Below are 72,089 nucleotides of genomic sequence, written 5' to 3'. Positions count from 1 at the left end.
TTTGTTATTGCTGAGTTCTTCCCCTCTATAATATGCTAAATTTTATGAATTTACTATTTTCTATATGAGCCCATCATTATTGCATTAATTAATTAGTTAATTAATTAACAGATCTAGGGTATTTCCTATGCTCCATTTCATCACTCCTGGTCTGAGTTTTTTTTTTTTTTTAATTCAGAGAAGTAGATAGAGGGAGGAAGAAATATCACAGCACCAGCTTCCCCACTGTAGTTAGATTTGATTACTTATTTTCATGAGAGGAAAGGCAGAAGGAGACAGAGGAGGAGAGAACAGAGCTCTGGCACAGGGAAGTAATGGGGGGTCTGAGGCAAGGAAGTCAACTTGCTGCTTCTGTTATACTTCCCCTGTTTTCTTTGGTTCTAGCTTTATGTTTTCTGGGATTTCCTTTTCTTTTTTTTTTTTTTTTTCCTACTGTGTCCCTACAAAGTGATTTGAGTTGCCTCTGCCAGCATTCTTCACATTAAATTTGTGAACTTTGAACAAAGAACACAAAAATGACTTGAGAACACAGTTCTAAATGACTGAGTAACTCTCTCCAGCCCTACCCATAGGTGACTGAAGTCTTGCTGATCTTTGCCGAATTCTTGTTCAAAAAAATCCCAAAGCTGAAGACGACAATTTGGAGGCACCTGCTGGCATGAACTCCAACAAGCAGAGGCTTGTGACCTAGGATTCTATAGATAGGGTATGATACTGGGCTGTCAGCAGGAGGGTGAATAAGGGATCCTAAGTGTGACACCAAGGAGGGGTCCTATAGCTCACTCTTGGGTTAGAAAATGGAGGCAAGGAGGAAAAAAGAAAGGAAATCTTTTGCTTATTTCTGAAGCTCACCCTTAGGCTCCCAGCCCAGAATCAGCCCGTAGGGGCAGGACAGCCACTCCTATTTCCTTTATTTCCAGGCTCACCAGGGGTGTCATTCCAATCCTTTTACTTTTTGCTTTCCTTCTCTTTTTTTTTTCTAAGTGGCTGGAGCTTATTTGAGTGACAAAATATCTGACCAATCAGAGCCTCACCCATACCTGGGAAAGACTAGCTGGAGGATTTCTTTTCTTTTCTTTTTCTTTTTTTGGATACTGCCTACAATTGGCTGTCTTTGCTCAGGCTCCCTGAGCCAATCCAGAGCCTTCCAAGCTGAAGACTGACTGTTAGGGTTTTTTACACTGTTTTATTTTATTATTACTATTATATATATGTGTGTTTCCCTCCCCCCCCCCCCTCCGTCTTTAGGTTGACCAAAATTAACTATTATTGTTTTTTCCATTGCTAGGTGACTGGGTGTTGTTGGTATGCTTCATATTGGTTTGGTCTCACTCCCCCCCCCCCCCGAAGATTGTGGTTTAGTCTTTGCCTTTTCGTGCTTCTCCCTGCTCCCCGTCCCCTGCCCTATGTACTTCCTGAGTTCCATGCTATCGCTGGAGGAGAAAGATGGAGGAGCACATTGCACTCTCGTGAATAAAGATTAAACTGCGTTCTCAGCTCTGCTGTATGTTTCTGGTTGTCTGTTACCCACCCGTGAAGCCAGCCCCAGTTAAAAATGACATATGGCACTCAACGTGGGACCTAACCTGTGCATCCCCCAGATAAGTGAATCCATTATGGGCTGCTTTTCTGACTGTGAAGAGGTTTCCAAAGGCCTCTGCCCTTTCTTCATGAGACTGTTTTTCTGTTTCTGGAACATTTCTCTCTGGGCCACACACTGCTTTCTGCCTGCCGCCCACCCACATGAACCAGCTTGCAGCCTCATGGTGCAGGGCATTGGGCGCAGGCTCCCTCCACACTGCTTGGCTGCCGGGAGCAGGGCAGCAGGCATGGCGGGCAGGGCTGCAGCCTATCCTGGCAGCTGCCACTCCGGGACACCTCAGCCCATGTCTTCTGCAAGGCCGGCCCGCCCGCCCTCCTGCTATGAAGTGTCTGGGCAGATCCTGGACCACCTGGAGACCGTGGGCTCCCTGCCGGGACTGGGCCCCCTGGCCGAGATCCCCAGCTTGGCTCTGAAGGCAGAGGAGCTAGAATACGCAGAGATCCCTGCAGAGATCGCAACCTGCAATTCCTGGAGCTGAAGTTGCGCAAGAGGTCACTGCTAGACAATGCACTCCCAAATGGCTAAGACAGTACAGATCTAAATTCGTGTTTAAAATGATATGTCTTTGTAACAAAGGTTTTTCTCCTTGTGTATTGAAGACCATATTTATTTGTGTGTTTAAAGTTTGGTAAACATTAACTTTAAAGTTAGAGATGTAACTTTAACGCTACATTCTTACCAGGCAAAGTTAAATGAAAAAGGTTTTCAGTGTAATTCTCATAAAGGTAAAATTAACTTACATTTAAAGTCTGAGGTAAAAATTAGTTTAAAATCAATATATTTTAACTAAGTTGGTCTAAAAAAAAACCTGTGCACACCTAGGGTGTGTCTTCATCTTAAATGGGTGTAACAAAAGGTTAAATAGACTTGTTGGTATGTAAAATTCTCGAATACCTTCTCAATTAGAAATGGTAGATTGCACAATGGTTATGCTAATGATTCTCATGCCTAAGGCATTTCCCCCCGTGGTTCTTCTGTTTACCTGTGGTTCTTCTGTTTACCTTTCCACATTTTATTGTTTAAACTTTAAACAACCTTAAAATCATACTAAAAAAGACTTCCAATTGTAATAGAGTTATCAATTGTGGTAAACTTCTAACCTGCTACAAGTTTTGTTTCATAAGTAAGAGAATTGCAGCTGTCAAGTTCTCTACAGAAAAGTGGAATTCCAGCAGCTGACCTTTCTCATACAACGTTTCACCCCGACATTCTTCCGTGGACATCTGCTTTGGACTGGCACTTCTATCGGACTTACTGGTATACCTCTTGGACACTTTGCACAAAACTAGCAGCTTCCCTTTATGCTGCTGGGTTTCTCAAAGACTGACTGCAGCCAGCTGCCTTGGGACTCTAGGCCATACCCTCCCTCCATGCTAGGTAATGCTCACAGAGGCAAAAAAAATGCCCATCAAGGCAAGTAACATCCCCCAGAGGCAGGAAATGTTTTTTAGCTAATAAGCCTTGCCCACAGAGGCAAAAAATGCCCCCTCAGGCCTTCCTTTGGCAGCACACTGGTTCTTGTTGCTTGCTTACTTGTTGTTCCATGTTTGTGCCAGTTTCTTTTTTGAAAATGCCTGTATGATATAGGTGTCTGTTCACCCCATACTCCTGATACTATGGTTAATTAGTTAAAAAGAAAGGGGGGAATTGTTGGTATGCTTCATATTGGTTTGGTCTCACTTCCCCCCCAGGAGATTGTGGTTTAGTCTTTGCCTTTTCACGCTTCTCCCTTCTCCCTGCCCCCTACCCTACATACTTCCTGAGTTCCACGCTGCTGCTGGAGGAGAAAGACAGAGGGGCACATTGCCCACTCATGAATTAAGATTAAACTGCATTATCAGCTCAGTCATGTGTTTCTGGTCATCTGTTACCCACCTGTGAAGCCAGCCCGGTGAAAACAACAGGGTATCATATCCATTGTGAGAGCAAATTGTTTCACTCTACATCTTCCCTCCACTCTCTTTTTTCCATCCTTCCAGCTAATTTTTTTTAAAAAAAACCTCTTTCCTTTCACTGCTCTTTTTTTTTGTTCTTGTCTTCTTTTCTTCCTCCTTCTTTTGCTTTCTGAATTCACTGATACTCATTTGTGAATTCTCTTGGGGAAGAAATCTGACACAGAGTGGACTCTCTGTGTGTCTCTCTCTTTTCTGCCTCCCTTTCTCCTCTTTCTATCCCTAGAATCTACAGTGGACAGTAAAAGGTCAATTAGCAGAACAGGCTAATACTATAACAAAACTGAAGAAAGAAGCTGAGGGAAGGGAAAACAGGCAAACAGAAGCAGAAAACATAATTAGCCAAACAGAGGATGAGCTAGAGAAAACTAAGAAAGAGGTAAAAGAGCTCAAAAAGTGAATGAGAGACACTGAAAACAACAACAGAGACATATGGGATGATCTCAAAAGAAGTAAAATTTGTATAATTGGCCTCCCAGAGGAAGAAAGAGAGGCAGGGGAAGTAAACATTCTAGAGGAAATAATAAAAGAAAACTTTCTAGAACTAAACAACAGAAAGGACATTAAGATTCAAGCGGCCCAGAGAGTCCCAAACAGAATCAACCCAGATCTGAAGACACCAAGACACACCATAGTTACAATGTGTCAGGCCTTAAGCCCCCCCCCCGCTCTGATCCATCCTCCATTGCTGATACTATGGCCTATTTACATAATCATTGTTTTGCCTGAAAGATCTCCAACTTTGATCTATCTTCTTTCTACCTCAAGACCTGCCATGCCTGCAGGGCATTAATTAATCCCACTGGTTAAAACCTTCCCAATAGCAGCTAAGGAAGCTTCTACCACCCCAGCATGCCTTTTGCCTTTCTCCACCCGTTTCCTAAACATTTCCTTTTCTGACTTGCCACTTCTGGTTTTAACCTATAAAGCCACTTCTGTTTTTGGTTTCTCTCTCTTCTTCTTCTCTTCTCTTCCTGACCTAGAGGAGGACAGGTGTGCAGGGGATGGCGGACACCAGCCATTGCGGTTTGGCACCACAAAGCCTAACCTGCTGCACTCATGCCCAACTCTGGGACTCCTGCATGAATAAAGAATTGTATTACCACGCTGCCAAAAGTTTCTTGTCTCTCTCCTGCGATGCTAGCCCAACAACAATGAAAATAAGTAAAGATAAAGAAAGGATCCTAAAGGCTGCAAGAGAAAAACAAAAAGTCACATACAGGGGAAAACCCATAAGACTATCAGCAGACTTCTCCACTCAAACTCTAAAAGCCAGAAGAGAATGGCAAGATATATATCCAGCCCTTAATGAAAAAGGGTTTCAACCAAGGATAATATATCCTGCTAGACTTTCATTCAGACTAGATGGAGGGATCAAAACCTTCTAAGACAGACAACAGTTAAAGGAGACAACTATCACCAAGCCTGCCCTGAAAGAGGTTCTAAAAGACCTCTTATAAACAAGAATATGACTATAATTCTTGCCATATATCACAGCAAATAAAAAATTTGTTGAATAGTGGTACTATAATATAATGAATTCATAATATCAATAAATATCACTGGCTTAAAGTCACCCATTAAAAGGTACAGAGTGGGAGGATGGATCATAAAAACACAACCCAACCATATGCTGTTTGCAAGAATCCTGCATGACCTAACAAGAAAAAAACTGAATTAAAGTGAAAGGATAGAAAACAATCATACAGGCTAATGGACCATAAAAAAAAAAAAGAGGCTAGAACAGCCATTTTCATCTCTGACATCATAGACTTTAAATTAAATAAAGTAATAAAAGATAGGCAATCCCATTACATAATGATTGAAGGATCAATCAGACAAAAATATTTAACAATTATTAACATCTATGCACCCAATAAGGGCCCATCTAAATCCATCAAACACCTACTGAAAAAACTACAAAAATATATCAATAGTAATACAATGATAGTGGGAGACTTCAATACCACACTCTCACACTTAAATAGGTCAAAGAAGCAGAGAATCAACAAAGAAACAAGAGAATTAAATGAAGAGATGGACACTAGACCACATGGACATTTTCAGACTTCTTTACTCCAAAAAAACTGGAATACACATTCTTTTCAAATCTACAAAGCACATCCTCAAGGATAGACCACATGTTAATCAACAAAGACAGCATCAACAAATTCAAGAGCATTGAAATCATCCAAAGTATAATCTGAGACCACAATGGAGTAAAGCTAACATTTAACAAAAAACAGAAAATTACTAAAATTCACAGAATTTGGAACTAGACAACATACTGCTTAAAAAAACCTCTGGGTCAGAGGGACACTCAAGCAAGAAATTCAAATATTCCTGGAAACAAATGAAAATGAAGACACAATCTATCAAAATATTTGGGACACAGCTAAAACAGTATTGACAGGGAAATTCATAGCCATACAAACACATATTAAAGAAAAAGAAAAAGCTCAAATAAACGACCTTACTGCACACCTGAAGGATTTAGAGGAAGAGGAACAAAGGAACCCTAAAGCAATCAGAAGGACAGAAACCACTAAAATTAGTGCAGAAATAAACAACATCGAAAATAAGAGAACCATACAAAAGATCAGTGAAGCCAAATGTTGGTTCTATGAAAATTGAACAATATTGAAAAAACCCTAGCCAGACTCAATAAAAAAGGAGAAGACCCAAATAAATAGAATTATAAAATGTTAGAGGAGATATCACAACTGACACCACATAAATCCAGAAAATCATGCGAGACTTCTACGAAGAACTATATGCCACCAAGCTAAAGAATCAAGTAGAATTCCTAGAAACATATTCCCTTCCAAAACTGAACCAAGAAGAACTATAAAACCAAAATGTACCAATCACAGACAAAGAAATCGAAACAGTTATTAAGAATCTCCCCAACAACAAAAGTCCTGGAGCAGATGGCTTCACAAACGAATTCTACAAAACATTCAGGAAACAGTTAATACCTATACTTCTAAAGTTCTTCCACAAGATCGAAGAAATAGGAACACTCCCTTCCACCTTCTATGAAACCAACATCACCCTGATACCAAAAGTAGATAGGGACACAACAAAAAAGGAAAACTACAGACCAATACCTCTGATGAACATAGATGCCAAAATATTAAACAAGATCCTGGCCAACCAGATACAGCAGTATAGCAAAAAGATTGTTCATCACAACCAAGTGGGATTTATCCCAGAAATGCAAGGCTGGTTCAGCATCCATAAGTCAATCAATGTGATTCACCACATAAAAAAACCAAAACCAAAACCAAAACCACACAAGGTGATTGAATGTCTCAAACTTTTTAAAGCACAAACTGAGTCTTTTTAATACATAGGCTGAGTCTTTGATATGTTGACACTCTTAAAATTTTAGTCCAGGAAGAACAGAAGCAACCAGTGGCATAGCTATACACAAATATTGTCAAAGGACATAAAATATGGTGATGGTGTTATGATACAACAAATCCTAACAAAGGGATTTTTCAAAGTTAACCCAGTTGCCAAGCAATATGATTATAGCAATAACTAGCTATTGTCTTCTTAAACCCTAAGAGAGCAGGAACGTCCCACTTCCTCTATAGAGTCTGTTTTTCCCCCAGTCCTGGAACTTCTAGGGTGGGACTCACTTTCCTGCATGCTTCTCTCAATTCATACCAAATGATATTGCATCCACTGATCCCAACCTAATCAATGCAAGGAGTACCACCTCAGCATGCTTCACTTCAGACTGTGTCCAGAGATGTCAGTCATGGAATGTCAAACCTTCAGCCTCATTATTCAGGTAAGACCTTTCCTTTCATAGGATTCTCTAATTCTATTCCAGATAGTTCACTTCCTAACAAAGTCCCAAATCCTAGATATAGACCAGGTCCTGTGAGAAAGAGAGCATATGTTCACATGTATCCATAAATTAGGACAAAATGTATACCTGAAAGCAAAAGTATACAATAGTCTGCAGTGAGTCAGTATAAAGTTCCTAATGAAATAGTATCTAATTAGATTTAGATACCCTCCTCACCCACTTCCTATTACAGTTCTCTCACTCACTCCAAAGCTAACTTTAGCAAAGCAAGGACTGCAAAAGCTGAATAAGGGCAAGAGTCTCGCATACTTTAATGATGATTTCTCTAGTCACTATCAGGCCACACCATCAATTGGGGCCCTATTCGGGGAGTCCCGAGATTCCAAATGTACATGATGGTCCTATACCTCAAATCCCTCTCTCCATTGTTACTGATCATCTTTATCAGGAACAACAAAATGGACCACTTTGTGGGCCCCCCATAGGCCCTTGCCCTCAACTTGGATCAACAAATTTATAGATGTTCCATCCTCCGACAGAAGGATGGGCAACATAGTCTGTGCTACACCTGAGGAAGATGGGTCAATATTGGGGCAGCCTGGAATTTTCCTACTCATGACTACACAATGTGAGCTCAGATCAACAGGGATGCAGAGGTCACATAGGCTCCTAAGCTGAATATGGGCCCCAGATCACATCAAATTGATGGGGTTTACAGTCAACAATATTTATACCCCTTTCCCATATTAGGGAGCTACTCTCTTCCCTGATTCAACTTTCTGGTCCTTTTTCCAGCCATGATATCATCTCCCCATACAATAACTTGGATCCACCGGCATATCATATTTCAGTCTCAGTGACAAAAAGGAAAAGGAAAAAAAAAAAAAAAACCTAGTATAGCCACAGGCCCTTTGGAATTTAACTAAAATATGCCTACTAGCTAGCTACAAAATGGAGGATTCCCCCTAATTCTTCATCTGCCCTATTCCAGCCTTTAGGTCCATGATTGGTCAACAATTTGTTTGGCTTTGTATGTTAATTCTCTTGTCAACCACCAGGTTCCAGATGATAGCATAATGCTGACCAGACTTCCCTGGACAGAGAACTCCACCAATATATCTTGGAACTCTGCTTCCCCAGAGACCTTCCCCACTAGGGAAAGAGAGAGACAAGCTGAAAGTATGGATCAACCTGTCAACCTGTCAATGCCCATGTTCAATGGGGAAGCAATTACAGAAGCCAGACCTTCAACCTTCTGCATTCCACAATGACCCTGCTTCCATACTCCCAGAGGGTTAAAGAATAGGAAAGCTATCAGGGGATGGGATGGGATACAGAGTTCTGGTAGTGGGAACTGTGCGAAGTTATACCCCTCTTATTCTATGGTTTTGTCAAAGTTTCCTTTTTATAACAACAACAAAAAAATCCCAAAGCTGCCCAAGAGTGAAATGTACCTTGTTCCACTGGCACTCAGGGACACTCATTTTAAGTCACTCTTCACGTATCTATTGCAACTGAACAGGAGAAATTCCCTACCATGTAGTAAAAACCTAAAGTTAGCACCTTGTACTTAACCATGGATGCTAACTTTAATACATAAATGCATGTTGGGATATGTGCAAGCTTGATAGAGCTTAGGAAGAACTCCCCCCATCCTTGGATGGAGGTCTGAGAAGATACCCCCTTGTGAGTCTCTCTTGCCAAGGTGAACAAAGGGGAAAAACCATCTCTCAGACTTAGTTCTTCCCTTCTTGACTCTCAAGCCCTCAGAAACCTCACTACCTCTCTCCATTAACCGCAGGCCACATGGCTGCCTACCTTAAGATTCATTTACTCAAAGTTCACCTCACCTTCTGATCACAGAGGAGAACACACCTTATCACACACTCCATCATACACCTCAGACGCCAGACAAGAGAAATTCCAAACTATATGGCCTTTGATATCCTTCTCCTCTCTGTTTCACCCTACTGCTTTAACCCCTATGTTTCTCTCAAATATCTTTGGATAATTAAGGTGCTTGTGTCATGGAGAATAACTGTCTTGTATCTCATCAATTCCTGTCATAACAGTCCCCTACCATGGGGGCAAACTGACCTTTAAGAAACCTGTAATTTCTGACATGTTTGAAATATGTTCTTTGTCTGAATTCCTACTTAAGCCCACATTTTTCTGCCACTAAATGAGAGTTCCTCCATTCTCCCCGGTGTCTCTCGTCTGTCTTCGTGTCATCCCTTGAACGAGCGAGAGACAGCCAGTCAGTTTTGCCTTCCAGCTGGACCCCACCTCATGAGAGTGCCAGCACATATATATATATAGTCTGGGGAGATGATGTCATGGTTGGAAAAAGGACTAGCAAGCTGAATCAGGGAAGAGAGTAGCTCCCAAATATTGGAAAGGTGTATAAATATTGTTGAGAAACTCCATCAATTTGATGTGATCTGGGGCCCATAGTCAGCATATGAGCCTATGTGACCTCTGCATCCCTCTAGATCTGAGCTCACATGTTCCAATGACAGAAGCCAGACCTTCCACTTTCTGCATCTCACAATGGCCTTGGGTCCATACTCCCAGAGGGTTAAAGAATAGGAAAGCTCTCAAGGGAGGGGATGGATATGGAGTTCTGGTGGTGGGAATTGTGTAGTTGTACCCCTCTTATCCTCTGGTTTTGTCAGTGTTTCCTGCTTATAAAAAAATTTTTAAAAAAAAAAGAAAATGAGAAAGCAATACACACACCATATATATGTGGCCTATGGCTATTTAAATATTGTTCAACTTGCAGAAGAATAATATTACTTGCTGGAGAATTTCAGGAATTGAATTTGAGAGAATAAACCAAAACTGTGGAATGAGCCCTGAAATTAAAGACCATTCCACTGTATAAAGTTTTAAAATGATTCTTAGTGCTGGTTGCTGTTCTGCCCATAACACCCTCCCCCTGCATGGTTTCTCACCCCCCCCACACACACACTGCCCCATGCCAAGCCTCTATCTTAAGAATTTGCAAGAAAAATCTCTATAAGGACAGCATGCCTAACTAAACAACGCCTTGACATCAATCGGCTGCCCCATAACCAAATGATGAGGTTTACATATTACCTCTTTCTACTTGAAACCATTCCTAGCTTCAACTTCCTGCCTCTTTGGCATCAAAAGTTCTACTCAGATGTTAAGACGGACTTTGAGAACTGCTTCTGCCATCTTCACAGCTTGCTAGCCCTGCTCTCACTACTGAACCAATCTTGGAATTCAGATACACCCTATAATCTCTATCTCAGCATACCAGCCCTAGATCTTTTTTTGTTCTCCCTTCACTTCCCCATTGTCCTCTTTTTGTTCCCTCTTTCTCTACCCTTTAAAACCTCCTTCACCTCTGTCCTACTCAGAACTGTGCTCTATCCATTCAGCTCTGGTTCTCTCTTCCATTCCATGATCTGAAGGGCATCAAACACTGAAAAATGTTTGACCCTTTCTTTGTTTACCCTCCACCATGTAACAGAAATATTTCCACCCACATCCATATAAGAAACTGGTATATCTTGCCCATCACCTATCATATACTTTATTGGACTCTATTCAATAGATGCATACCAAATTTTCTGATTCACAACAGCGAATTCACCACATGCATGACTGTAACATGATCAATTACATGTGTCTCCACCTGTCCAAAACTCCCAGAGTCACTGTAGGGTTAACTAATATTACTGTGTTTTTTAAATTTCCTCTCCATGAGCTTATAGAGGGGATGTTTATTTACTTTTTCAAGCTACATATTTCAAGATAAATATGTTTTCTCAGGGTGTGTGTATATGTATTTGTAGTAGGGATTTTTATGAAACTGAATTTCAATAGCCAGGGTGCCAGGCGGTGGTACACCTGGATAAACATATACATTACCATGCATAAGGACCTGGGTTCAATCTCCTGCTCCCCACCTGCAAGGGGGAAGCTTCACAAGTGGTGATGAAGGTCTGTAGGTCTCTCTTTGTCTCTGTCTCTCTCCCTCTTTATCTCTACTCCTCTGTCAATTTTTCTGTCCTATCACGTGTACTAGAAAGAGAGGGAGAAAACTGGGATTAAAAGGCCACTGGGAGTGGTGGATTCAGATGCTGGTACCAATACCCAGACAAAACCCTGGAGGGGAAAAAAATTTCCAACAGGCATGTTGCCAGAAATTCTGATTTTAATCAATACTTACACTTATAATACAAGATTGACTTTATTACTACTAACAAATTTGTCAAATAACTTGTTCATGAATAGGTTGCTGGATTATATACATATATAGACTGGGATCCTCTTCTTAGAGATTTATATCTTATTTCCAGCATGGGATTCTCAATGTGTGATGAAAGCTCTCAGACCAGATTCACTCTCCATATAATTGAACTATTTAATTCCCACAGAGTCCCTCCTGGAAATGAATTAGCCACTGGGGATAATGAAGAAAGGACAAAGGGACATATCAATGAACTGCTTCCAGTCAACCTTGAAGTTTTCCCCCAAGGTCCACATAACCCATACAATGTTATTCAGCTATTCAGAATAAAGTATAATTCAAGGAGCAGAAAGGATTGTTTTGAAAAAGTAGTAAGTCTACCAAACTCCCAAAGCCTGCCCATCAGCCTAGGAACCAGTAGGTCTTCTGCTGGTCTTATTCAACCAGTAACATCTTCCCAGGAAACAAGGTCAACTTTCCTGACTCCTAGATACGATGACTTAAAGAATAGTTTTGCCTTTGCCTTTCTAGCCTAGTCCTCATCTCTGAATTTCAGGCTCCAACTCTCCCTTCTTGGGAAATCACATGCAGAACTCTTTTAAGTTTATCAAATTCCACTCATTCAAAACTGAACTCCTAGTCTCCCCCCCATGCTCATCTTGTTGAGCACACATTCTTCCCAAAACCAACAGATTTCAATCCCATCTAGGTAGTTGCTCAGATTGAGTCTCTGCAAGTAAGACCTCTCATATTTCAATCCAGCCCAACTATAATATTTTTATTTATTTATTTATAAAGTGGAAACACTGGCAAGACCATAGGAAAAGAGGGGTACAATTCCCACCATCAGAGCTCCATATCCTATCCCCTCCCCTCCCCTCCCCTGATAGCTTTCCTATTCTTTAACTTTGTGGAAATACGGACCCAGTGTCATTATGGGGTGCAGAAGGTTGGAAGGTCTAGCCTCTGTGATTGCTTCCCTGCTGAACATGGGCATTAACAAGTTGATCCATACTCCTAGCCTGTCTCTCTCTTTCCCTAATGGGACAGGGCTCTGAGGAAGCAGAGCTACAGGACACATTGGTAGGGTCATCTGTCCAGGGAAGTCCAGTTGGCATCATGATAGCATGTGGAACCTGGTGGCCCAGGGAAGACGGAGGCCCTCATCCAACAATAATCTTTCTGGCTTTACTATCATAACATCTGTCAATCTCTAGTCCTAATTTCTGTTACCTTCTTTCCTAGATTTTGGACAACTTCAACTCAAGAAAGACATAAGTTATCTATAAATTATAATTCCAGAAATGTCTTTCTCCATGGTATACTTTTAAAATGTAATTTTAATTTTGCTCTGGGTGGGTGCAATGTGTGGTATGGAGAAATGTGGTCGTCTGGAGCACTGAATAGGCACTTGCTAAGTCACTGTGGAGCACAGCATGCATGCTGGGTACAGCAAATTCTCAGAAACTTAACACAACCTGAGAGAAAGTATTGGCCATGATTAATATTATCAGAAGGTTCAAGCCCCCCAACCCCCGCCTTTTTGTATTCTGAAAAATGGCTTGACTGAAAATAACTGCCCCCCCAGAGTGACTTAGGTAAACATTCACAGAGGACCCCGTGTGAAAGTGGACCATACAAGGACTGGGTTTGAGTTTCTGATGGTCCTGCATGAGAGAAGAGGACCAGAGATGATGAGTTGGGCTGAACTTCACTGCAGCTGTGAATATGCTAAAGTGATTCTAGTAACTGTCCTTGGGGACTCAAATCCACACCCCTTCCAGACAGCCTGCCCACTTAAAGTGATGAGTAGTTAAGACCCTTAAAGGGATCTGTTCTAGGAAGAAGTTTGAGAAGTTATGGTGCTACGGTGGGAAGGTTTGATGGCCTCTCCCTGCCTTTATTCCCCGCCCCCCCAATCTTCCAGCTTTTATTTGATAGGACAGAGAGGAATTGAGAAGGAAGGAAAAGGTAGGGAGAAAGAGACACCTGCAGCACTGCTTCACTGCTCATGAAATTTCACCCTTATAGGTGGGGACTGAGGGCTTGAACCCACATCCCTGCACATGGTAGCATGCATTTTACTGGATGAGCCTCTACCTGGTCCCCCCTTTGATTTTTATTTCCCTCTAAATCCAGTTCCTATCCTACCTACCCTGCCCTACTTCCACCTGTATAAAAGGTTGGCACTCTGTGTAGAACATGAATTTGGTTGCAGTTGATATATGCTGGCCTCGGTTTGCAAATCTAAATGGCAAGAAAGGAAATTTCCCTTCATGCAACAGCTGCTGTAACAGAGCCTAGCTTCCAGTGGCACTAGACAGTGTGTCTTCTTTTGACTTTACTTGCTTACTGGGGACAAGTCTAAACTTAGGTCCTCTAAGTCCCCACCTCCTTACTAGGTTTTTGTTTGCAAAAAAAAAAAATCAGAGCTATTCCTGAGGAATAAACTGAATGACACAAGGAAAACAGCAAGCAGTAGCTTCCAAAATAAAAGAAGAAACATTACTCCCTGGAAAAATCACATAAGATTATGCTACTGCATCAGGGAGGCTAAAACAGTGAATTCAGGGGAAGCACAACTAGGAAACTTTCTAGAAGGCAATACCAACTGAACAGAAAGAGCTAGAGGAAAAGTGGTGTCACCTTCCCAGATAAACCATTACCACCAAAATGGACACAATGAAATCCAGGATAAGCTTTAAATCACATCCAATAAATTTCACATGTGAATGAATCAGACGTGCAGAGAATCAGCTCATTCTAGCTAGGGAGCATCTTGCAGTCTGTGGAGGAAAGCAGTTTTTTTTTCCTTCCTTCCTTCCTTCCTTTCTTTTTTTTTTTTCTCCTTTTTTCCTTGATGGAAATGGAAGGTTAATGGTTTATAGTCAACAGTAAAATGCAGTCTTTTGTACATGTGTAACATCTCTCAGTTTTCCACATAGCAATTCAAATCCCACTAGGTCCAAGGAGAGCATTCTGTTTTATATTTATTTATTTATTTATTTATTTGCCTCCACTGGGCCTCAGTGCCTGCACTATGAATCCACCACTCCTGGAGGCCATTCTTTTTGTTTGCCTTCACTGTAGCTTGGTGCCTGAACTAGGAAATCCACTGCTCCTGGAGGCCATTTTTCCCATTCGGTTACCCTTGTTGTTGCACTTGTTGTAGTTGTTATTGTTGTCATAGCTGTTGTTGGATAGGACAGAAAGAAATCAAGAGAGGAGGGGAAGACAGAGAGGAGGAAAGAAAGATAGACACCTGCAGACCTACTTCACCACTTGTGAAGCCACCCTCCTGCAGACGGGGAGCTGGGGCTTGAACTGGGATCCTAATGCCTGTCCTTGCACTTTGAGCCATGTGTGCTTAGCCCACTGCGCTACAGCCCAACTCCCCAGAGGAGAGCATTCTTAAGGAACAAATTTCTGTTCCAGGATCTCTACTTGCTAAAGAAATTGTATTAACTTAAAAAAACAAAAAACCCACAACTAGCTAGGAAAAAGGAAAGAGTATCTCAGTTTTTTCTGTGACAGCAGCATGGGAGGCAGGGGAGCTGCTTGGGAGGTGCTAATCACAGACTAAGGACCAGATTAATGCTGCCTTGTTTTGTCAGCTTTTCCTCTGAAGGCAAAAGAAATATCAGTAGCTGGAGGACAGGGAAGGATCTGTACACAGGGTTCCCTGGCTATAAAATCATTACCAGCAGTAAGGATGATCTGAGAGCCGATTATTCAGAGAAAATAACAATCGCCCAAAAGATAGCTGAGGGTGTACAAACAAATCACTTGGAGATGGTTCCCAGTTAGCACTCAAAGAGAAGTTACAAGAGAAGTTCGTTTCCTCTCTGAGGAGAAGGAGCTGGGTAAACTCTAATGTTGAGGCTGGGTTTACTGTTTGCTTGCTGATGGGTGGATCCTGGCAAAGCTAAGTCTCTAGAGAAACTGACTGGACTCAATGCATAAGGTGGGAAGCACTTCATGGCAAAAATGCTTCCATAGCAGCAGACTGCCAGGTGAGGAGGAGGAGGAGGACAAAACTTGCCAACTGCAATAGTTATGGGTGAACTGACCTGGTGCTTCAGTCACGGAAGAATGCAAGTCATGGAGCTACTCTGCTCTCCAATACCAGCAGGATTTGGGAGCAAGGCCCTCCCAGGCTTTGTGTCAGGGCCTTGAACAGCCACCAGCTGGCAGCAGAGCAGGGAGGAATTGCCCCGGGGAAGGAAAGCACATCATTCTCCCAGCAACTGTTTAGAGTCCTAGCTACCAAAGTGTCCTGAGCAGATCTTGCCTAAGGCATGCAACCTCACTGTTTGGAACTCAAGTCAGTTGAGGCCCTTGACACATAGGGAGAAACTTATCATAACCTTGAAAGATGCAGATTACTGGGCCAGTGAAATAGTTCACATGGATAGTGCACTGTTCTATCATGTGCAAGACCCAGGTTCAAATCCAGCCCCCACTGAATTGAAGGAAACTCCCTTGCTGTGGTCTCTTTCACTCTTTTTACCCTTACGCCTCTCTCTTCTTTTAAAAATATTTTATTTGTTTGTTTATCTAGTTATTGGGTAGAGGCAGAGAGAAATTGAGAGGGAAGGAGAAGACAGTGAGGAAGAAAGAGAGACATCTGTATATATGCAGACCTGCTTTACTGTTTACAAAGCTTCCCCCTGCAGGTGAGTACTGGGGATTTGGACCTGGGTTCTTATGCCTTGTAAAATGTGAGCTCAACAGGGTGTGCCATGGCCCTGGCTCTGTTTCTGCCACTTTCAAGCTAAAAAAAAAAAAGATTACCCAGATTTTGGAACATCTCCAGAAACAACCTTTCTAACAGAAAAGCCTACCTGAAGGTAGGACAAACATCTACATGCAAAGTTCAGACATAAGAAATCATCCACTATGTATCATGTGAGCCCCCACTCTCATTTCTGCCCTCCCCAACATCCATGTAAATTGTCTGTATTCATGTTAAAAGATTTAGTCTTTTTCCCCCTCTTACTTTTGAGCCTGGTGTTAGTTTGTCTGCTCATCTTCCCAAAAAGAACCCAGAAGTCTGGGACAATGTTCATCCTTTTCCATGATATCCAAGCACTGCCAGACGAAAGCCCAGATCAGAACTTGTTCACTGGGGCACCAGTTCAACGAAGTGACAACAGGGCTCAGACGCACAGGTGTTGCCACTTACACTCACAAGAACCAATGTAGAAAGACCCACAAGAAACGTCAAACAGTACATGTGCTTAGAAAATTGTCATCTTTTTGTGGCTCACAAGGGCATGCTTACTAACAGACTGATAGGAAGAGGTTCCTCACACTAGGAGAATGACAGCCTTAACTAGAGGGGACTCATATATCCATTGGCATGACAATGATTTCATAGATTATGATGCAAGAGGATGGGCAAGAAAGCAGGTGTCAAACTATGGTGCAGCTTGGATCCATTTCAAAAATAACCCTTTTGGGAGTGGGGCGGTAGCGCAGCGTGTTAAGCACACGTGGCGCAAAGTGCAAGGACCAGCGCAAGGAGCTGGGTTCCAGCCCCCGGTTCCTCAATTGCAATGGAGTTGCTTCACAGGCGGTGAAGCAGGTCTGCAGGTGTCTACCTTTCTCTCCCCTCTGTCTTCACCTCCTCCCTCTATTTCTCTCTGTCCTATCCAACAAGGACGACATCAATAACAACAACAATAATAACTACAACAATAAAAAAGGGCAACAAAAGGGAATAAATAAAACAAAAGATGCCCTTTTTGTGAAAGAAGTGGGGCACAAAATATCTCCTACATCAGAAGACCGGGCGGTAGAGCAGTGGGTTAAGCACAGGTGGCGCAAAGCGAAAGGACCGGCGTAAGGATCCCGGTTCCAGCCCCCTGCTCTCCACCTGCAGGGGAGTTCCTTCACAGAAGGTGAAGTGGGTCTGCAGGTGTCTATTTTTTTCTCCCCCTCTCTGTCTTCCCCTCCTCTTTCCATTTCTCTCTGTCCTAGCCAACAACAACAACAACAATAATAGTGACAACAGCACTGATAAACAACAAGGGCAACAAAAGGGAAAAACGGCCTCCAGGAGTAGTAGATTCCTAGTGCAGGCACCGAGCCCCAGCAATAACCCTGGAGGAAAAAAAAAAGAAAAGAAAAGAAATATCTCCTACATCAACTGATTTATGAGAAATCTAGGAACAAGTAAAAATTATCTCTGTAGACAGGAGCCAGAAAGTAGGTACCTCTGTAGAAAAGGAGGAGTAGTGTGGGAATCCAAGTAGTAACGTACATGAAGGGTTTTTTCTGGGGTGAAATTGGGCGGTTACACATAGTTAGCTATGGATTTGTGTAATATGAGCCATGTAATAAACAATTTTTGTTAAAAATACATGTACATTTATAACACAACACATACATACACACATACACACACCCCTACTAGAAACCAGGATCTGATAAGTGCTTGAGACAGTTTTTCTCCTACTATTTTGCCAACTTGGAAAATCAGTAGTTAAATATACCCAGGTGCACAACAAATCTACTACAGGCTTTGAAACATAAAATAGCTGAAAACGATCTACCAGGATTGTCGTGTATAAAACCATGAACAGGAGACATAGAAATAGCTCATTTGGACAGTGTGCTGCTTTGCCATGTGCGTGACCCAGGTTCAAGCCCAGCGCTCACTTTAGTGCTGTGGTCTCTTTTACCCAGTCTCTTTACCTCTCTGTCACTATCTCAAATGGAGTAAAAATGCCTATAAGATCATTAATAATAAAAAATTATTACAGGATTTGGCATAAAGATTTGTTCTCATTTCTCAGCAGTACAATTTCTGTATGGTTTCCTCTATAAGCTTAAAATAATTGAGAGGAAAGTTATTCTTTATACTGGTATTTTCTAAGTCTTTTATGTGTGCTTCCATACCTAGACACTGGTCTCTGTATTTGCAGCTTAGAACTGTAGCCAAATACCAGTGAATTTTAATATCCCCTTTTAGAGCTAAGTATAACTAGAAGCATTTGGCCTCCTCCTACTCCCCCTGGCCTTGTTGCCAGGCCTTCACTGGGGCTTCCTGCCTTCATGACTCCACAGTTCCCAGCAGATTATTTTTGTTTGTTGGTTTCAGATAAAGGGCTAAAGGGCGAAAGGCAGAAAGGGAGAGAGAGACAGAGGAAGAGAGACATCACATTACTCCTTCACCACTGTGGCTTTGGGGACACATGAATAATGTATGAACCACAAGGAATCTCAAAAGCATTTCTATTCTATTTCTTAAGTTAGGAAGATCATAATTTTATAATGACTATATATCTGCCAAATGTATACTCATAGGGATGATGAAAAATAATTTCCTTGCAATACGGACTTTTAATGTATTTAAAATGGAATGAGCAAGGACATTAAATGCTATCCCTTTGGCAGAATTAATCTGCCAGAGTTTCATTTTGGTTCCAAAAATTGAACTAAAAACTGACTTGGTTTGAATAAGTAACTGATTTTCTGATTCAAAACATATGGAAAATGGATATTATTTCCATGGTTGCTATGTCATTCTTCTGCAGTCAGAGATGACACAGCTATTTCACTTTGTGACACGAGCACAAGAAACTTGAATCTGAAAATGAGTGAAATTCTCTCAGAGTGAGAATTCATGGCTCGGAGTCTAACATGCAAAGACACCTTTTATTGCCACACATGTCAAGGCAAAGAGGGGACTGGATTTTCGTCTAATAACTAGTCATTTTGGACTTGAAGCTATATTCTTTAGCAGACCAAGGCAGGTTTCTAGTCTAACTCCATACGTTGAGTGAGTTCAGTGAAATCACAGTTCTATCAATGACAGAGGCAAAGTTGGGACAAATCTCAAGTTTGTCACCATCAATAGCCTTGAGCAACCGGAAATCAATACTGAGTGCATGCTGAATATTCCCTGTGTCCTAATTGTGTTCCTTTTCTTCCTGGCTTATTATGAATAAAGTAATTAGCTATAAAATTTGTAAAAAAAATAAAAAATTACTCTCACCTAAGCACACCCTCCACTTAGTTCAGGCCATCCACTGTGTGTGCCTGGGTCACTGTATTGGGACAATATTATCAACTTTCATTGTTTCTTAACTTCACACTCATTTATTTGGCCAGTTTAGTTGGGAATTGTCAGGCCACTGGAGCTTAAATGAATCCTGGCTTCAGTGAGGCAAGCTTAACTCTGTATTCCCAGTGTGTACATGCATGTAAACATGCTTCTATTTTGTCAGAACACAGACTGAATTTTTGTCGGTTTGATTCAAATTTGCAAGCAACACATTACTATGAAATATTTCTGAAGTAGGCAAAAGACTCACTTGCAAACACTGGATGCAGTTTTTTTTAACTATTTCTTAAATAAATTTACACACTCTACAGAGTTCCTCTAAAGGGAAGACTAAGACCAGACAGACATGGATTTCTTTTAAACAAATATCCTTTTATTCTTCTCCTGCTTATAAAATCTTAATGAATGAGCTGCAGGCATTCCGTTACTCATGGGACCTGGAGGCAGAGCGATCTAAGCATCTTCATTACTCTCCTGCTGAATCTAAAGATAATGATCACCAGACTGCTTTGGGATAGTCATGTCATGGGTCCTAGGGTTTGAAACAGTGGCATGTGAAATGCTGAGATCTTTCCAGTACTAAAGTGGGAATCAGAAGGGCGGGGTGGTGGTGCACCTGATTGAGCGCACACATTAGGTTCAATTCCCCAGTCTCCCACCTGCAGGGGGAAACTTCATAAGTGGTGAAACAGAAGTGCAGGTGTCTCTCACTCTCCTCTGTCTCCCTTTCCCTCTCAACTTCTCTCTGTCTCTGTTCAAAATAATTAAAAAAAAATAAAGAGGGCATCAGAGCCCAGAGATACTATTGGAAGAGGATCAGTTAAGTACTGGGTTGTCAAAAAAGTCATGTTAGATTTTTGCAGAGATAAACAAAAAATACATCATGAGTTTTGTTTCTTTTTTATAAACATTTTTATATAAATATCCTTTTTTATTATTGCCACCAGGGCTAACACTGGGGATTAGTGCCTGCATGACTAATCCACCATGCTCAGTAGCCATTTTTTTCCTCTTTTTTATTAGATAGGATAGAGAGAATTTGAGATGGGAGGGAGGGATAGAGATCTAGATAGAAAGAGAAATGCCTGCAAACTTGTTTATCTGCATGTGAAGCTCCCCCACTGCAGGTGGGAAGCAGGGGCTCAACCCAGGTCCTTGTGCATGGTAATGTGTGCATTTAACCGGATGCACCATGGCCCAGCCCAGTCATGATTTTTCCAAAAACTGAATACAAGAACTAAAAAGATAAAAAGTATCCTTCCAAAATTCCCATCCATATCTCTCTCTCTCTCTCTCCTATCTCTCTCTCTCCCTCTCCGCCTTCTCTCTCTCTCTGTCTCTCTCCTCTCTCTCTCTCTCTCTCTCTCTCTCTCTCTTTCTCTCCCAAGATAAGACCTGAAGCTTGGTCTCTCTACTTAACTTTCCTTACTAGGGATATAAGGGATTAACAACTCAGAAAGATGTGGAAAGAAATCATATACTCCATTGTAGGCTACACAGCTGTCCCCATGTAAGGGCACGGTAGGGAAGAAGGGAATGTGAAAATGAGCAGGGTGAGTTCAGTCCCTGGCCCGGTGACTCTCAACTAGGGCATGAGAGAAGGTAAGTAAGCTGTTAAGGAGTTGATGGTAAGAGTTACTAGTAGAATGGTGCTCAAGGGCACTCACAGCCTTCCCTAGAACAGGAAGTTGAGGAGCACTTATCAAGCAAGAGGTGGACACTGGCACTGACTGGCTCTTGAAAACAGAGGAAGTGTTTTTTTTTGCTCCTTGAGGGTCTAAATGCATTTCAGGTGAGTGAAAAAGTGAGAAAACAGGTGAAAGAACGTGCCCACAGTTCTGTGTAGGTTAAAGATGACAGTGGAGTCAGGTATTATGGAGACAGAAAGCACTAGGGGCAAGCTGAGAAGTTGTGTGCTGTGACTTTCTTTGTCAGGGTTTTTAAAATCTGCTAAGTAGAAAATTATGAATTTGAGATTTTAAGAGGAAATACAGGACATTTCAGTATTAGTCACAATGGTTTCACTTGCTATTATTAACCCTACTTTATATGTTTTAAAATATACTTGATTCAGCTTTGCATCCTCAGTACAATGAATAATCAGTGGCTCAACATTTTCTAAAAGTAATGCACATGAACAAATGTGCATATGTGCACACATACACATGCACACATATAAAATGTAAAGGCAGGCCGGAGGTAGCTCACCCAGTAGTCTAGGTTCAAGTCCCCAGTGACCACATGGGAGGCCCTGCATGAGGGAAGCCTCACAAGTGGGAGAGCAAAGTGAAACTGTGCTGTGGTGTCTCTCTCTTTCCCTTTGGAACTCTACTTCTTTTCCCCCATTTTTTATATTTATTTATCATTTTTAACTTAATGGGACAGAGAAATTGAGAGGGGGAGGGAATATATATATATATATATATATATATAGAGAGAGAGAGAGAGAGAGAGGGACCTGGAACACTGCTTCACTACTTGTGAAGTTTCCTCTCTGCAAGTGGTGACCAGGGGGCTTGAACCTGGGTCCTTGCACATTAATGAAGTGTGTGCAAGTCCCAGACTCTGTCAGTAACCCTCTGTCTGAAAGAAAGAGATTACAATCTAAAGATAATTATCACATATATTCCCTCCCATTTCATCTATTCCACTTAGCTGATGAGGAAAATGAGGCTGAAATGTATCAGGCAAGCCTGTGACACAGGAGACATAGGTCCCTGGATTCTAGCCTTCTCTAGAACATTCTCAGACCTCTGCCTGCACAATGCCACTTCCACTTTAGGGGAAGGTGGTGTGGGATCTTCATTCTGGGTCTTCAAACAGTAAGGAAGAAATTGTTTAAGTTTTTATCTTGTGAACTAACAGAATAAATTATCTCCACAACTAGTAAGTGGGTAGAGGGAACAACAAGAAAATGTGAATTCACCAGAGAAAAGAACAAATCCTTTGTCTGGACCCAAAATGGGCTGATGACTAATGACGTCTGAGATATTTATGCATAAGAGTCAAAGAATGGTACATTTTTAGCACCAAAGGACTCCTCTTCAAGACATCTGGTTCAATCAGATAGATTATATCTCTCTGAATTTAGCATTTTATCCTCTGAACAATTGCAAGGAATCTCCAGAGATGGTTCCATTAGTCAGGGGAGTCTTCTTTTGGTTACACCCATATCTCCCTTATTTCTTTAATCATTTTTATGGGGGGCCAGGGGGTGGTAATGGTTTGTAGTACAGTTGATGACACATGGGTACGATTCTCTACCTCCCCATCATAGTATCTGCAAGACATTCTTCCCCTCAACTTAGGTCTTTTTGCAGCATTCTGCACCAGGACCCCCCTCTCTACTCCTCTCCCTGTCCTCCTTCCCCAGAATCTTTTACTTTGGTGCAATATGCCACCTTCAGCCCAAGTTCTGCTCTTCCCTTCTGTTCTTATTTCTCAGCTTCCATGTATGAGTGGGTTCATCTCATATTCATCCTTATATTTCTGGCTTATCTCACTTGACACGATATTTTCAATCTCCATCCAAGATGAGGTGAAGAAGGTGACTTCATCAATCTTATAAGCTGAGTAGTATTCCATTATGTATATATGCCACATCTTTCTCAGCAACTCATCTGTCCTTGGATGCCTGAGAGGCTTCCAAGTTTGGGCTATTACAAATTGTGCTGCTGTGAGCACAGATGTGTGTGGATCTCTTTGGATGGATGTGCTTGTTTCCTCAGGATATATCCCTAGGAAAGGAATTGCCAGATCATAGAGGAGGTTCATTTCTAGCCTTCTGAGTATCCTTCAGACTTTTTATCTCCCTTATTTTACCCTTCCCACTTCTTTTTTTTTTCTCTCCAGAGGTGGCCATGATGCAGAAGTATCAGCAGTTGCCACACTGCCTGAGTGTGATGTCTGAATATAACTCTGTACCTATTGTGCTCAGCCCTCCGTGATGCAGGAGGGGTTCAAACACCCACTGATTATAAAACCCAAGCCACAATACAAGATAGAACACAGACTCAGAAATATCAGAGGCCTAGACTATCTATATCCTAAAAAAAAGTTCAGTGTTCTTAATTAAAGAGTCAGTGGTGCCTGCCGTCCATATCATCATGATTTACTCAATGGTGGTTGATGTGCTTTTGACAGATACTCCTGGAATGTGTGATTAAAGATAAATTCACTTTCACAGCTGCCAGGAGTTCCCTGCTGTAACCACTCTCAAGTGAAAGTATTTGCTTTGGAAAAGATGCAATGCAATTTTCAAAACTGGTGGTTTATGGCTACCTCCCATTATAATGACCCTTTCCTAACTGAAGTTTATCTTCCTGAAAGACAAATAAAAGCTTTAGGTTTTGCGGGGAGTCTAAGAGGAGATTGTATTTTCTGATCAACAGAGAAGGTGCTTTACATTCCCTGAGCATAGCCTCTGGAAATCCTCACTGAGCATATTCATTGGCTAGTTCTGCTGAGAGACAGAGACGGATTGGACGCCCCAACCATGGGGCTATTTGTCTTCACGCTGTCTCACACTGACAGCTCATTTCTACCAGAAAGCCTCCCACAGAAGTGCTTTGGATGCAGTTCAAGATACCTCTGGTAATGGCACCATTGATCATGCTGTGGGTGTGATGAAGAGATCTTCCTGCCAAGGGATGAAGACCTTTATTGTGTCTTGTGACAGCTGATTTCCCTTTTGCTGACGACACAGGCTGGGGATATTCTTGGCCCTTGTATTAATGGCCAGACCACTCTTAACAGATGAATAATGGTGAAGTACTGTGAATGTACACCCTTCTAGAACCAGGGGCTTTGATTGTGAAGTACAGCTAGAAACATAAACATATGTGGGTATAGTATTCCCTCTCCAGCAGAGGGGGGCAAAATTCAGAAGTCTTTGTGATACAGAATGGGTGTGTGTGTGTGTTCAAATGGAATCAATTGGTGGGTTACTTTCTGGTATTTTCTTTTTAATGTTTATTTACTTAATGAGTAGACAGAGAGAAATTGAGAGTGAAGGGAAGAGATAGAAAAGGAAGGAGACAGAGAAACACCTGCAACACCACTTCACCATTCCTAAAGCTTTCCCCTGCAGGTGGGGACCTTTATAATATTTTCTCCCTCCCTCCCTTCCTCCCTCCCTCTCACCCTTCCTTCCTCCCTTCCTTCCTTTCTTCCTTTCTCTCTCTTCTCTTCTCTCTCTCTCTCTCTCTCTTTCATAGAGTGGGCAGAGGGCAGAGACTCAGCAAGAGCTTTCAAGGAACTAGGTCCACTTGTAGGTGAAGAAAATGAAAATGATCAACAAGCAGAAGAGGACAAGGATTATGATGGAAATTGTTTTCTCCCTATTCCCAAAGACAGGGTAACTCCACAATACTTCTGCAGGGAATTTAGTTGAACTTGATCACCTAAATGTCAAAAACCAAACGGGAGCTAGGGGAGAGTAAGTGGATTTGCAAGTCTGTTTACTAAGAGGTGAAACTTTGGGCTTACAGCTGGAATGGCTGCTACAATGTAAACACAATTAGTTCACAAGCAGGGCCTCTTCATTCACAAAGCCCACACCGCTGCCCCTCCTATCCCAAGTATCCTGTGTCCCTCACATCATCCATGTCTGTGAAGTCTTTCTCTCTGAAAGGCTTCTTGCTTGCTGTTTTATTTCCTTCAGTATGCAAAGACTTGGTGAAAATACACTTTATGAATGAATGAAGTGCATCCAACCCTTCCCATCCAGCTCATGTTACTTGCTTGTCACAAAAACACTGACACCTGTAGTTACGCATAATGTGCTCATTTTGCAGGTGCAGAAAAGACACAGACCAAGTTGCTTGATGAAAGCCTTACTCGGCATTACAGGGAAGTCCAATAACTGCTATGTTGTCTTGACTTTCAGACATTGAGAACTATTTAAATTCTGTTCAAAGTTATTTTGCTAGGATGGTAGAATACACTGCAGGGAAGGCCACTGGCATATTTAAAGTTTAGGTGCAGATGCCAAAATAATTAGCACTGCCTTCTATAAGTTAAATAAACAAGTGATTAGTAAGTTAATAACCCCGAGGCTTTATAAAAGTGCATATTTTTGTAAAAACGGCATGGCATTGTGTCTCTGGTTCATAAAGTATTCTGAGCCTTTGACCCTATCAGTGAGATACTCGTGGGAAATCACTGAAATGAAATGAAATAGACAATGAATCAATTCCAAGAAGGGCAAGTCCAAACACAGTGATGCTCGCTGCAGTATTATACCAACTTCTCCATCTCTCTTAGTCCTTCTTAGTTCAGATAAAGTAGTAAAGGCACAGCTACCTCTCCTCTAGACTATGAGCTCTTTAAAGGCAGGAGCTGTGACTTGATTCAGCTTTGCATCCTCAGTGCAATGAATAATCAGTGGCTCAATGTTTTCTAAAGGCAATACAAGTGAACAAATGCACGTGCGTGCGCACGCGCACACACGCACATCTTCTAACTTCTCTGTTACTTCTTAATTGAAACATGTTATTTAATTTCTGGATATGTGTAATTTATTCAGGCCCCCTCACTTTTTTTTTCGTTTTTCTCTGCTGAAGGGATTAATGGCTTACAGTCAACAGTAAAATACAGTAGTTTGTACATGTGTAACACTTCTCAGTTTTCCACATAACAATTCAACCCCCTCTAGGCCTCTTATGCTACCATGTTCCAGGACCTGAACCATCCCCCTAGCCCGAGTCTTTTACTTTGATGCAATACACCAAGTTCTGCTTTGTGTTAGCTTACTTTTCAGCTTCTCTCTCTCTCTCTTTTTTTACTTTTAGTGATTTGATACTGATAGATAAGACTGTGGCAAAAGAGGGGAACAATTCACACAACTCCCACAACCAGTGTGCTATATCCCAACCCCTCCTCTGGAAGCTCCCCTATTTTTATCCCTTTGGGAATATGGACCAAAAATCTCTGTGAGGCGCAGAAGGTCAGAAGTCTGGCTTCTGTAATTGCTTCAATGCTGGACATAGGCGTTGACAGTTTGATCCATACCCCCAGCCTGTCTCTACCTTTCTCTAGTGGGGTAGGGCTCCCAGAAAGTGCTCTCTCACTTTTAATTAAATTATGTTGAATTATACTTAAAAGAACATACTCGGTATTTGTAAAAAAAAAAAAAAAAAAAAGAGAAAAAGAGAAATAGATGCCCAAATAGTCTCTGGCATAAGTCTATGCAGGGGGTTAAACATATAGCCTCTGGCGGCCCAGGCATCCAATGTTCTGTGCTTTTATAGGCTGAGCTCTCACCCTGGACCAACTGTAAAGTTCAATAAATATTTGAATGTTCCATCGTTAATTCCTGTCTTAATTTTTTTTAGTGATTATTCGATAACTACCCTGTGCATCTTAATGCAACACAATTTACTTCAGACTAATACTAATTTTTTCTTTTTTTTTAATACTAATTTTTTCAAACGAAGACATTCAAGTTGCTTTCTCTTGTGTCTCTGAATTAAAAAGAAGCCACAACACCACATTGTATGCTAAAAAGTCCTCACTTCACCTTTGTAAACAGGTTCTTGAAACTGTAACTTCAGGTCAAATGCATACAGTAAAATCTGCTTTACACACTAATTGATACAAATAAAAGCTAAGGTCCAAGGACATTATTTTGGTCAGAAGAAAAAACATTGCCAAACTAATAAATATAGATCCCAGGAGTTGGGGGGTAGTGCACCTGGCTGAATGCACACATTAGCATGTGCAAGATACAGTTTCAGCCTACAGGGAGGAAACATCATAAACAGTGAAGTAGTGATGCAAGTGCCTCTCTGTTCCCCTTTCCCTCTCAATTTCTCTCAGTCTTTAGCCTAAATAAATAATAAAGCATAAACATTAAAAATACAGACCCCAATATTAATCAATCATTTGTAGTCATTCAGTTAAATGTCTTAGAATAAAGTCACATTATTCAAGGACCTACCACAGAGGTAGCAGATCCTTACCTAAAATTCAGTGAGAAAATAGCTCTCTGGTTAGTGGCACTGAGATACAGACACTTATAAAAACAACATTGGGAATCCCATTGTAATGTCCCTTTTTAAAATTAATTAATTTATTTGAGAGGACAGAGAGACACTGAAAGAGAGGGGTAAAACAGAGAGGAAGAGAGAAAGAAAGACGCCTGCACCACCGCTTCACCACTAGTGAAGCTTCCCCCCCACAGTTGGGGGCTAGAGGCTTGAACCAGGGTCTTTGTTTGTGGTGCTATGTGCACTCAACCAGGTATGACACCACCCCATGTCTGTCTGTATGTCTGCCTGTCTCTCTTATTTTAAAATTATTTGCTGGCGAAAGACTGGTTTATAGAGCAGTTTAATATATATATATATATATATATATTTCTCACAAGGCTAGACATGGACCTTCCATATGATCCAGTAATTCCTTTCCTGGGGTTATACCCCAAGGACTCCATAACACCGAACCAAAAAGAGGTGTGTACTATGTTCATAGCAGCACAATTCATAATAGCTAAAACCTGGAAGCAACCCAGGTGCCCAACAACAGATGAGTGGCTGAGAAAGCTGTGGTATATATACACAATGGAATACTATGCAGCTATCAAGAACAATGAACCCACCTTCTCTGACCCATCTTGGACAGAGCTAGAAGAAATTATGTTAAGTGAACTAAGTCAGAAAGATAAAGATGAGTATGGGATGATCCCACTCATCAACAGAAGTTGAGAAAGAAGATCTGAAAGGGAAACTAAAACCAGGATCTGACTAAATTGAAAGTAGGGTACCAAAGTAAAAACCCTGTGGTGAGGGGTAGACATGCAGCTTCCTGGGCAGGTGGGGGGTGGGGGTGGGTGGGTGGAATGGGACATAGTCTTTTGGTGGTGGGAATGTTGTTTATGTACACTCCTAGTAAAGTGCAGTCATATAAATCACTAGTTAATTAATATGAGAGGGGGAAAATTAATTGTATGTCTCGAAGTTTTTTAAACACAGACTGAGTCTTTTTAATATATAGGCTGTGTATTTGATATGCGGACTCTCTCAAAAGCCTAGACCAAGTAGATCAGAAGCAACCAATGGCACAGCTACATAGAAGATACTGGGTACTATACAGCAAACTCTAACAAAAGGACTTTTCAAAGTTAACCCAATTATCAAATAATGTGATGATAATATTAACTATCCATTGTCTTTTTGAACCCTAAGACAACAGAACCTCACATCTCCACTATAGAGCCTATATTTCCCCCAGTCCTGGAACCTTAGGGTGGGGCCCACTTTCTCACATGCCTCTCCCAATCCATATCAAATAATATTGCATCTGCCAATCGCATCCTAATCAACACAACGATTGCCACCTCAACATGCTTCACCTCAGACTGTGTCCAGAGACTTCACGTGTGGAATGACAACCCTTCAGCTTCATTACTCAGGTGATACCTTTCCTTTCATAGTATTCTCTAATTCCATCTCAGGTGGTTCACTTTCTAACAAAGTCCCAAAACCTAGATATAGACCAGGTTCTGTGAGAGAGAGCATATGTTCACATGTATCCATAAACTAGTGCAAAATATATACCTGAAAGCAGAAGTACACTAGAGTTTGCAGTGAGTACCCCCCCCCCCCCAACACTTCCTCTCCACTATTCCAACCTTTGGGTCCATGACTGCTCAACAATTTGTTTGACTTTGTATGTTAACTCTCTTTTCAGCCACCAGGTTCCAGATGCCATCAGGATGCCAGCCAGGCTTCCCTGGACTGAAGACCCCACCAATGTGCTCTGGAGCTCCGCTTCCCCAGAGACCCACCCTACTAGGGAAAGAGAGAGGCAGACTGGGCGTATGGACCGACCAGTCAACGTCCATGTTCAGCGGGGAATCAATTACAGAAGCCAGACCTTCCACCTTCTGCAACCCACAACGACCCTGGGTCCATGCTCCTAGAGGGATAGAGAATGGGAAAGCTATTGGGGAGGAGATGGGATATGGAGATTGGGTGGTGGGAATTGTGTGGAGTTGTACCCCTCCTACCCTATGGTTTTGTTAATTTATCCTTTCTTAAATAAATTAATTAATTAAAAATATATATATTTATTCCCTTTTGTTGCCATTGTTGTTTTATTGTTGTAGTTGTTATTGATGTCAATGTTGTTGGATAGGAAAGAGAGAAATGGAGAGAGGGGAAGACAGAGAGGGGGAGAGACCTTCTTCACCACTTGTGAAGCGACTCCCCTGCAGGTGGGGAGCCGGGGGCTCGAACCGGGATCCTTATGCCAGTCCTTGCACTTTGTGCCATGTGCTTTAACCCGCTACGCTACTGCCCAACTCCTATAGAGCAGTTTTTAATTTGATGAACTGGAATTGTTTGTATATTATATATAATATATTATACTATATAATATATTATATATAATCTATATTATACAATAGATTATATTATGTGATTATATATACAGTATAATATATTGTATATTATTAGTCAGATGTATGTATTGCAAATATTTTTCCCCCAATAGGTGAACTGTTTTGCATTGACTTCCTGTTTATAATGAAAAGAGGTTTAGAATTTCCATGTAGTCTAATTCATCGACTCTTCCCTTACAGCTGGTGCTTTCAGTGTTTTAAAAACTAGGCTTTGCCAAATCGAAATCACAAAGATGTTTTCTGTTTTCCTCCACAATTGTTACTGTTTTAACTTGTAGTATATTAGGAGTGATGTTTTTGTAGAATGTGAGGTAGGAGTCAGGACAGCTTTTATCTACACACTAACACCCAGCTGACCTAGCCCCATGTGTTGGAAAGATCCCACTCTCCCCTATGAAGCACCAGCTTCATCACATATCTGGTGCTCTTTCATGTCTGAGTTATTTCTGACTCTATCCTGTTGCCCTTGATCAGTCTTTGCTTTTGTTTCCTTTTGTTTTGGTTTTAGAAACAACACTGTGGCATGCTGATCACAGTGACTTTCAACAGCCTTACTCTTTCACCCTGTACATGTTCCAATTATGTTGTTCTTTGCCATTTATTTCATGGACCACTCTTTAACTTTTTTTTCCTTTCAGATCAGCTTGGTTAATTCCACATTAAAAGAAGAAAAATAATTGTCTTATTTTTTACTGGAATCATGCTAAATCAGTAGTTTGGGACAGACTGATTAGTGAGTCTCCCAGCCAGTTATTAGTAAGTCTCCCAACCATGTTGGATGCCTTTGTTTACTTGGGACTTCTTCAACTTCTTCTCAATACAGCTTTAATTTTTAACAATATTGACCTATGTATTTATTCACTCACTCATGAGGAAGATAATCAGAGCATCACTCCAGTGTATGTGGTGCCAGAGATCAAACATGCAAATGCTGTACTCTAACATAAGGGTACTTCCTAGTTAGGAGCTTTAATATTTTTAAGTGTGGCAATTTGGCACAATTTTGTCAAATTTACTTTTAAGCATTTGATCTGAAAGATGTTATTTGAAAGAGTGGCTTCAGATGCATTTTTATTTGCTACTGACAAACTAAAATATAACTTATTTTTACATGTTGACCTTGTAAACAACCTTGCTATAGCCAAGTCAATTCTGAGATTTGTGATTTCATTAATTATATATGTAAAATACATATGTTTTAACAGACACAAATGTGTCATCTTTAGACAATGACAGAGTGCTTCCACGAGATTGCAGTTGATTTAGTGTTGAGGCCACATGGTAGTAAACTTTACTCTGTAAGAAAAATCTTGACTTGAGAAACACACAAACAGGCACCCAGGGAGATAGCATAATGGTTATGCAAAGGGGCTTTCATTCCTGAGATTCCTTCCTACCTAAGAGTTTATGGTACTACTATAAGCCAGATTGAGCAGCCAGTCCTCTGGTGACACACACTCATATGCACACATGTACACATGCACATGTTCACACACATACATAATTCATTTCTTTCTAAATCACAACATAAGGTTTAATAATAATTTTATCATACTCTGTAAATCCACAAGAGAAAAAGAATGAAAAATTCTGCTCAATTCCTACTAGGTAATTCTCAGACATTTTCTAAGAAAGTGCTTCTGTGGTGTCAGTACTTAGCTAGAAATTTTGCTCCCCAAAGATACTTATTTCCTTATGAAAATAAAACTACGTAATTGTTAAGTAGCACAAAAGTTGTATGGAGTTCATCTCTCTACCTGGTGCATTGGTGGTTTTGATACACACTATAACCCTCTGGGACAGTACATTTTGTCCTACAAAACCACAGCTAGGAGACCAGGAATAAAGTCCCCAAGTATAACACCCTCTTTATTACCCCTGAGAATCTGGGCTTGAGCCCCCAGTCACCACATGGGAGCACTGTTCAATGGGAAAGCTTCAGAGAGGCAGCATGATGCTGTAGTCTCTCTCTCTCTCTCTCTCTCTCTCACTCTCTCTCCCACTATATATTAATATCAAGTGTGGCAGGGGTGAGGGAGGAATGGAATTATGCAGGCATGAAATCCTAGCAAAGTCCTCATAACAAGCAATCAATCAATCAATCACAGCTAATCCTGATAGGGTTTTCATATGGTAACATCAAAACCCTAGCTTTATCAGTCTTCTCCCATCAAATGCCTAACACACACACACACACACACACACACACACACACACACACACACACACACACACACACACAGACATAGAGAGACAGAGACAGAAAGAGGGAGAGAGAGAGAGGGAGAGAGAGAGTCTTCTGCTCCCAAATGTCCCCAAGCCAAAGGTTTGGATGGGTTGGGTGCTGTGAGACACTGAAGCACACCCATTATCAGAGGAAAGACAATCACTGGAATAGGAACAATGTCATAAAAGCATAAAATGTATCAAAAGAAAATCCTTGGGAGGTCTGTCTATACAAGGTCAACAAAGTGAATATATTCAGTTATATTTTATTTGTGATCTTTTATTTATAGTCAAAGCTCTCTTGTTTTCAAACTTTTGCTCCTTTGATGCAAATGACTTGTGCAGCTTGCAACAGAACTGTAATTTTCCTTCTGCAGAGAGAAAGAGCTATTTAATGCTAGAGAGGTCAAGATATTACAGGATGAGGAGGGAAGGGCAGCTTACACAGATCAAGAGTTAAAGCTCCCACATTCTACCCAAGCTGACTTGCTCCCAGCATTTAATTTCACACAAGCCATCATTTTTATGTCTTCTAATCTGTGATCTAACAGACATGTTATTTTTTCCTTATGAAAACACTGTTTGTTGTGTGAGAGGCAGGGTTGGGCCACTGTGAATTATTCATTAATTGCACTCAATTATTACAGAACAATCATTTTCTGATAGAAGCTGTTTTCATTTTTTCTAGAAAATCCTTCATTCAGAATTCCAAACACATTTCCATTGACCCTGTCAAGGTTAAAATATAACTAGGGACAGACCAAAGCCAAACTCTATCATGTAAATATGCTATACCAAGACTCAATAGTACTTACAAGACTATCCACATATAAGTTTATTTCTAGTTGTAATCCTAAAATAGAAGTAGTTGATGTTTTGATACAGCTGGATCAAACTGTCTAATACAGATTCTTCTGTAATGTTTAATCCCCCTAATCTTTTGAGAAAAATATTCATCTTCTTTCTAAGACTGTATACTACAGTGTCCCCAAAACCTTTTCTTATTTCATCTTATATGTAGAAGCAATGGGAAAGAGTATCTAAAAGTCTGCTAGCAGATAAACAGCTAGCTCCTCTTTCTCCAAACCATCAATGCAATATTTACAACATTTTGTGAATCATGGACTAGGTCTTCTTTATACAGACTTGACAACATTTTTAGTTATTCAAATAACACATCTTAATGATCAAAATCAAATACAAACAGAAACAAGTGACTTTAAATCTATATGAAATCCTAACAAATCCACACATTATAAAGAGTCAATTCAAATTATTTCTATACTTATTTCTTTGAGTGTGTGTCCTAAGTAGACCATACCTTAAGAGCAAAAATAGTTACAAAGGAGACTTGAACTTTACTCAGTAGATTTCCTTTTAGTTGGCAGTGGTATAAACAGAAGTTTTACTGCATAGATTATGAAAAAGAACATATTTGTACATATATTGATTGTGTTGGTTAAACACAGAGATGGAGAGAGACAAATAAACCAGAGGCAAAAAGAGACAAAGAACATATGATAAAATGCTAGCAAAGGTTAAATAAAGTGAAAGGCACACAATTTCTACTGCATTGTTGCTTCAGCTTTTTGTTTGTTTGTTTGTTTGTTTAATGGGTTTGAAACTTTCCTAAAGTTTCAGAGATTGGAAACAAAACTTCAGCGCTTGAAATCAAGCCTTCCCATCTTTTGTGGATATTCAAGCAAGGATTTCCTGACACATGCCAAAACTTCGTATGAGAATCAATAAAAGAAACACACCATGTCTCAGATACCCAAGATGCCAGGAATTAGAACAAGTCATTCACTAAATACCATTTGATTCCTACCAAAGGTGACTGGTCTGGTCACCTCAATAAGCAGGGTTCCACAGCTAGGTGTCAAGCTACATGTCTGAGAAAAAACAGGCCCCTGTTGGCCCCTGCACCAGCCTTTTCTGCTTGCTTCTTCTTTTTTTTTTTTTTTTTTTTTATAAAAAGGAAACACTGACAAAACCATAGGATAAGAGGGGTATAACTCCACACAATTCCCATAACCAGAACTCTGTATCCCCTCACCTTCCCTGACAGCTTTCCTATTCTTTAACCCTCTGGGAGTATAAACCCAAGGTCATTGTGGGATACAGAAGGTGGAAGGGCCGGATTCTGTCATTGCTTCCCAGCTGAACATGGGCATTGACAGGTTGATCATACTCCCAGCCTGCCTCTCTCTTTCCCTAGTAGGACAGGGTTCTGGGAAATTGGAGCTCCAGGACACTTTAGTTCTGCTTGCTTCTTAATTCATTCATTCCTGTGTAACTTCCTTCCTATGAGTCATACATAGCTACTGCTATATTACATTATTATTTTTATTGTTAATTTCTTTTTGCCTCCATTTATTGCTAGGGCTCAGTGCCTGCGCTACATATCCATCACTCCTGGCAGCTGTTTTTTCATTTCCCCCTTTTTTTTTTCTATTTTATTCAATAGGACAGAAAGAAATTGAGAGGGAAGGGAGAGACAGAGAGGAAAAGAAAGAGAGAGACACCTGCAGACCTGCTTTCCCACTCAAGTAGTGACCTTGCTGCAGGTAGGGAGCAGGAACCAGAACCTGGGTCCTCTCACAGGTCCTTGCACATGGTACTATGTATACTTAACCAGATGCCCAGCCAAAAAATAGAAATAAGGCTTTAAAAACCTTATTTTTTGAAGTATTTAATTACAGCCTGAAGGTGGCATAGGGGGTAAAGCAATGGGCTCTCAAACATGAGGTCGTAGGTCAATCCCTGGCACAGCATAGGCCAGAGTGAGGCTCTGGTTCACTCCCTCTCACTAAATAAATAAATAAATAAATAAATGTTAAAGAGCTTAGTTGGGTGAGACTTCAACTCAAAGGTTTCTCATTCTCAGCTTCAAGGTTCCTGTTTACACCGTCAATGTATGTAAAAAAGCCAGTCCCATGTAAGAAAGGCTCTATTATGTCTCCCAACTCATCCCCCCCCCCGCCTCCTTCTCCTTATTCCTTATTTTATACACATTGAAAAAGGAGGGAGGGAGGGAGAGTGGGAAAAAGAGAGAAAAAGAGAAAGGGAAAGAGAAAGGGAAAGAGAAAGAGAGAGGAAGAGAGAGAAAGGGAAAGAGAAAGAGAAAGAGACAGAGACAGAGAGAGTCAGAGACAGAGACAGAGAAAGGGAAAGGGAAAGGGAAAGGGAAAGGGAAAGGGAAAGAGAAAGAGAAAGAGAAAGAGAAAGAGAAAGAGAAAGAGCAAGAGAAAGAGAAAGAGAGGCATCTACAAACCTACTTCTGCTCGTGAAGCTTCTCCCCTGCAGGCTGAGGGCAGCAGAGGCTTAAACTTGGGTTCTTGTGCATGGTAACATGTTTGCTTAACTGGGTGCACAATGTCTTTTGACACAATCCCTCTACAATGTCTTTTGACACAATCTACTCACAACCAGAATAGAAAAAACCATGATGTCTCTCTTTCTTGTTTTTTTTTAATTTTACTAATAACTTAGTGTTGATTTATAAAATTATAATATAACAAGGGAATAATTATGCACAGTTCCCATCACCAGAATTCTGTATCCCCATTCCCTCCATCAGAAGATATGGGTTTACTATTATTTCTATAACTATCTTTCTAGATCTATATATATTAGCCCTTTAAAAGTCTTTTTCTAATCTTTATTTATTTGTTGGTTAAGCCAGAAGTCATGAGGGAAAGGGGAGACAGAGAAGGAAAGAGACAGAGAGACAACTGCAACACTACTTCACCACTTAACAAAGCTTTCCCCCTGTAGGTGGGGACTGCGGGCTAGAACTTCAGTCCTTGTGCATTGCAACATGTGCACTCAATCAGATGTATCACCACCCAGTTGCCACCACCCCCCCCTATTTTTTCCCTATGATCCTGCTTTCTCTTCCTTTCTAAGTCACACCTACACTTATTACTACTTCTGAATGTCCTTCTTTTTTCCTCTTCTCTCTCCAGGTCTTAATGGAGTTGTAGTTCAGAGCCCCCAGGTAGTCTTTCCCTATGATTTCTCCCCATCTGGAAGTATAGACCAAGTTTCTTTATGGGGTACAGAAGGTGGGAGTCCTGACTTCTATAATTGTTTTCCACTGAACATGGGTGTTGGCAGGTGGATCCATACCTCCATCCTATTTCCATCTTTCCCTAATGGGTAAGGCTCTGGAGAGGTTCGGTTCAGAGCACACTGGTGAGGTCAACTGCCCAGTGAACCATGATGTCTCTCCAAGTATTTAACTTGCCCTTCCACCAATGAGGAAACTCACCCTATTTTTTCAGGGCTCTTTTTCCACATAAGTCTCATTTACTCTTCCATTTCTTTGTCTCAGAAGTTTTACTGCCTATTGTGGTGAAATTTCAGTGTTGTGTATAACTGGTGGAAGCACCCAGTGGCACATCATGGCCTGTGTGACTCTGGCTGGTCTGACAAGAGGACCCCAGAATCTTTTCACACTCAAAATAACCCGTCTAATCATCCACTACTTTCAGAGCCAGAGGCACAGTTGTACAGCTCTGTCTAGCCACCAGGATAAGCAGGTGGCCTCACTGGTTAGCTTGTGTCTTCTCTGAACTGCACAGGACATGACCTTCTTTTCAGCTACCTGAGCCAAACTGAAACCCCTGGAACCAGTCCTTTAGCAAAGGAATACATTCAACTATGGGTAAAATGTAGCCAGGTCTCAAAAGAGCGTTCTTTTCCACACTGTGTTCTATGGCTTTGTCATAATCCTCAAGCTCAGTCTCCTGGGGACCACTCTCTTGTCAAATATCTTCCTCAAATGTGATGCCCAAAATAGCACTTGGTACCTCAGGTACAAAATGATTTCATTATTCAGGATGAGGAAACACTCTCCCTTCATAAATTATGATCAAGGACATCCTACCATTCCTTTTTCATAATGCAGACAAGGCTTTTGATCTACCAAGGGCTTCCTCTGGGGAGAAGGGGAAGGGGGGTTCTCTTCCTACCTAATTTGCTTATGAAAAATATTCTATTAGATTTCAACTTTAATTCATTTAGCAATGAAAAAACTCAAATGAGCCCAACCAGCATATTTGATTTGTCTCAAAAAGAGAGAACTGCTCTGGAAGAACAAAGTTAAATTAAAATAAGTGACTCTCTTCAGGTCTGGAACATGAATTTCTTCCCCCAAAGAACTTCTTCATGTCTATGACACCAATGAGAGAGTCCACCTTATGGAAGCACAATTAGGGACTACGGTCTGGAGCCTGGTGGTCACAAAGACACACAGTCCTTCCTGTAGACACATTTACTCAACTTCCCGTCTCCACAGAGCTTTCGACTGACTATACTAAAGAATCAGTGGACTCGCATAGGGATGGAGGGAGAGGTGGAATGATACCTCCTGTTGGGGAACATTCATATCAAATGCCCTCAAGATCAGAATTACTATTTAACCCAGTACCTGAAAGGCTGTTTCCAGTAAGCTATCTGCATATGTCTCAAACATAGTTGGTTTATTGGGCAAAATCCCGTGGGCAGCAACAGCTCTGGAACATGTCTTAATTTGCATATGGGAGAAGAATATCAGTAAATGACTGATAAGCTACAGTCATTCATATGCTGAGTTTAAGTCTGCCATTTTTAGATTCAGTTTCCACACCCTAAGTTTTAAGCCCTTTAATCATTTACCCCATTGTTTATTCTGCTTCCGGCCTGAACTTATCCCTTTGTATCTGGAATTCCTGGTGTTCTGTCAGCCTTGTTAATAAAAGGACCCTGGGCCTGAAGGAAGAGCTTTTGCTGGGCCTCACTTACTCCTACAGTGGTAGGCTCAGTAAAAGTCATCTCCAGGCTCTCAGTCAGACTAAAAACTCTCGGCTTACTGGGTCATCTTTCCAGTGTTCTGTGTCTCTGGCCAGGACAAGCTGACAACCTCACTGTCGACTCGAATGCCACTTACCGTTTTTACAGATGGGGCAGCACTGGTCGGGCTCATACACAGGGTCCACACACTCTGTCTGAGGACACGCTGACACCGTGCACAGCACCTCCCCACTGGCTTCACAGCGACACCTCTCGCAAGGAGATACCTGAAATACAAGCTCATGGTCAATAGCCAGTCTCCTGCCAATAGCCAGTCTCCTGCCAGCTGAATCCTCATAAGTCACATCTTTTTATCTCACACCATCCACCCAGTGCTCTGGGAAGACCTCCAAGTGTTTAGCATAATACAGAGCTAGAGTAATAATAGCTCACCTGGTGGGGTGCCTGCACAGCATGCATTTGACCCAGGTTTAAGCCCATGAGCTACATGGGAGGTGCAATAGCCCCAAAGCTTCCTTTGCTACTGTGGTGTCTCTGCTTCTCTCTGTCTTTCTGACTTAATGAAAAAGAAACCTAAAACAGTGAAATGCACATGGCTGAGAGGCTCCAGCTCCAACATAAATAAAGAAAACTAAACTAAAAAGCTCAGTAGTGGTCAAAGAGTCACATGAGACCCTCAACTCCAGTACCTCTCTCTCTCTCTCTCTCTCTCTCTCTCTCAGCTCCAACTAGAGTTGCTGGCTTTTAGTGGCCTGAATTTTTTAGCTCCTTCAAATGTTTTCTATTTGAGGGAAGATTTCCATTTCTTTAAAAATTAAATGAATAGTACAGCATATTGAATTCTGGACCAAGGCACTTATACTGCAGAAGAATCTCTTTTGTACAGCTCTGTCAAGTGGTGCCTGATTGAGCTGGGGGGGGGGGGAGGCTCCCAAATTTGAGCTAAGAACAGAGAAGAGGCAGGAAAGAGAGAGAAAGGGAGAGAAGAGAAGGGAAGGGGACAAGGACAGTGAAGAGAGGCTGAAGCTCCCCCTTAGAGCCAGAAACCTCATCAGGACCAGTGTAAAATGACCTCACTGAGCTGTCACAACTTTAAACCCACTTGTACAAGACTCAAGCCCTGTTTCCTCCTTAGGAAATGGAAACTCAGAGGTATCAAGCAACTTGCCAAGGATGGACCGTGGCTCCTGACTCCAAAAAATCCCTGGAGGTTCTTTTCCTCTAAGGCCATCCATCACCCACTGTTACAGAGACTTCCTATGCATTGGATTCCTGCCTCTCTGTACTTTCCATATACTGGCCAAGAGCCTACCTTTCTGGTTCATCATTCCATTCAAGTGTAACATCAATAACCATTCCAGGAAAAAAAAAAAAAAAACAAGCCAAAAAAAAAAAAAAACTGTACTTGGCAACTGAATTCTCCCATAGTTACTCATGCATGGTGCAGTGTAGGTGACTCTCCTTGCCTAAAACATCACCCAAGAGTGACTTTTCATCAGGGTTGCCCAGGACAAAGCATAACCAGCAGCCCAAGCTGTGTGGTAGGAAAGTTTTCAAAGGCAATGGGTTTAGAGTAGGGCACCAAAGTAAAAACCTCTGGGTGGAGGGTGAGGGTGGATGTTCAGCTTTACTGGGGGTGGGGGGAAGGGGGAAGTGGGGCACAGAATTTTGGTGGTGGGAATGGTGTTAATATACACTCCTATTAACTTATAGTCTCACAAATTACTATTCAATTTATAAGAGAGGGGGAAAATGGATCAAATGTCTCAAACTTTTTGTTGCATAGACCATAGCTCTGAGTATATGTTCCTTTAGTCTAAGCACTTAAGACTTCAAATTAGTAATCTGATTGAATTTTAACAGTGGACTCAAATTGTTAATACATTTCTAATAATGTATTAACAATTTTGAAATATTAAATCTCCTAAAAGCTTAGGCCAGGAAGAACAAGAGCAACTGGCGGTGTTCCTTTATAAGACACAGCTACAAGTAAATAGCATAAAAGGTCATAAATTATTCTGTATGCTACAGAAAATCCTAACAATGGGATTTTTAAAGTTAACCCTATTGCCAAATAATTTGTTTATAGCTATAACTATCTATTGCTTTCTTAAACCCTAAGACAGCAGGAACCTTCCCCTTTCTCTATAAAGCCCATCTTTTTCCAGTCCTGAAACCTCTAGGGCTAGGCTCACTTTCCTGCATGCTTCTCCCAATTCATATCAATTGATACTGCACCTGCTGATTCCAACCTAATCAATGCAACCAGTACCACTTTGGCATGTTTCACTTTGGACTGCATCCAGAGATGTCAGGCGTGCGATGTGAGCCTACCATCTTCATTACTCTGGTGGAACATTTCCTAGCTCACAAATTCATTCCAGGTGGTACTCAAAACCTAGCTATAGTCCAGGGTCCATGAGATGGGGCATAAATACGTATATACAGAAGTTGGGGAAAAACATAACCCTTAAAGCAAAAGTGCACAGTAGTTTGCAGTGAGTCAATAAATGTAGCAAGCAAGCAGAAGACCTAAAAATACACGATAAAGTACCTAATCAAACAGTTTCTACTTAGACCTAGACACCCTCCTCACCTTGCCTTCTATTCAATGTCCCTCAATCACTCTAAAGCTAACCTTGTCAGACAAAGTAAGGACTACAAAAGTTGAATAAGGGCAAGAGACCAGCATACTTTAATGATGACTCTTTAATCACTACCAGGCCACCTCATCACCTGGGGCCCTAGTCAGGGAATCTTGGGATTCCCACAGAGACATGATGGGCCTAAACCTCTAACAGATCACTCTCACCACTGTCACTGGTAATCTCCATCAGGAACAACATAATGGACCCCTCTGTGGGCCTCTATCAGACCTGGCCCTCAATGTGAATCAACAATGGTAGGGAATGTTCCATTCTCTGAAGGGAGGTTAGATAGCATACTCTGCCTATCACCCAAGGATGATAGGTCCTGAAATTATCGCAGCCTGGATTGTTCCTAGCCATGACCAAGAAATGTGAGCTCAGACCTATAGGAATGCAAAGGTTACATAGGCTCCTGGGGTGAATATAGGCCCCTGATCAAATAGATGGGGTTTACAGTTAACAATATTAATATACTTTCCCCATATTTGGGAGCTACTCTCTTCCCTGATCCAGCTTTCTGGTCCTTTCTCGAACCATGACACCATCCCCCCCAGACAATAGCTTAGATCACCAGCATACAAGATGTCAGGTGCAGGCAAAAACTATTTGGGTCATGGGCCCCTTGGAATATACCTAAAATAGCTTTTTCCAAAATGGAGACTCTAAATCTCCATCCACAATATTCTTGCCTTTAGGTTCATGATTAGTCAACAATTTGTTTTGCTTTCTATCTTAACTCTTTTTCAGCCACCAGGTTCCAGATGATACCATGATGCCAACCTGAATTTCCATGGCAGACAACCCCCCTATGTGTCCTAGAGCCCCACCTCTCCAGATCCCAGCCCCACTAGGGAAAGAAAAAAGAGAGAGGCTGGGAGTATGGATCAACCTGGCCATGTTCATCAGGGAAGCAATTACAGAAGCCAAACCTTCCACCTTCTGCACCCTATAATGACCTTAGGTCCATACTCCTAGAGGTATAAAGAATAGGAAAGCTCTGCACAGCAAAAGAAACCACTACTCAAACCAAGAAACCCCTCACAGAATGGGAGATCTTTACATGTCATACATCAGAAAAGAGGCTATTAACCAGAATATATAAAGAGCTTACAAAACTCAATAACAAGAAAACAACCCCATCCAAAAATGGGGGGGAGGACATGGATAGAATATTCACCACAGAAGAGACCCAAAAGGCTGAGAAACACATGAAAAAATGCTCCATGTCTTTGTCAGAGAAATACAAATAAAGACAACAATGAGATACCACTTCATTCCTGTGAGATTGTTATACATCATAAAAGGTAACAGCAGCAAATGCTGGAGAGGTTGTGGGCTCAAAGGAACCCTCCTGCACTGCTGGTGGGAATGTAAATTGGTCCAGCCTCTGTGGAGAATAGTCTGGAGAACTCTCAGAAGGCTAGAAATGGACCTACCCTATGATCCTGCAATTCCTCTCCTGGGGATATATCCTAAGGAACCCAACACACACATCCAAAAAGATCTGTGTACAGATGTTCTTAGCAGCACAATTTGTAATAGCCACAACCTGGAAGCAACCCAGGTGTCCAACAACAGATGAATGGCTGAGCAAGTTGTGGTATATATACACAATGGAATACTACTCAGCTATAAAAAATGGTGAGGTCACCGTCTTCAGCCGATCTTGGATGGACCTTGAAAAATTCATATTAAGTGAAATAAGTCAGAAACAGAAGGATGAATACGGGATGATCTCACTTTCAGGCAGAAGTTGAAAAACAAGATCAGAAGAGAAAACGCAAGTAGAACCTGAACTGGAATTGGTGTACTGCACCAAAGTAAAAGACTCTGGGGTGTGTGTGGGTTGGGGGTGGGGGGATACAGGTCCAAAAAGGATGACAGAGGACCTAAAGAAGGTTATATTGTTAAATGGAAAACTGGGAAATGTTATGCATGTACAGACTATTGTATTTACTGTTGAATGTAAAACATTAATTCCCCCAATAAAGACATTTTAAAAAAAAGAATAGGAAAGCTATCAGGGGAGGAGATGGGATATAGAGTTCCAATGGTAGGTATTGTATGCAATTGTACTCCTCTTATCCTATGGTCTTGTCCATGTTTCCATTTTATAAATAAAACTTAAAAATGGGGAGGGGGCTAGGGAGACAGCATAGTGGCTCTGCAAAAAACCTTCATGCCTGACCATCTGAAATTCTAGGGTCAATATTCAGCATCACCATCAGCCAGAGCTGAGCAGGGATATAATAAAAATTAATAGACAAACAAACACAAACCAATAAATACAAACACTTATATAATATATAATAAAAATTTAAAAGTAAAATAAGACAAGATCAAAAGTGAGACTAGCATAGTGTTATTGCAGAAGACATTAATGCCTGAGACTCCAAGGTCCCCGGTTCAATTCCCAGCACTACCATAAGCCAGAATTGTGTAGAGGTATGGTTAAATAATAATTAATGATGATGATAATGATGAATGACATGGTAGGGTCCTTGGGATAGACAGATCACCAGTTAGGGTCCTGCCTTGCTACGTGTGCAAACACAGGTTCAAGTCTACCACCTAGAAGGTATTATAGTCCCAGGGAAAAGTTCTGTTTCTCCATCTCTCTTTTTCTACCAGAATGACAGGGAAAAAGAAAAAAAGAAAGAAAAAAAAACTGCCTGGAGTGGTAAAAGTGCAGATGCACAGGAGGCCCTGCCTCTTGAGAAATAAAATGTAAAATTAATGACCTTGAGATGCCAGAGACTCGGTTCCCTGCACAAAAAGGCTCCAGGGAACCATTAAACCTAGTGGATTAGACTCGGAAGCCAGGCCTCTTGCTCCAGAGGTGAGATCTTTCCCTTCCCAAGTGCAGTGTGATCAAGGAGGAAGGAGGGGAGCTCCTGGGGCATGTGCTCAAGAAAGGGGTTCAGTCTGCCAATGCCCAGCTGTATGCCATCCTTCAGGGGGCATTGAACAGCTTCAGCTCTGGGAAGCAAGTAAGCATGGTCCTTTGTCTACTCCCTGTGCTCCAGGAAAACAGTAGAGGTGCAGCAGTCAGTCAGGAGGCCCCCAGGCAGAGCTGTCTGAAGAGGGAGCAGGCTCATCAAGGAGCACTGGCCTGGAAACACTCCCTGTTGCCGCTGGGCCTCACACAGCCTGCAAAGCCATTTTCTCTAAGGATGTGCAACTTTATCAGAAATGTGCTGGGCTGTATTTTACACTTAATATTTAGAAACCCTATTCCACAACTTGCAGAGTTCCTCCACCTTGGTGGCTGGAGTGATATATCCCCTCAAACCCTTCCTCCTGCCCCCCTGCTGTGTCCTTGTGCTTCTGAGGCTCAGCCAAGCCCTGAGGGTGGTACACGAATTAGGTCATTTCCCTGCAAGGACACCGCAACCACTGTGGGCCCTACCTGTGCCAAGGTCCTTAGGGTGGTGACAGGTCCTGACAGTTTGATGTCAGAATTCCTCACCTGATAAACAGGGTTCCTGATCCAAGCCACATGATTCCATTTCTCTAGTCCCCTTTTGGTGCCTTGACCCCAGAGGCCCTAGTAATCCTTATCCCCAACTCACAGAGATCCTAAGATACCTCCTGGGACACTCTTCCACTCCTGAACTCTGACCCCAGTCTCTGCCTAGTTTCAGGCTGTAAACTTGTGGTCAGAAATAATGCCACATCCCCACCTAGGAAGCTCCCTTACACCAGCCTAAAGAGCCCATTGGATGGTGACTTGTCTAGGCCTCCCACATGCTAACCTCAGTCAAGTGTCCAAAGATGGTCACTCCTACTGAATGGCCCTGGGATGAGGCTTCTGTGTCCTTGGTGAAGCCACCATTAATCCAACACCAGTAAATCAGGCAGGGCCCTCTGCTAAGTTAGGCCATTCTCCCCCTACCTACCACTTCCTCAAAGAGCAAGGAGATGATGTCAGAAATGTTACTAAGAACCAGACAGTGGCACACCTGGCTAAGTGCATGTTACCATGAGCAAGGACCTGGGTTCAAGACCTTGGTCCCCATCTTCAGGGGAAAAGCTTCACAAGTGGTGTAACAGTGCTGCAGATTTCTCTGCCTCTCTCCCTCTGTCTCAATGACTTTTTGTATTATCAAATAAAACACATAGATTTTGGGGCTTGGTGCCTGAGTTATGAATCCACTGCCCCTGTGGCCATTTTTTTTTTTTTTGATAGGACAGAGAGAAATTCAGAGGGAGGGGAAGATAGGGAGAGAAAAAGAGAGACACCTGCATACCTGCTTCACCACTTATGAAGCTGCCCCCTGCAGGTGGGGAGCCAGAGGCTGGAACCAGGATCCTTGTGTGGGTGTTTGCACTTTGTACTATGTGCACTTAACCCAGTGTACCACCACCGCCTGGTTTCCCTGAATTAGAAAAGAAAGAAAGAAAGAAAGAAAGAAAGGGAGAGAGAAAGGGAAAGAGAATGAAAGAAAGAAAGAAAGAAAGAAAGAAAGAAAGAAAGAAAGAAAGAAAGAAAGAAAGAAGGAAAGAAGGAAAGAAGGAAGAAAGGAGGGAAGAAATGTTATAGGGGCCCAACGGTGGCACAACCAGTTAAAGACCCAGATCACCATGCACAAGGACCCAGGTTTGAGATCCCACTCCTCACCTACAGGAGGGAAACTTCAGGAGCAGTGAAGCAGGCCTGCAGGTGTTTTTCTTTCTCTTTCTTTCTCTCTCTTTCTCATTCTCCCCCACCCCTCTCAGCTTCTCTCTGTCCTATATAATAAAATGGAAAGAAAGGAAAAAATGATTTCTGGGAACAGTGGATTTGTAGTGCTGACACTGAGCCCTATCAAAACCCTGGTGGCAATCAAAAAAGAGAAAGTTACTAAGTTCAAAGTCACAGCTACTCACACAAGACCCAAGCTATCCACATGCACTGGACACTTGGCCCATGAAGATGTGTTCTTGCCTTCAGCATTGCTGCCTCTCAGCATTGCTGCATCCTACGGAGGCAAGTTCTCAGGGAACCACTCCCAGTCTCTCATTTTGCACCTTCCCTCCCATCAAGCACAGCTCTGTCTGATGGCCAAGGGACAGTTACTTTGTGTGAGAACAGCTTCTGTTCAGGCTCACCCACGAGGAGAGTTTGGGTCCTCTTCTGCTCATCCTGAGGGAGCAGTGAGGAATAGAAAGGGCTTGGATCAGAGTTATCAGGACCCATCTGACCTCAAAGGCAGCAGTGATGCAGTGATTTAGTCATCCCAGCAGCCACATGTGTGGCTGGAAACCCACCCAGGAGGTAGCAGGTGCAGACAGCCCCCTCCAGCCCCAAGGATGCTGATTTAAGATCATCCAGACCTTCCAGGCTGCTGTTCCAACTCTAATGAGCTTTGAGTCTGAGCACTTCAAGTTCAAAGGTCCTCATTTACCAGCTCAAGCACCAAGCTGCTGTCTGTCAACCCAGTGTCCAATGTCCTCCATGAGACTAAGGTAAATAAGTATGCCAATGCATTACTATATAGTATGCGAGCAACATGAATCTCCACCTGTCATTTCTGTAGTCAAATAGAATGAGATATCCTATGGAACAAACGGTGGCACATCTGTTAAGAATGTGCATGTTGGGAGTCAGGCAGCAGTGTAGTGGGTTAAGCGCACGTGGTACAAAGCCCAAGGATCAACTTAAGGATCCCGGTTCGAGCCCCCAGCTCCCGTCTGCAAGGGAGTTGCTTCATAGGCATTGAAGCAGGTCTTCAGGTGTTTACCTTTCTCTCCACCCCCCCGTCTGTTTTCCCCTCCTCTCTCCATTTCTCTCAGTCCTATCCAACAACGACGACATCAATAACAACAACAATAAAAAAAGAGAAAGTATTAAAGAATGTTCATGTTATTGATGGCAGAGGAGGACTTAGTGGAGATTAGATTGTTATGTGGAAAAGTGGGAAATGGTATGTGTGTACAAACTATTGTATTTTACTGTCAACTGCAAACCATTAATCCCCCATAAAGTAATTAAAAAAGAGAGATGAGAAATTATTCTCTCTCCTTCTCCCTCTCTCTCTTTTCCCTCTCTGTTTCTTTCTGTCTATATCCAATAAATAATCAAATAAATAAATAAATAAGACAAACTTTTCTCTTATTCTAAAGTCATTCATTCCCCAAAGAACTTTAAGGGTAGACTAACTTTTGAATAATGATACCTCCCACTGGTAAAGAACAACCTATTTTTTATCCAGCATGCCTACAACAGGACTGCTATACTTTCAATGGCCTTGCAGTTACAAATCCACATTTTGTATATAGAGAACTTAGGCATCTGAAGAAGAGAGTCTCTCTTATGGAACCACCACTTATTATGTGCCCAGAGTAGTCAAAAACTGAGCTGGGTTAGAAGAACATAGTCTCTTGGAGTTGGAAGTAATAATAAAGACAAACTCTGTATCATTGATTCATCCAGTCCAACCCTAAAGTCAGATACGTTAGCACCAGCAAGGTGGGGACATAAATGGTCACAGGGAATGATGGAAGGATGAAAGAATGGGGGCACTGAACCAGCTTCCAGCTGAAGGTGGAATTCTCCCTCCACACAGTTTTTCTGTTTGTTTTTGACACCAAGATTATCACTAGGTCTCAGTGTCTGCACGAAGACTCCACCATTCCCAGTGGCCATCTTGTTCTTCCTTTGCAGATAAGGAGGGACCAGAAGAGAGAGAGACACAGACCCACATTCACAAGTCCACCACTTAGGAAGCTTCCCCCACTCCTGCAAGTGGGATAGGGGCAGGGTTTGAACCTGGGTCCTCACACACAGTAATGTGTGCACTCTACTGAGTGTACCACCACTGTGCACAAAGTGTTTAGTCACCAGAGCAGCTCCACCCTACAAAATACAGCTCTTTAAAGGAAGTTTCAGAAGCATACTCTCAGACATGAGGCAGAATAGTGAAAAACAGGCACATCTTGGCATGTTTTCAATTAAGCAACTATGAACACAATGCAAAAGTCAGAGGCTAAAAGAAAGATAGTTTGATGGTAATTGAAGCAGAATGTATTCAAAATGAGCAAGATACTTATACTGTTCAGTAATTATATATATTGACATCATTTGTACATAGGCAGAGAAGATTATAAAACAAACACTGACTCTTTTGAAAACAATCAAGTGTGAATAGGTCTTCATATATGGCATTACTGTAAACACAGAGAAGAGCACTATGAGCCAACAGACCCCAACACAGACCTTTCTCAAATAAACCAGCTCAGCATCTGCTCTCCACTTCTCTCTTCCTCCCAGCCAAGAGGTGAAGATAACACAATGCATAGTCTCTGGTTTGCGGGGCCACATGAGAACAGCCAAGCTCTAGAGAAAGGTAATTCTGAGGGGGTCATAATAGAAAGTGGGGGTTCAAGCCCCTGGATCTCACCTACAGAGGGAAAGCTTCATGAATGCTAAGGCAGTACTGTAGATCTCTCTCTCACTCTCTCTCCCTCTCCCTCTCTCTCTCTCTCTCTCTCCCTCCTTCCCTCCTTCCTTTTATTTAAGTTTCTTGTTTATTTTCATTTATTTTTAATTATATTTCATTTTATTTTATTGGCTAGAGACAGAGAAGGAGGGGATATAGAAGAGAAAGATGCATGTGCATCCTTGCTTCACCATTTTCGAAGTCCTCCCCCCCTGCACACACACATCGAAGATAGGCACCAGGGACTTGAACCTGGTACACATTCTAACAAGTACATGCAAACACCTGGCCCCCAACTCTCCTTACTTTCTTAATTCTTCTCTGTCCTAGCAAATAATAAAGGAAAAATGGCTTCCAGAAGCAGCAGGTTTGTTGTGCAGACATCAAGTCCCAGTGGCAACTCATAAAAATAAATTAAAGGCTCCTCAGCTCAGGGGTTAGAGCACTGGTCTTGTAAAAATGAATTAAAAATCATGGTAGAAAACAGGAGATATCTTCAGTGGAACAGACCTGAAATACTGAGCAGTTCCCCACCTCCAGCAAAAAGAAAAAAAAAAGATATTCTAGAGTACTCCAAAGATAGATATATTCCCTCACACTGTAAGTTGGCAAGGACAAATGTTTTCAGCCATCAGTGGCTGTGGGTAGTATAGAATTAGAATTGTTCTAGAACTAAAGGTCCCTGTAACAGTGTTAGTGCCTCTCGGTTTGGCTTTGCACAATTTAACTGGTGGGTCCTTATTCTGAAGACCTCAAATTAAGAAGCACAGACTAAAATCATTACAAGCAGTTTTCCCCTTGGCCCTGGATGGCAGGCAGCCTCCCAAAGTCACTGTCACCATTTGGTCACCAGATGGCAGAAGCATCCTTTCCAGCTGCTGATTCTGTCTTTTCTCAGAGCTTCCAGCCTTTGGCTTGTTAGCAAGCCGCACGGAGAGGGAAGCTGCTGAGTATCACTCAAGTCTGAAAACCAGGAAGCTGTGGTATTCAGAGCCAGGCACAGGACACAAGAGTGAGCCTCCTCAGGTTTGCCTCCTGAGGAGTGAAAGCCCCTACACAGGCCTTCCGAACTGCCAGGAGTCTACAGAGCAGGTCAAGCTTCAGCCTACACTTGGAATCTGGCAGGAGTTTCAGGAACCTACTCACAATGGCCTCCCTGACCCCCTGTGAAAAGTCCGGACAAAGTGAGGAGATGGTTCACCTGATGGAGTGCACACTTTACCCCATGCTCTAGGGGACCTGGGTTCGAGCTTCCAGCCACCACAGTGGAGCACCTGCATAGAAGAGGCTTCATCAGGGAGTCAGGCAGTAGTGCAGCGGGTTAAGTGCACTGGCACAAAGTGCAAGGATGGGCATGAGGATCCCAGTTCAAGCCCCCAGCTCCCCACCTGCAGGGGAGTAGCTTCACAAGCATTGAAGCAGGTCTGCAGGTGTCTATCTTTCTCTCCCCCTCTCTGACTTCCTATCCTCTATCCATTTCTCTCTGTCCTGTCCAACAATGATGACATCAGTAGCAACAAAAATAATCACAACAACAATAAATAAAAAAAAAACAAGGGCAACAAAAGATAAAATAAATAAATATATATTTTAAAAGAAGAGGCTTCATCAGTGGAGGAGTGGCACTATCTCTCCTTCTCTGTCTCTCTATTCCTCTCTGTCTCCCATGATTTAAAAAGATAAAGTAAAATACAGAATTCCACTGACAGCAGAGAAGTCCTGTGGGCATGAGCCCCAGCAATGATTCTGGTGGCAAAGAGAAGGAAAAAAATGCTGTGCTGGGACCAGGCCAGACGGTGGCACACCTGTGGTTAAGTGCACACAGTGTGCAAAGGCCTGAGTTCAAGCCCTGATTCCCACCTGCAAGGGGAAAGCCCCAAGTTTCTTTATAGCATCACTCCAAACTCCGAGATAATAAGCAGGCAGACATGGAGCCAGGGTGTTCGTATTTGCATAAAAAGAAACATACGCTTGGCACAAACCAGCAGCAGGGTTAGCTGAAAGCCAGCACCCAGCAGACCCTTCCCTGTGCCAGGCAGAGGATTTCAGAAGAAAGTCAACACTGGAAGCAACCTGACCAGAGACAATAGATGAGAGGCTGGGACAAAAGAGTGTCCATATCCATCTCTATCACTGGCAAGAGTGTATATTGGCCCAAACCTTGTGGAAAATAAAGCCTGGAAATTTCTCAGAACACTAGAAGTGGATCTACCCTATGACATAGCAATTTCTCTCCTGGGGACTGACCCAAAGGAAACTTAAACACCTATTAGAAAAGATCTGTGTACACTTATGTTTAAAAGAGCACAAATTGTAATAGCTGAAACTTAGAAACAAACAGATGTCCACTGACAGATGAGTGGATAAGAAAGTTGTGATATGTATTATTCAGCTATGAAGACTGATAAATTCACCTTCTCTACCTCATCTGGGATAGAAATTAAAGGCATCATGTTAAGTGTGAAGAAGAAAAAAAAAGACAAATGATGTCACAGGTGGAACTTAAGAAATAAAGACAGAGAAGGAAAATATAAAGCAAGACATGGACTGTGTGGAGTATAAGGCACCAAAGCAAAGGACTCTAGAGGAAGTGGGGAGGGGAGTACCGAAGAGAACCTTGGGTACTGGTGCACAGTGGTGGGAAAGGGCCAAAGCTGGAGAAATGCAGACTAAAACCACATTGAGATTCCACCTCACACCTGAGAGCATGGGCTCCATTAATAAAACAGGAGTAGACAAGTGTTGGAGAGGATGTGGAGAGAGGAACTTTACTACACTGCTGGTGGGAATGTAAATTGGTATAACCACTCTGGAGAACAGTATGGAGAATCCTTAACAAGTACAATCCTTAAACAAATACAAATGGAAATGGCACATGACCCAGCAATTCCACTACTAGGCATACACCCAAAAGATGTAATAATGGGTTTGAAGTGATATAAGCACCCACAAGTTTATAGTGGCTTTATTCACAATAGCAAAAGTCTGGAAATAACCAAAATGTCCTTTGGTAGATGACTGGATAAAAACAGTTATAGGACGTATACTCAACAGAATATTATACAGCAATAAATAGGGATGGTTTTGTGTCCTTTGGGATAAAATGGATGAAATTGGAAATTATGCTCAGTGAAGCAAGTAAGGAGGCAAGGGACAACTACAGAATGATTTCACTCATATACAAAACATAAACAATTGATCATACAAATGTAAAAATAAATGTCAACCAATTTTCAAGACTGTGAGAACTGTAGTGGTATCCATCGATATGGGGATGGGGGACAGAGATGGAGTAGTGAAATAAAGGCAAAAAGAAAAAAGAGAGAAAGGAAGAAAGGAAGGGAGGGATAAAGGAAGGAAGGGAAGGAGGAAGAAAAGGGGGAAGAGGGAGGAGTGAGTGAGGGAGGGAGGGAAAAGAAAAGGGCCTAAGCTATAGGTGAGAGTACTCTGCAAAGAACTTTCAGGGAAAGATGGGAGGTTGTACCCATGTGTCAGTAACTGTACTGTACACCCCCCATAAAATTATTTTTAAAAAAGAAGGCCCCTAAAACCCAAGGCATTATTGACCTGCCCCAGCAGTGAGTAGCTGGGACCCCACCCCACTTTGGGGTAAAGGGGATGGGGTCAATTTTCCCTCTTAATCCCTTTAGAATTTTTTAAATGTTTGTGCTTATATTTAAGTTGCTCTTCTAAATAAACTTACTATTAATTCTCCTTCTAATAAATATCCCTAAAATGCTGATGGTCTCTGTGTTTACTGGCCATTTTTGTGTATGGGTAAATATTTTGTAATATGACAGAGAAATATGGCCCCCTCTAAAAAAATAGGGAGCTATACACATTACCTAATTATAAAATTAAATTTTTTAAACTTCTGGTTCCTCATCTGAAAGTCTATTGTCACAGTGGCCCTAGGCATCTTAATGCAGTGACTCCAGATTGCTACAGTCGAATGCACAAGAACAAATACCACCACCACCCCAACCCTCCTGTCTGGCCAAACACCTGCTCCATGGCTATGTCTTCAATTGCCCACTGGTCTTCTCCTCCCACATGCCCCCGACAAAAGTCAGGACGTAAGCTAGAATCCTGGAGCCCCTACAAAACATTCCTTCACAGCAAATAGCAAAGAGCCCTGAGTCTCCTACAGGAGGAGCCCATACAGTAGCAGAAACCTCTGCTTCCTGCTCCCTTCAGAAAAGATGTTTTTGTTCTCTGTCTTTCCATTCTCTGTCAGAGAATGGATTTGCACACAAAGGGACTTAATTAAGAAGAGTCCCCAGAAGCTGTCAGCTTCCAGTCTCATCTAAAGAAGAAAACAATTCCACCTACCACACAACAGATTAACAGAAGAAGTCTGGCAGTCCAGCCCAGCATGGCTTTGTTCTCAGACTCCAAAGAGTAACTTCCGCCTTCCCTGTGGTAGAGCTTTAGGTGGGACCCTCTGGCTAAGAATGTCTTACAAATCATTTTGTGAATAATTTCCTCAGATCATGCAGGAACTGATGGGAGAGGGGGGATGTTGAACACAGTGTGTTGTTATTTGGCAGCAAACAACTGAATAGCTAAGATGAAAATGAGGAAGACTTTTCTTCTGGTTAAAGATCCAGATCTGGAGAGCATTCTGGAAATATACAATCTGACATGATACACAGATGCACATGCCACAAAATTGTTAAGATGGAGGGCAGCTTAGTGAAAGCAATTATGCTAAAGGAAAAAAGGGGGGGTCAGGTGGTAGTGCAGCGTGTTAAGGGCACATGGCGCAAAGCATAAGGACTGGTGGAAGGACCCTGGTTCTAGCCCCCAGCTCCCCACCCACAGGGGGGTCGCTTCACAGGTGGTGAAGCAGGTCTGCAGGTGTCTATCTTTCTCTCCCCTCTTCTCTGTCTTCCCCTCCTCTCTCCATTTCTCTCTGTCCTATCCAACAACGAACAGCATCAACAACAACAATAATAACCACAACAAGGCTACAACAACAAGGGCAACAAAAGCCTGGAAAAAATGGCCTCCAGGAGCAGTGGATTCATGGTACAAGCACTGAGCCCCAGCAATAACCCTGGAGGCAAAAAAAGGAATAAGGGGGACAGCATTTTTCCCCCATTCTGAAAGTTTGCCGTAACTTATCTCAACAATGAATTGGCAAGAGAGCATGATTATCCAGGTAAGTTAGACTTTATTGAAGACAAAACATGTTAGGAGAGAAAGAAAGAGGAGAGAGAGAGAAAAGAAGGAGGAGGAGAAAAGCAAGGGGCCTGAAAACTGACATATAGCTAACATGGTGGTCCAGGGAGAAAGAGTGTGCCCCCAAAGTTTCACCCCCTTTAAAGCCTAAGGCCCCACCTACACCTGCAACCACTCCCATTTGATGGGCCTAGACCTCTAATAAAACCCACTCTCCATTGTTACTGGTCATCTCCATCAGGAACAACATAATAGACCCCTTTGTGGGCCCCCATAGGACCTTACTCTCAATGTGAATCAACAATGGTAGAGAATGTTCCATCCTCTGAAGGGAGGATGGACAACATACTCAATGCTACACCTGAGGAAGATGGGTCCTGACATTGAGCAGCTTGGAATGTTACTACTCATGACCACAGAATGTGAGCTCAGATCTACAGGGATGCAGAGGTCACATAGGATCATCCTAAGCTGAATATGGGCCCCAGTTCAAATTGATGGGGTTTACAATTAACAATATTTATACACTTTTCCCATATTTGGGAGCTACTCTCTTCCTTGATCCAGCTTTCTAGCCTTTTCCAGCCATGACATCTTCTCACCCAGACAATAACATGGGCCCACATACATATCAGATGTCAGGCTCAGGGAGAAAAAAAACAACAACAAAAACTAGTGTAATCATGGGCCCTTTGAAATATAACTAAAATAAGCCTACTAGGTATCTACAAAAGATACCCCCAAATCTCCATCTGCAATATTCCAGCCCTTAGGTTCATGATTAGTCAACAATGTGTTTGGCTTTATATGTTAACTCTTCTTTCAGCCACCAGGTTCCAGATGCTACCATGTTGCCAATCAGACCTCCCTGGGCAGATGACCCCATCAATGTGTCCTGGAGTTCTGCTTCCCCAGAGCCCTGTCCCACTAGGGAAAGAGAGACATACTGGGAGTATGGATTGACCTTCCAATGCCCATGTTTAGTAAGGAAGCAATTACAGAAGCCAGACCTTCCACCTTCTGAACCTCATAATGATCCTGAGTCCATACTTTCAGAGGGATAAAGAGTAGGAAAGCTATCAGGGAGGGGATGGGATATGGAGTTGTGGTGGTGGGAATTGTGTGAAGTTATACCCCTGTTATCCTATGGTTTTGTCAGTGGTTTCCATTTTATAAATAAAAATTAAAAAAAAAAAGAAACTCAACACAATATAACTATTTTCCCTCTAAAAGTAATTACCAAGATTGCATGGGGGAAGAGAGAATTTTATTTCCATTTCTGAATGGGTGGTGTGGCATCATAGGCAATAAGAAAGGACTGAGGCAGGAACTAGTGAAATAGCTCACTTGAACTGTGCGCTGCTTTGCCATGTGAGTGAACCAGATTCTATACTGGCCCTACTGCACTGAGGGAAGCTTTAGTGCTGTGATCTCTTCTACTTCATTGTAAAAAAAAAAGACTAAGGCAAGAAGGTGGTCTACTTCACCATAGTTTGGGGACAGAAGTGTATCTACAAGCTAAATTTGCATGACAGACTTTCACTTCATAGTTGAAGTAAAAAGGCCATTGCCTGTGAGACATCTATGTGAGATGATAAAGAATGTCTCCAGAATGACTCACATTACCTTACATATCTCCTGGGGCAGAAGACCCATTCATTGTGAGTGAGAGGAAATGTAAAATGAGAGACAAAAGCTCCTTGGCATGTGTTTGAGAGAGCAGCCAGACCTTTTATGGGGGGTGGGGGGGTCTGAGAAGATGGGAGAGAAATTCTCTAACTGCCCTCTGTTTAGCTCCAGGCTGAACAGAAAATCTCCCTCCAGCTTTTTCCACAGGAGGTAGGGGTCAGTCAGTGTACTTATAAGAAAGAAGACCTACCCAGCAAATCCTCTCCTGAGGACACATCCATGGGAAACAGGCACACCCATCTGAAGTGATCTACTTACACCTATGGTCAGAGCAGAAAAATTTGTAAAAGTTCAAACTTGGAAGCAACCCAGATGTCCAACAACAGATAAGTGGTTAAGAAACTTGGAGTTTTGATACATAATGTAATACTATCCAACTGTTAAAAATGATTAAATCGGGAGTCGGGCAGTAGTGCAGCGGGTTAAGCAAAGCACAAGGACCTGCTTAAGGATCCAGGTTCAAGCACCCTCCCCCCCCCCACCTGCAGGGGAGTCACTTCACAGGTGGTAAAGCAGTTCTGCAGGAATCTATCTTTCTCTCCCCCTCTCTGTCTTCCCTTCCTCTCTCCATTTCTCTCTGCCCTATCCAACAATGAACAATATCGACATCAACAACAATAACAGTAATAACCACAACAAGGCTACAACAACAAGGGCAACAAAAGGGGGAGGGGTGGCCTCCAGGCACAGTGGATTCACGGTGCAGGCACTGAGCCCCAACAATAAGCTGGGTGAAATAATTTCCTTTGCCTCATTTTAGATGGAGCTTAAAGGAATTATGGTAAGACAGTCCAAAATGAGGTTGAATACCAGATGATCAATATGCAATATGAGTTTCACTCATAGGTGAAACTCAAGAAAAAGAGAAAGGAAAAACAAAGTGAAACTTGGACCAGGAGTGTGGTGTTTTGTTAGCAAAAGACTATGGGGAAGGAGTGAAGGGAGAGGAATCTTTGAGGTCCTGACACATTAACAATGGGAAAGGGCCTAAATTAGGGGTGAGAGTGTTCTGCAGACAGTTATCATGAGAGGAGGAGTCAAACTCTTGTGTCAACAACTGTACTGGAAGTCATTATCCTCCCCCAATAAAATGTAAAAAAAAAAAATTTAAGAGAGCAAATTCTTCTGCAATAGATGTCTATACACTATAAATTATTGTCAATAAAATGACATGCTGAGATAAAAAGAAGAAGAATGGTTTATTTTTATAGCAGTGACACAACATTGACTGGGCATGATCACTCGCCTAATGTAGACTGGAAAGAGAACAGAAAAAGGTTCTCTGAAACATTTTGTTAAAGTTGAACTCGTCTTAAAAAAAAAAAAAAGATGGAATGGGCAGAGGACAGTGGAGATAGCATACTGATTCTACAAAGGACTTTCATGCCTGAGGCTCTGAAGCATGAAATTCAGGTTCAATGCCCTAAATCACCATAAGCCAGAGCTGAGCAGTGCTCTGGAGAAGATAAAAGAAAATAAATAAATAGAAAAGGAAAGAAAAAAAGCTGTCAAAATAGCTCACTTGGAATTGGGAGCTGCTGCTTTGGTTCTAGTCTAGCCCTAACTGCACTGAAAAAAGTTTCAGTGTTGTGGTCTCTCTCACTCTTTCATTGTGGAGGGAGGGAGGGAGGGAAGGAAGGAGAGAGGGGGGGGGGGAGAGAGAGAATGTGTGTGCATACACACACATGCATATACCCAAGGGGGGGTCTAAACACTTCAGGTTTAATTAGAGTGGAGAATCAAAGATAATCTTTTAGGGGAAATAAAGAAACACAAAGCATGCATTTTACTTAATGTGTAATGACTCAAATTAAACGTCTTCCAGAGAAAAGACTTTTAAAAGATGGATGTGAGGGTGTGGCACAGTGACTGCTTTGCCTCTAGGATCACACATTCAAATTCTCAGGTGGGGCTCGGCAAATGTACTGCTTTGCCATGTGCACAACCCAGGTAGGTTTGAGTGCAGCCCCCACTGCACTGAAGGAAGTTTCAATAAGGTTGTCTGTGCTTTCACTGTCCATCCACCTCTTTGTCTCTCATCAATCAGTCAATCAATTTCTTTATCTGAAAGTCATCCTAGAACTATGAAGCCCTGATAATCTGATGATGACAAAAAAAAAAAAAAAAAAAAAAAAAAAAAAAAAAAACACCACTTCTCAGAGTCCTTTCTCAAGTAGGCAAACTAGGTGGGGAGCTAAGCAGCTGTAGGGAGTGGTGGGGACTGCAACAAACTGGCAGAATGCAGGTATGTGTCTTCTTCCGAGCACAGATAGACACATAAACCAAAGTGAACAGGACCCTGCTGTAGCCTTTAGGCAGGTTCATTAGAAATAGCCGAAGAAAACACTGCCCTGAAGCAAAGAGTAATAAAGACAGCCAGGCAGCTTCTCTGTGCTTTGCCTAAGGCTGTCAAAGTTGCAGGAACAGGGTCCAAATCACCCATGGACACTTCTCTGTTGCCACCTGCCTGCACTCAGAGCATAGGCAGCTTATTTTCTTGGCTTTCTGGAGGCCAGGGGAACCCAGAAGGGACCTTTGCTCTCATGGAAGAAACAAACACCCGCTTAGACAGGCTGAAAAGCATACTCTAGGTCACTGCATGCCTTGCTCTGCCTTGGATATGTTTCCTTTCTTTTTTCCCTTTTACTGGGGTGGGGAGGTAATGGTTTACAGTAAGTACAGTTGATACATGGGTACAATTTCTGATCTTACCACAATAGGTGAGTACAAAACACTCTCACCCCCACCTCCATGCACCAGAAAGTGAAAGCTCCCCACTTCCACCCTGCTCACCAGAGTCCTTTGCTTTGGTGTAATACACCAAACCTAGTCCAAGTTCTGCTTTATGTTTCCTTTTCTGGTCTTATTTCTCAGATTCTGTCCATGAGTGAGATCATCTCATATTTACTCTCCTCTTTCTGGCTTATGTCACTTCAAATGATTTCTTCAAGCTCCCCCCAAGATGAGGTGAAGAAGCTGAATTCATTCTTAATAGCTAAATAGCATTCCATTGTGTATATATACAACTTTCTTAGCCACTCACCTGTCGTTGAACACCTAGGTGCTTCCAAATTTGGGTTATTACAAATTGTACTGGTATGAACAGAGGAATACACAGGTCTCTTTGGATAGATGTGTTTGATTCCTTAGGATTTAGCTCATTCACTCTAACATTCCAACAGGGATGAACTGCCAGCAAGTGGTGACAAATCATGCTCAGAGTAGCACTGCTTCACAGGACAAGGGCACCCCCACCACAGTCCAGGGCAACTTTGAACCCTGAGGTTCAAACCCTGGTATGAGAACTGAGATTCTGTTGTGACAGTTGCTGGCTGAGGTCCTGCTTCCTCTGAGCATAGCTGTCAGCAATGCAGGAGTCTCAATGAATGTGGAGTTAGTGTTCTGGATGCCCTAACAAGAGCCAATGAAGATGAGGGAAAGGCTTGCTGAAAAGCAGATTGTTTGTCTTATCCGAGTCTCTTTTCAAACAGAGAAAGAGAAGAGGGAGTGGGTAGAGGAAAGACATTGTAAACATAATTCTAAAGAGAATTTGTAAGTTAAATTAAAAAAAGGGGGGGGGGGAATCATTGCAGCAAACCATTAAGGGCCTAGGCTGAAGATGTGTGTTTTGCAGAAAATTGAGAATTTTTATACTTGTAGCAACAACTATATTTATTGTAAATCATTAATTGCCAATTTTTTAAACGAAGTTAAAAAAAATATACAACACCCCAGATTTCATTTACTTCTCTGGGTTTTATTTATCTGTTTACCAGAGTACTGCTCAGCTCTGGTTTATGGTAGTGTGGGGATTGAACCTGGTGCCTTTGTACAGTCTCCCCACCCATTTTCAGCAGTCTTCTACAAGGAGACATTTGGGGCTATAGGGCTTCCATAATTTCCAGGTGAAACTGGGGCTTATGGTGTCTGAAGCAAAAGCCATTTCTGCCATCTCTGGATATATATATGCACAGCCACATGGAGTATTTATATTAGTTTGTTTGGTTTTTGAAATATTTTATTCATTTATTGGATAGAGACAGAGATAAATCAAAAGGTTCACTGTTTATGAAGCTTCCCTCCTGCAGCTGGGAACCAGGGGCTTGAACTTGGGTCCTTGTGCATGGTTAACACATGTGTTCTGCTGGGTAAGCCACCACTTGGCTTGACAGTTTTAATTTTAATCCTCTAGCTCTATATCTTTTTGTAAGAGGTCCCAGAGCCCTGGGCAGGTGCCTGACATCACCCTTCACTGCAGATTCCACAGACACTCCATGTGTTGGCCGCACCTCAGTGCCCAAGAGAAACAGAATGAGAAGCAAAATCCAGCGGGCAGGAGCTCTGCCTCAGAACCAATAAGCAGCAATGATTTCCAGCTCTGTGGTCAGAACCACACGGGAAGCTTGGCTGCAGGGCCTGGGAGCTGGCTTGGAAAAGCACCTCCTTCACCCAGCCTCACAGCTGCTTTTTTTGAGAGAAACTCTTGTTTTCCTTTTCTTCCCCAAAACATCTGCCCCGAGATCTCTATGTTATTCAAAGGCATGCTATCTGACTAGAGGGATGGTTGATTAGGTTGGGCCACAAATTCAAGCTCCAGGACCACAGAGAAGATGCTAAGGCACCAGAGGAAGTTCGGAGGCTAAAATGTCTCTTTCTTTGCCTCCTTCTGCATATAAACATGACAGGGGCCAGTGACATCCTGTGTATACAAGGTTCCAGCTCAGTAAAGACATTGATAAATGATATAATTAATTTCTTAATTAGCCAATACTGTGTACTCCTCAAAGGTCCTTCTGCTGCTCCTACCCACACAGCCCACTCTAGGGGTGCTGCCCAAATATAGGGGACAGGCTGCCATGTCACTGTGTCTCGGTACCTAACCGAGTGGTTGACACATGCAATTATTCATACTTTTCAATAAAGAAATGCAAGAAGGATGTTGTTGTTGGAGTTTGTCAGGCTTGGTGGTGGCCTCTGTATTAGCAGTCGCCACAGCAGCCAGTCCCTAATAATGACACACACTCGGGGGCCAGGCAGTGGCACACACGTCTATGTGCACATATTACTGTGTGCAAGGACCTGGGTTTAAGTCCCTGCTTCCTATCTGTAGGGGGTGAAGCTTTAAGAATGGTGAAGCAATTCTTCATCTCTCTCTCTCTCTCTCTCTCTCTCTCTCTCTCCTTCTATTCTCTTACCTCTCAAATTAAATAAATAAATAAATTCTGGGGGTGGGTGGGTGTTGACACACCTTGTTGAGTGAACATGTTACAATGCTCAAGGACCTAGGTTTGAGTCCTTGGTCTCCACCTGCAGGGGGAAAGCTTCAAGGTGGTGAAGCAGTGCTGCAGGTGTCTCTCTGTCTCCCTTCCTCTCTGTCCCCCCTTCTCTCTCAATTTCTGGCTGCTTCTATCCAATAAATAAATAAAGATAATAAAAAGTAAAAACAGAAAAATATACATATAAATAAATTCTGGTGATACACACTCTGCAACGACCTTCTGCAGATATCAAACACCATCTAGGGGGGAGTCACCGGAGAGAAATGCTAAACAGATTACCCAACATCCCACAAGATGGGCTTTTTACCCCACATGTTCAGGGTATTTTATGTCCAAAGTACTTTAGTAAAGAAGTCCTCCAATTTTGAGAATGTGCTCCACAAAGAGGAAACTCACACCTTCTGTCACCTGAAAATAAAAAGTCCCCAAGAATCATCCAAAGGGTCCAGAATGAAATTGAAAGAGATGAGCCAGGTGGTGGTATACCTGGTTAAGTGCACATGTTATCATGCACAAAGACCCAGGTTTGAGTCCTTGCTCCCCACTTGCAGAGGGGAAGCTTCACAAACAATGAAGCAAGGCTGAAGCTATCTCTCTGTCTCTCTCTCTCGTCTCCCTCCCCTCTCAATTCCCTTTCCTGTCTAATAAAGAGGGGATAAAAAGGAAAAATGGCCAACAGAAGCAATTGACTGGTTTTACAGGCAGAACTCTGGTGGCAATAAAAAGAGAGAAGGAAAATAAAAGAAGGAAACTGAATGAGAGCTTCTTCCATCAGCTTATTAAATGCTAAATGCCTTATCCACACAGTTCTGGAAGTTAACTCTCTATCCCAACTCAAGGGGCAGGACTTGAGAGAGTGGGACCAAGTCTCTTCTGCACTCAGGTGGCTGAGGATTTTTAGTGAAATACCCATTTCCTCTGGCAAAATGTCTCTGCCAGTGAACAGAGAGGCACTGTGAAGCCATGTGGTAATGGCACCCTAGAAAGTAAGGCTAGGAGATGTGGTCAGCAGGAGAGCAAACTCCTTCCAAAAGGGCATCTGTCTAGCTCCCAGTGGATGTCACAGATGACTCCCTTCAGGCATCATTCTCTTCCCAACAAATTGGCAGTCTGGGCATTTGTATGAACATCTCATTTGTTAAGCACCTACGCTGGCCAAACAAATGTCTTCTCCTCAGTGAGCCAAGAGCAAAACCTCTCTGGGATAAAGCTACTCTCTGGGGGGGGAGGGGGGGGGACTGTTTACCCCTGCGGATGACTGGCAATCCCTGCCTACCCTGAAAACTAGTCTTCCCTCCACTGCTCACAAGAATCTGCCCCATCCCCCTTGCCATGGGGAGCTTCCAAAACCTGTTGCCTCTGCTCTCACTACAGATCAGATTTCATACTTTGAAGCACTCAGCTACTCACCTTATCCTAGAAGGCTGGCATCAAACATAGGAGAAGTCCACAGAAGCAGGCACGTAAATGAACTGAGCTAATGTTTATTGGACCTTGCTTCCAAGCAGATGTAGGCTTTCTCTTCTCCAGGTGCTAGACATTCTCTCTGGCACACACAAGCTGCCTCTTCAGCACCATCTGTTCAGGTGGGTAGGAGGGCAAAGTTGGATCTGCACACAGTTTCAGACTAGGACTCAGTTCTTGACTCTATCCTTTACTAGCCTCATGACTTGATCAAGTTTCTCTCCTGTCTGTACCTCTAAGTTTTCCTCCTTTAAAACAGAGAAAATACCACAAACTCAAAAAAAAAAAACCTCTTCCGTGAAGTGTATATCATATATACATACATAACATATGTGCACTGGAATGGGAGTGCTACTTGGCTTGAGGGATTTTAATTTGCAAAGCTAAGTAACAATGATACTGTTTTTGGTTAAGTAACACTGGCCAAAAGAATATGCTTGCCAACTGACTGAAACTATGAAGAGTCAAGTCTTTCTTGTCACTGGCACTCTCTCATATCTGCAGTGAGCACCTGTTCAGATGGAACTTTGGATTACATATTTCAGGTAGGAAACATTTTTCATTAGTAAACTCTTAGGAGAGGGACTTTATAACTGCAGGACTAAAACTGCAGGAGAGGGTCTGATTTAACTCAGTGGCTATAAACCATCCCACCTGCAATTATCCCTTTCAGGGACTTCCCCATCCCCACCCCAGACCTCAGGCACTGAAATCCAGCTCACAAGCAGCACTCAGCAATAATACATTTCTCTCTCTCTTTTTTAAAGACTTATACTACCACCAGTTGGAATACCTGATCAACTTGGGTAATGAGCGTGAGCACAAAGAACTGGTATCATCCCAGCTAAAAGCACAGCAAGGTGAAACTTTAGTTGTCCTTTGTTCTTATTTCAAGGAGTGGCACAAATTCCATTAAGTTCTCGAAAACACTGAAGCGTGCTTACAGATCCCATTTCCATCTTCACTGTCCCCCCGGGGATTCAAGATTTCCATGAGGGGGAACAACTCTTATTGTTGTCCAAAATGGAATGTTTTACTATTGATGGTGTGCGTGTGTGTGTGTGTGTGTGTGTGTGTGTGTGTGTGTGTGTGTGTGTGCGCGCGCATGTGATTTGCTGCTGATCTTCATGGTAATCAGTCATTAGGGATGATATTAAAACAGCTTCCCAAAGCCTTTCACAGCAACCTGTCAATTATATACATTAGAAGAACATATCTACTTACCTAGTATGAGGACTCTAAAGTGGCACTTATGATGAAATAGATACAAAAATCAATGAGGTTGAAGTGAGTTGCTTAATTATGTTTATCAGGCATCTAGTTTGTTACCAAGCATTGTATGGCTTTTTTTTTTTTTTTGATTCCAGGGTTATTGCTGGGGCTAAGTGCCCGCACTATGAATCCATTGCTCCTGGAGGCCATTTTTCTCATTTTGTTGCCCTTGTTTTTATTGTTGTTATTATTGTTTGACAGGACAGAGAGAAATCAAGAGAGGAGGGGAAGACAGAGGAGGGAGAGAAAGACAGACACCTGCAAACTCCCCTCCACAAGCCAGGGGCTTGAACCTGGATCCTTATGCAGGTCTTTGTGCTTCATGCCATGTGTACTTAACCAGATGCACTACTGCCTACCCCCCCATCTGTATAAATTCTTTCTTCCAATAATGCTGCTAATACACCCCTCCCTCTATACCATCCCTCCCATCTCTTTTGGTTCATGTTTATGAAACAAATTTCGGTTTTGAACAACTGATTTTATAGGCTGGATTCTGTACCATCAGCACTCCAGTTTATATCCCTAATGCCTTAATATTTGGAAAGTGGGTATGTAGGGAAGCAATTAAAGTTAAAATGAGGTCATAGTGTTGGCTTCAATCCAAGGTAACAGGTGTCCTTATAAAAGGAAAGGACAATTCTTATTAAGAGTTGTCAGACATGTGCTCATGAGAGACATGAGCAAAGAGAAAGACATTTGAAGAAGCACAGACGATGGTCATCTATGTACCAAGGAGAAAGATCCAAGAAGATTCCAAGCGTACTAGCAACTTGAACTCAGATTTCTAGCATCTTGGACTATTAAACAATAGAGTTCTTATTTATTTGCACCACAGGTATTCAGTACTTTGTATGAAAAAATGAATAGAATTAATCCTAAAGGATGACTACACCCTGGAAAGCCAACAGCACATGAAGATATTATTCACTTTTTTTTTTTTTAATCTGAATCAATAGACAGACTTTCTTATTCAAAGTTAGGTACCTCCTGGTAATAAATTGAAGAACAGGGCATTTGGCATAATTCCAGAGGCAGGAGAAAATTTTATTAGCAACTATGATTTTATTTGATGTACAAATTAAACTGCACGTCTCCCTAGAAGAGTGAGGATTTATTTGCCTCTAATTATTATCAGCAGTCTAACTGTATTTTCTGGAAGGTCTTCTGCATTGGCTGAGAATAACCAGGCAATCAGGAAACGCAGCTGTGAGGGGGTAAAGAGTAGAGAGAGAAAAGTAGGTCTTAAGAGTAGGCAGAGAGCAGAATATAGACAAATACCCAAGGGGAAAAAAAAAGCATAGAAGACAGCTGCTAATCTTTCACCAGGGTCCAAGCACAGGGCAGCACGAAGCAATCTGGATGGAGTACTGTCTGCTTCTCACTCCAGACACCCATGATTATTAGCCCAGTCTCCTCCAGCTGCTTATCTGCTTTGCATCAGCAACTCCTCACTACACACACACACACACACACACACACACACACACACACACACACACGCTTCCCTCTTGAATTTAGAGAACAGACTACTTAAACACCTCTATGTCTAGTAGGTAAAGATGCTGATGCCCCTTTCAACCCCTTCCTTGCAGCAGTAAATAGCATTCCAAACATAAGCCTATTGCACCACAACTTCCATCTGAATTACATTTTCTTCAGAGACTTGCAAAGTGCTTCACTGAGTAAATGATCTATTTCCCCCAACTGCATGCTTTCTGTGCTATGCAAACTACAGACTACAACTGATCACTTTCTTTTTTCTTGATGTAATTTTTTATTTATAAAAAGGAAACATTGACTAAACCATAGGATCCATAGGATAAGAGGGGTACAACTGATCACTTTCTAAAGCCCCAAATACTCAGAACTCGCATGTAAATGTCTTCATGCCCTACCCTCAAAATCACACAGTTCTCCATCACCGAATTTTAAAAACCCTTGGAACTCACAGCTGACCCTCAACTATCCCAACAACTCTATCAAGTACTGCATCTTCTGCAGATCAAAGAAAAAAGAATAAAGTCTAGAATGATATGCACAAAAGCACACTAAATGAGGAACATGCCTAGACATTTCCTGATACTGGAAGAAATGAATGAGCAAGACATCGTCAATGAATTTGTTCTATACTGTGTGTATGTGTGTATATCTCTCTGTACCTCTATACATTGTAATGCTGAGGTTTCACACATGCATGACTCCAATGCTCCTGGCCAACATCTCTTTAAAAAAATGTCAGAGATGGAGAGGAAGAGACTAAGAGACACAAAGAAGGAGAAGTACCACAACACCACCATGAAGCTCCCAAGTGCTGCTGGGTTGAACCCTGAGTCCCACCATATGGTAAGGTATGCGCTCTTGTGGCTGAACTTCCTCCCTGGCTCTATAACTATTTATAGATGACAGGTGCTGAGATATTAAATAAAATTTGTACCAGTTTCTGCAGCACCTTAGAAATGGTAATGACTAGATGAAAGTGAAGAATAGTGTCACTTGAAGATGAAAGATGCACTTAATACTCTAAAAGTAAGTTTATTGATTTTTTAAAATTCTTGCAAAAAGATTGTAATCTTTCTAATTTCCTCTCTACTGTTACCACTTTGCACATCCAGAGTTTGAGAATCATTCTATTTATTGATGACCAACTTTTGAAAACAGATATCAAACGAGATCCCCTCTATCCCAAGCAAATGCATCTTCATAGCAGCCAGCACTTAATAATGGAGCATGGTAGCAGAAATCTGAATACTTTCTTATACCTGTGATTCCAGGCAGACCCATGGACACTCTGTGATACATCTGGACTTACGTTCAGTTATTATTATTAGTTCTTTAGTCTACCTCATGACATACTAGAAAGAAATGACTATGGGTCTATATAAAGTACATACAATTTACTGATCAAAAACAACTGATGGGCAAAAATAGCTGATGAAGAGTAAGTTCCAATCGAGCTACACTACACTGGAAGAAGAGCTGGGACCACAGTATTTTCTGTTTGTTTTAGTAAGGGACTTCATTGCTTTGAACCAGCATTTTCACAGGGGGGTGCGTGTCAGGGGGGCTATCTCCCCCTCAGAAACATTGGACTAGAGCAGTTAATCTTCTCTGAGGACCAAAAAAAAATTGACTATAGTGATACAGGGACACCTTAACTGAGGATCTGGGTTCATGTCCAGGTACCACATGGGAGTACATGGATGGCAACAGGAAGCTCCAAGAAAAGTGAAGCAGTGCTGTGTTGTTTCTCTTTCACTATGGAAAAGTAAAAGAATAGGTAAACTGGCACTGGGAACTGTTGAATTTTGTATATACAATTATGCATTAAAAAACTGCTTTTAGAACAGTTTTATTTTGTTTTTATAATCTTAGAAAAGCTCAAATGAGTTTTGTTTCACTCCCAATGGGACCTGTGCATTTTAACATGGAAATTTCCCCTCTCCTGAGTCCCACCAGAAGATATGGCCCCCTTTGCCTTGTCCTCAAAATACAGGGAGAGGTTTCTATGTAGGTGACAAGTGCTTTGTGAATAGAGGCCTTTCCTTTAAGTTGAACAACAAAGGCTTGTCTTTTATGCATTTCCAATTAATGTTTTCTTTCCCCCCCTTTTTTTTTTCTTAATTGCCAACAGAGTTATCACTGGGCTTCAGTGCCAGTACAACAAATCCAACTCAACCCTCTTAGTGGCCTTTTTTTTTTTCTTTTGACAGACAGAAATTGAGAGAGAAGGGGGAGATACATATAGTGGGAAAAAGAGAAATGCCTACAACACTGCTTCACTGTTTCCCCTCCTACATGTGGGGGGACCAGATGCCTGAACCTGGATCCTTACACATGGTAATGTTCACTCAGCTGGGTGTACCACCATCCCACCACAATGTATTTTTAAAGAATTTTTTCCAAAGGGTTCAAGCAAGGTACTTGTGAACAGCAAATAGGTACATCTGGAAGTAGGCTCTGGGTATCAGGAGCTTGGTATCTTGGTATCTTGGTATCCTGAAGTCACACATCCTTTTTTTTTCTTTTTTCATCAACATTTTATTTACATACTCTGTGTCTCAGAGTCCTCTGCTCCTTAAATAGCAGCCTGGTATTAGGTTTAGCTAAGTAAAGTCACATGAAAAATGCAGCCCCATCAGTACTAGTAAAACAAGCTTTTTCAGCATGTTTTTTTTTGTTTAAGTTTTTTTTATATACCTTAATTTGATAGGACAGAGAGAAATAGAGAGGGAGAGACAGACACCTGCAGACCTGCTTCACCCTTTGTGAAGCTTGGCCCCCTGCAGGTGGGGGCTAGGGGCTCAAACCCAGGTTCTTGTGCATGGTAATGTATGCACTTAACCAGGTATGCCTCAGACTAGTCCCCTAATACAAGTTTTAACCTCGAAGAGGGACTTCTCGGTTTTTCCATCCTCTGTGCTTTGGCATGCAGTGAGCAAGCTTTTTCTTTTCAATTTCTAGAACATCTGCAAGATACCCTGAACACATAATCTAGAGAATGGCTTATTTATATGACTAGTCTCCCTTAATTAGCTATTAGTGCAAGAATATATTCCAAAAGGCACGGTAAATTACCCAATGTTTGAAAACAGGTTGAGCTTGATATCACTGGCAACACTTTTAAGTGAGGAGCAGTAAATTACTGTTCAAAGTACAGCCACTAAGTCTTTCTTTGAGTGTTCCCATCCAGTGCCAGGGGCCTCATGCTAATGACACCCTTTTGGACTGAACAGTAAAGTGATGGAAGGCAATTTAGGGAAAGTAGTACTCCCTCCCCTTGCACCCTGCAGGAAGCCCAGAGAAGGCAGAGTCAGAAGCCCAGTGTGTCTGCATATTCTACCCCTCACTCCCTCGCTCCCAGACTGCAAAGGCCACAACATGCAGATAGAGGCAGATGTGAGCACCTAGAGACAAAGGCTGAAGCACATCCCACCTTTCCCCAGAAGGGACTATAAGGCTGGGAAGACCAGGAGACTGGGACCCTCCTCTCTGTCTCTGTCTCTTTCTGGGGTCCACATGTCTACATGACTTGTACTTTCTTCTTTTCCGTTGTCCTTACTTTCTGCCAATATATAAATTTCTCCCAATAAGAAAATTCTCCCTGAGACATGACTGTCTCTCTTTGTGATTCTTCCAAGTTGAGGACATACTAATACCCTCAAGAATGAAGCTTAGAAGGGTGTGTGGACCCTTCAACAAAAGGAAGCCCTTTGGTTTGGCCACACGTGCTCTTAAAACATCACCTCTTCACTGAGAATGTAAAAAAAAAAAAAAAAAAAAAAACCGAGAGAGAGAGGGAGAGGGAGAGGGAGAGGGAGAGGGAGAGGGAGAGGGAGAGGGAGAGAGGTGCGACCTGGGTGAAAAGAACTGGAAAGCAGGGAGACTCTAGGACACCTCTGAGCTTCTCCAAAGTGGGGAGGTGGAGGGGAATAGGGGGGCGCACAGTGCACAGCGCTAGTTCTACAACTCCCCCCTTTTCCCGGGTGCGGCCCCTTACCACGAACTCCTCCAGAGTCTGGTAGGTCTTGCCCCGGAACTCGCAGTAGTTCTTCTTCTCCTTGCACTGCGGGCAGCATTGGCTGGTGTCAACGTGGATGCAGCGCGGGTGCAGGCGCGGGCAATCGGGCTGCGCGCACAGCGGCCCCTCCTCAGTGCACAGGCAGGGGCAGGCTGACGGGCCCGGCGCGAACTTCTCCCCGATGGCGTACACGAAGCCACTCTCGTCCACGCAGCCCTTGCCGCGGTAGTCCGGGTACACGTACTCCTCGGGCGGCTCGGGTGTGGGCGCCGACTCAGGGCTGCCGGCGTCCTGGAGGTCGGCGGGGGGCTGCTCCTGCGGGGTATCGCCGCGAGGGGGCCGCAGCTGCACGTCGGCATTGCTGGCGCCCCCGGTCGGAGCGGCCCAGGCCTGTCTCTGCCGGCTCCACGCCTCCCGGCCGGCCGGCCCGCGCCCACCACCGCCCCGGCCCCGCCAATCCCGGCCGCCACCTCCTCCCTCGTCCCGCGCCGCGTGCTCGCGCTTGTCCGGGCCCGGCTGCTCGGGCGCACGGGCCAGCTTCTCCAGCGGGATGCTCGGGCTGCACAGAGCCACCGTCAGGCAGCAGGTGACCAGCAGGGAGCCGGACAGCGCGCCAACTGCCATGGCAGTGGAGCTGGGCATCCCCTACCGCGTCCTGGGGGGCGGGCGGGCGCGGGGCGCGGCATTCACAGCCGGGGGGCGCGCCACCGAGCGGGAGCCGCCTTCCCTGCGGAGAGAGCGAACAGCTGAACTCCCAGGCCGAGCCCTCGACCCCAGCGCGCTACACGGACCCCGGATCCTAGTCGCCACGCGACCCCGGTGCACCTCTGGATCCCCAATGCCTGCCCGGGCCCCAAACAACCCCGGACCCTGGTCCCCACCTGGACCCCCAGACGCCTGTCCCCACCTGGACCCCGAACGCCGGCCCCGGGCTCAGGCTACGCGGAGGACCCGCCAGCCAGACCGCGCGCCCAGCCTCGGAGCCCCACTGTGCCGCCAGCGCCTCCCTAATCGTGGAGCCCCAAGTGCAAAAAAAAAAAAAAAAGCCCCGGCCGACTGGCCAGCAGAGCTTCTCGCCCAGTCGTGACTTAGCAGTGGAGGCAGCCAAGTTACAGGGTGGGTTGCACCCCCCCCCCCCCCCCCCCGCCCAACACACACACAGTTGGCTCAGAGCCACACAGCCCCGGTGCCCGAAGCCACGTCTCCTGGTCCCCTAAGCCACAATTTGCCAAAGGACATTAAATGGGGATTCCGCAGTAGCCCCGCAACAGTGCCAGAAGAAACACGGGAGTCTCCCCTCCCCCTTTCCAGCTTGAGGGGTTCGGGGTAAAGGAGTGGGAGGTGTAGTGCAAAGCTCCTGGGATCCCCACGGTTGGTTTCTGACAACTTTCTAATTGTATCAGCTGTGGAGGGGAGAGGGTGCAGACACAGCTGTGCGCCCCCCATCCCCAGGCTCCGCAGACCATAAGGACGGCCCCAAGCACCCCTGGGCGCCCATGGGGGGACGGGGTGCTCTGGTTCTGGCTGCTGCGGGGACTACCCGCACCCTATCCGGCGACGTTTAAATCCGGCCGCGGGGCTCTGGGAACCCCTCCCCCCCGACACAGAAGTGGAGGACGGGGGGAAGGGCATGCAGGGTACTGGGTAGGGGAAAACCTCTCCCACTCACGGTTCTATAAAAGCCGTTTTGCACCCCAAAGTTTCTGTCACCCAAAGCCCCCCGCAGAACCCTAGATGCCAAAGGAGGGGCAGCCCAACCTCTCTGCTCTCCACCCCTAGGGCGCCCCCCGCCGCCCTAGCTCTTAACCCCCACCCCTAACCCAGAGAAGAACTCAGGTCGTCTGCGCCTTCTGCTCACCCCTAGCCCCAGCTCGGAGGCTCTCCGCCCAGTGCGACCTCCCCTCCTAATTTCCTAGAGGGACGTGGTGGAAGGAGCAGCACCCCAAGGAGGGGACAGGCACTGCCGGTGTGGAACCCCCAGCATGCACTCTCGCCCTAGACGGCGGCGCCCAGCTACGTACATGAGCTCAGGGCGCAGGGGCAGCAGCGGCCCCGGGGCGCCCATCCTCCGGCCGGCAGGACCCACGGAGCACAGCCCACCTGCGTGTTCGGCTGTCAGCGCGGCCCCGCTAGGGCGTCTCCGCGCGGCCGCCTATTGCGCAGCCAGCGGCCACGAGGCCCCGCTCGCTCGGCCGTTCAGCTCCAGCTCTTCTGGGAGCCGCCTTCGCGAGCGCTCCCCTGGGACCCCGCTTGCTCCTCCCAGCCGGCGGGCGCGGGAGCACTTTAAACCCGCAGCTGGGGCCACGAGGCGGGTGGGCAAGCTGGTTGCGCCGAGGGAGGAGGCGCCTGGAGCGCGGCCTGCCACTAATGGCACTGAGGCCGGCAGGGAAGCCCGCCTCCCGCCTCCCTCCTCCCTCCTCCCTCCTCCCTCCTCCAATCGCCCCAGGCGCGCTCCCTTAGCCACCCAGTGACCCTGCCAGGGCTACCAGGCTCCTGGGACTCTCGCTGGCAACGCAGCCCACCTTCAGCCCCGCTGCCACTCACCTCCTTGTCATTCTTCTCTGGACCATTTCTTCCTGCCTTTTCTTTGCCTTAATTTTATTTATTTATTATTTATTTATTTTGCTTCCTAATTGGGCCCCTCTGACTTTTGCTTCTCTGCAGAATGCCTTTCTTTCTTTCTTCCTTTTTCTTTTCTTTTTCTTTTCTGTCACTCTTGAAAAATAACTAAACCAAACGTTCAATTTGAAATTCAGGAAATTGAACAGGAGACTTTGTGTGCGTGTGCGTGTGTGTTTTAACCCTATTACTATTAACTGTCATTATTTTTATTTAGGTTTTCACCATAGTATTGTTTATAATACCACAATGTTGGAAGCAAGCCAGGTATTCAGCTTAGTAGGTAATTAAATAAACTATGGCAAATTCACACATATTGTGTAACAATGAGAAGAACCAATCTATATACTGAGTATGGAAAGTTTTCCCCTATTGCTAAGTGAAATAAATGGTCACCTAAGAAGATATGGGTAGACACATGCAGTGGATAAGAATTTACATGAGAAGGAACCCCCTGCTCCTTGTTTTTAACATTCAGGAGCCCAGAGGCATAAAGATGTGAGAACAAGAAACTACCAAAAAATCCAATCAAGGAGTTGGAGGTCTGCTTAGAGAAAGCAGCACTCTGCCCCTGCACACTGAAGGAAGGCAGGAAAAGGTGCCAGAGGTCCAGTGTGTCTGCATATCCTGCCCCAGCACTCCCTCCTCACCTGACTGCAAAGGTCACAACCTGCAGATGGAGGTAGATGTGAACACCATGAGACAAAGGCAGAAGCACATCCCTGAGGGTCCCATCCAGCCCCCAAAGGGACTATAAAACTAGGAAAATCAGGACAGCTGATTTCTCTCTCCCTCTCCCTCTCCCTCTCCCTCTCCCTCTCCCTCTCCCTCTCCCTCTCCCTCTCCCCTCCCTCTTTCTCTCTTTCTCCCTCTCCCTATCCCTCTCCCCTCTCTCTT

The 72,089-nt window shown here is 43.1% G+C and overlaps 1 protein-coding gene across 2 annotated transcripts; it reads right to left on the bottom strand.

Annotated features, from left to right (window-relative positions):
- Positions 1 to 38,170: 38,170 nt before the first annotated feature.
- LOC103118015 (brorin) lies at positions 38,171 to 70,838 on the bottom strand. Of its 2 annotated transcripts, none has more exons than XM_060184734.1 (3): positions 70,674 to 70,835; positions 68,553 to 69,300; positions 38,171 to 38,361 (listed from the first exon to the last, which is right to left on the bottom strand). In XM_060184734.1, the coding sequence occupies exons 2-3, from the start codon at positions 69,213 to 69,215 to the stop codon at positions 38,206 to 38,208; spliced, it is 819 nt and encodes a 272-aa protein (XP_060040717.1). In that variant the 5' UTR covers positions 69,216 to 69,300; positions 70,674 to 70,835; the 3' UTR covers positions 38,171 to 38,205. The 2 variants fall into 2 exon arrangements, with proteins under 2 accessions (XP_060040717.1, XP_060040716.1); XM_060184733.1 differs by having other exon boundaries at positions 38,172 to 38,361; positions 70,595 to 70,838.
- Between the last annotated feature and the right edge of the window lie 1,251 nt (positions 70,839 to 72,089).

Source organism: Erinaceus europaeus, unplaced genomic scaffold (genome assembly GCF_950295315.1).
Source record: "Erinaceus europaeus unplaced genomic scaffold, mEriEur2.1 scaffold_515, whole genome shotgun sequence".
NCBI classification, from domain to species: domain Eukaryota; kingdom Metazoa; phylum Chordata; class Mammalia; order Eulipotyphla; family Erinaceidae; genus Erinaceus; species Erinaceus europaeus.
This window is presented reverse-complemented; position numbering and strand designations above follow the sequence as displayed.

What these genes read in the sequence shown, in the direction of transcription:
- LOC103118015 (XM_060184733.1), bottom strand. Translation starts at nt 69,215, where the DNA reads ATGCCCAGCTCCACTGCCATGGCAGTTGGCGCGCTGTCCGGCTCCCTG. An exon ending in AGACTCTGGAGGAGTTCGTG is followed by an intron (nt 38,362 to 68,552) that starts GTAAGGGGCCGC and finishes CTTGTATTTCAG; the next exon opens with GTATCTCCTTGCGAGAGGTG.